The sequence below is a fragment of the Arabidopsis lyrata genome (assembly GCF_000004255.2).
Source record: "Arabidopsis lyrata subsp. lyrata unplaced genomic scaffold ARALYscaffold_6, whole genome shotgun sequence".
Taxonomy (NCBI): domain Eukaryota; kingdom Viridiplantae; phylum Streptophyta; class Magnoliopsida; order Brassicales; family Brassicaceae; genus Arabidopsis; species Arabidopsis lyrata.
The window spans coordinates 17326699-17397351 of record NW_003302550.1 but is presented as its reverse complement, the minus strand read 5'-3'; the positions used below and the strand labels follow the sequence as shown (position 1 = coordinate 17397351).

Genomic DNA, 70653 nt, shown 5'->3' with positions numbered 1-70653 from the left:
AATCCTTATTGAAACAGACTCTTCATGGAAATTACATGTAGATGGCTCTTCTTCTAAACAAGGATCCGGAATCGGTATTAGGCTCGATACTCCGACAAAGGAAGTAATCGAACAATCATTTCGATTAATGTTTCCGGCTTCGAACAATGAAGCAGAATACGAAGCTCTCTTAGCAGGGCTTCGGCTTGCTCTTGCAATTGGAGCAGAAAAAATAATAGCTTATTGTGATTCTTTTTTTTTTTTTTTTCCCTTCAAACACCATTTCTATTAAGATATCAGAAAGAGACTCTCCGCTAGGGAGAGCCAATCAGGAACCGACGAGCTTACATGGGAAAATAGACTGTTGCGAGATCGAGCATTTTTAGCCAAACAATCTGCTCGAGTATTAGAACTACGAGGAATGAATCTAATACTAAAAGAAGGGAAAAAACAAACGAGTGACCGGAAAGAGGCCATTTCTGCTGCGAAGGTTGGCCAAGCGTCTTGGTTGTCAAGGAGAGATATCATATCCGAGAAATCGGATGCGAAAGCGCAAGTAGTAATGCCTAGCGAAATCAAACACTCCATTGCCCAAAGCAAAGAATCAATCTCTGCGTGGAGTGGTGAGAGACTTCGTCTCGAACTCTTTAAGCTAAGCTGGAGAATACGGTCTTGGTCGACTAAAACCCAACCATGTCCACTTAGGGAGTCCTCCGAATGCCAGGAAGCATCCGTCTGACATTCTGAGATCCGGGAAAGGGATGAGTGGAGTAAAACCAAGCCGGCGAGAGGCTCAGGATCTGCCGCTTCTTTCGTGTTCGCTTTCTTCCAAACAGAGGCTTCTTGTAAGGCCAAGGCCAAAGTCTCCTAAGGAGGTTCTTTAAAGTTTTCAAAGCAAAATCTGTTACGACTTTTCCAGATATACCATAATATCCGAATTCTTTCCCACGCCAGAAAAGAAAATCAAAATTATAGAAGAGCGAACTTCTGGGGAAAATATGCCCTGAGGTAGGAATGGGTGATAAGGCCCAAATTTGCCTCGAAGGCGGACAATCAAAGAGAAGATGGTTTATAGATTCTTCAGGACCCCCACAACGAGGGCATCCTTTCTCATTGCCAATATGGCGATAGGATAATCTCTGGTATGTGGCTAGACAGCCTGAGACACATTGCCACGCGAAATGCATAAGCTTTCGCGTAGTTTTTAACTTCCATACCTGTGCCTGAAGTGCCGAAACACCAGGTCCCTGAATAGGGGGTCACAGGTAGGGCGAGATAACTCTCGCGCGGCCTAGTATCCTGATTTAACAGAATAGTTTCCGGACTTGGTATGTGACCAGCTAAAACCATCACTCAAGTAGGTGCGTCTTGGCCGAATCCCTAGAATAAGTGGAATATCAGTGGGATCAATCAACGCTTGAAGGCGATCCAGCTTCCAAAGCTTTGTTGATTGATCAATCAAGTCATTGACATAGAGAAGATGGTCTCTAGTGTCAAGAAGACTCTTAGCAGCTCTCGTATGAATAGTGGGAATCCATGGGTCCTCCCAAACTTTAGTTAACATTCCGGAGCCTATGGTTCTCCGAAGACCCGAGACAAGAAGAGGTTTGGCAGCCATTATGCTCCTCCAGCCATATGAGGGCCGATTCGAGCTTCCTATGTGTAAAGGGTCGCTAAAGCGAAAATAACGTCCTCTTAAGACCCTACTTAAAAGAGAGTTAGGAAATCTGATAAGACGCCATAATTGCTTAGCCAATAAGGCTAGATTAAATTCCTCTAGCGTTCTAAAGCCAAGACCACCTTCAGCATAAGGTGTACAGAGTTTATCCCACGCTATCCAATGAATGCCATTGCTATTTTCGTTAGTTTTCCACCAAAAGTTTGCAATGGCACTACTTAATTTTGAGCGAATTGCTTTGGGGAGTAAAAAGCATGACATTACGTATGTCGGAAGAGCCTGCGTAACAGACTTTATGAGGACTTCTTTGCCACCTTTGGACAAGAACTTTGCGGACCAGGTATTAAGCCTTTTTTGGAGCCGGTCTCTGACAAAGGAGAATACTTGAACTTTTGAGCCATGAATCTGTTCAGGAAGGCCCAGGTACGATCCCATACCCCCATCTCGATGAAATCCAATTGTCTCTTTAATGATATTCCGGGTTGAGTTATCTACATCATGACCAAACATTACCGAAGATTTGGCAGTGTTTAGTTGTTGTCCTGAAGCCTGGCCATAGGTACGAAGTATATCAATTATTTCTCGACCTTGCATCGGATCTGCTTTACAGAAAAACAAGCTATCATCGGCAAAAAGAAGATGTGAGGTGGAAGGACTTGCACGGGAGATTTGAAGGCCTTGAATACGACCATTCCATTCAGCATCTTTTAGCTTTGCCACTAATGCCTCTGTACATAAGATGAACAGGAAAGGGGAGATAGGATCACCTTGGCGAAGACCCCTAGAAGGACGGATGATGCCTCTCGGAGACCCGTTTATAAGAACTTTATAAGATACCGAAGAGATACAGCAGATGATCCAATCTACCCAACGTTGAGAAAACCCATTTTCAACATTAGGGCCTTGAGAAAAGACCATTCCACTCGATCGTAAGCTTTGCTCATATCTGTCTTTATAGCCATAAATTTTTTCTTGCAAGCCGGATTTGTTCGGAGGGCATGAAAATTTTCCTGGGCTATAAGAATGTTATCTGTGATAAGTCTTCCAGCCACAAAGGCTGATTGAGTCTCAGATATAAGATCCGGAAGAAGCTTCTTGAGCCGAAGACTCAATATATTTGAGATAACATTGTACCCAACGTTACACAAGCTGATTGGACGAAATTCCGTCATCTTTCTTGGTCTATCTGTCTTAGGAATCAGGAAAATATTTGTCTCATTGAGGCGGTCATCAAAAGATCCAGAAGAGTGGAAATGTTGGACTAATTTAACTAGGTCTGGTCCAGTCAAGTCCCAGAACTTCTGGTAGAAAAGGGCCATCATCCCATCCGGACCAGGAGCTTTATCTGGATGGAGGGAGAAGAGAGCTTTTTTAACTTCCTCCGGGGATTTCTCTCTAATGAGCTTTTGATTCATATTCTCCGAGATCATAGCTGGCACATCCTGAAGAACAGAATGGAATTCTTGTGGGCCAAAGGTGGTAAAAAGGTCCTTGAAGTAGTCTACCGCTAGGTGCTCAATACCCACCTCCTTGTCCACCCACATACCATCATTATTCAAGAGACCCAAAATCTTATTTCGGGCTCGTCGCTGTTTAGTAATAACATGAAAAAATTTAGTGTTCTTATCCCCTTCTTTGTACCAAGTCTCTCTGCTCTTCATTTTCCAAAAGATCTCTTCTTCTCTATAAGCGTCACAAAGTCTCCATTTTAGGGCAAGAAGCTCTTCAACAGAAATGGAATCATCTTCTTGAGCGCTATCAATTTTATCTTGTAATTTCTTAATCAGTTTCTCCGAGTTCGTAGAATTCGATTTTTTCCACTTAGAAATGGATCGTCTACAATTCTTGACTCTTTGAGTAAACATACCTCCTTCAAGCGAAGGGAAATTCCAGCCTTCCTAAACCAACTCCTTAAACCCCGGTTTACCTAACCACCGTTTATCAAAAAAGAATTGCTTAAAAGCTCGGGGAGGACTGTTTTGAATTGAAGCTAGAAGGGGTCGATGATCAGAACTCCATAATTTTAAATACTCCACATTCGTGTGGGAAATGATAGAATGCCATTCTTCATTGCCCGAAGCTCTATCTAACCGGGCTTTGATAAGACGACAAACTCTCCAGCCCGCAACTCCACAACTACGCCTTCCCACCCAGGAGAACAAATTTCCCTGAGATGGGACCTCAATCATACCACAGTTTTCGATCATACACTGAAAGGGAAGAAACGAAGATTCAGACCTACGCTTACCGCCCTTTTTCTCATGATTTCCGGTAATTTCATTAAAATCGCCGATCATAAACCATGGGTCATAACGGGTTATGCCAATTCGAGTTAAGCGTTCCCAAACTAATTCTCGGTATTGAACTACCAAATCTCCATAATTTAAAGAAATTAAAACTCGGTTTCCATCAATAATAGTCTCAATATCAATAAGCCAATCACTTACAAATACAAACTTAACCGGATAGTCTTTTGAATAAAAAAGAGCAAGACCACCACTGTTACCAACCGGTTCAACAGTTTTAAGCGAATCAAAACCTAATGACACTTGCATATTCTGAAGATGCATAAAATCATTTTTGGTTTCGGATAAAAAAAGAAACCTTGGAGAGTAAAAACGACACATCTCCTCCAGTCGACGGGTAGTGAGCTGAGCACCCGCCCCTTAATAATTCCATGCTAAGAGTCTCATGGATCGGTGGCGGGGGGAATCGAGGACCCCACCAAACCAACAGGCGCACTAGAGGACTTGATCTTCGAAGACGGGGGAGCTCTAATCCTTGGTACCGAAGCTGGACGACGCAACGAACCCGGCTTAGATGAATTGGCTCTGCTGGCCAATCGTTTACTCGGAGAACCCCTTTCAAATTTTGAATCTTCTTTGAGGCTCAATTAATCAAGAGGCCTGAGTTGCTCTGGGCCCTGCGCTGACGGGCCTCATTCTTCTTCTTGTTGGGCTCCTTCTTCATCAAAGGCCCATTAGAGGATGAGACGTCGGGGCTAGCTATCTTCATCGGAGCACCCGGCTGAATTGTCGCATCAGACATCGGAGATTTCCCAGATGAATTCCGGAATTTCCTCTGCAGCTGGGCAGTAGCGACAGGAAGCATCGCTTCTGAGCAATCCCTGTGGCTCTCTTCTAATTCCTCCCCAAGCAGATCATCATCATCCACGGCAAATGTTTCCGGATCCAGAGCCGGTTCCATGGCATGGTAAGCTTCTACGTCCTCCGCCGTCCATTCTAAATTTAAAGCCTCCTCAAGAGGCGGGTGAACATCATCCCAATCTGATTCTGGAGCAGCTTGGGGAAGGATCGTAGATCGAGCTGGCTGAGTACCAACTGGACTGGAAAAGGTAACTGCTTGGGAGAATTTAGCAGCTAAAATCGTGTCGGGGCCAGCAGCAAGGAGCCGTTCGTTCTCCTCTTCCTCCTCCACAGTTTGGTCATACCAACTCTTGCGTTTCTCCGTATGAGGATCCAAAGACAGAGGCGAAAAGCGAACCGGAGAGAGAGTGATTTGAGACGATGGAATCGGCTCATCAAAGTTCAGAGACTTCTTTGCTGAGCTACCCGTTTCCGAGGAGTCAGCAGTGGTGAGAACATAGAGGTCACCAACTTTCCCTTTCCCTTTCTCTAGAGCAGTACTCTGTTTTGAGAGATTCAATCTAAAAGGTCTCTCCTTAGTGAATTCCGGTGAGTAATTTCCTTGTTTGGCTCTTGTAGGAGCAACAAGAGTGTCCGACAAAGTAAGTTGAGAGTCTGATACTTGAGACAAAGTCGGAGCTGCTCTAGGAAAAGCTCTGAGATTGTGGGAATCAAATGGTGGAAGACGAGAGAGGCCTTTTCGACCCTTACTAGAGGGAGCAATACTCTTCTCCTGCGAGAAGGAATCGACAAATCGGCGTTTGCGGCTATCTTCACCTTCCTTTACCCTTAAGCCTGCTGAGGAGAGAGAGCTCCGACGAGGCACATCGCCAATAAGATGAGAAGGCTCTGGAACACGGTGAGAAGCCTTATCAGAGATTTTCTGGTGGTAATGTGCACCTCCAATTCTGGCAGCCTGAGTTGAGGAGGAGAGTAGTCTTGTAGAGGAAGGACCTGCAGATGGCGGAGGAAACTGTCTTCCACGACCAGAGCGGAGTGAATCAGAGTGATCCTTGGGAAGAAGAAGAGGATGATTTTGACGTTCCCCTCTACTTGGGAGCCTAGGGAATCTTTGTTTCTCTTCAGCGAGTAGAGACTGTCTCTTAGAGGCATCTAGCAAAGGACATGTCTCTAACTCATGACAAATGCGCCGACAATAAGTGCACCACCGATAGAGCTTTTCGTAGAATAGCTTTACTTTCACCACTTCACCTGTGGGAAGCTGAGCATTCTTGTTAAAGCGAAACAGAGCATCTACCTTGACAGAGATTTCAAACCGACCAGTAGAAGAGTCCACTAGATGCACCACTCCAAGGGTACTGGCAAAATTCCTGAGAGCTTCTTCCTCCCAAAACTCAGCAGGGAGACCTTCAGATCTGACCCAAAAGGTCATGTTTTCCGGGAAAGACGGACCATAGTTTGGTGCCCATCTCTCAAGCGCAAACGACCACTTGTTAAAGTGACAAGGGCGTTTGTTGAGGATCTTTTGAAAATATGCTTCAGAGTTGAAAAAGAACTGAAACCTAGATTCACCTAAGGAGACACCTCTAACACTTCCTTCAACATCCCAGATGTGTTCCTTAGGGAGGAGTGAGACAAGAGCGTCGATACTTCGTCCGCCTTGATGAAACATGCGACCCACCAGACTCAAGTTAAGCCGGGCTAGGAGAGCAGAGTTATCCACCTGTGGAAGAACAAACACATCCTCTTCGTCCTCGGGTTCAAAGGCAAAGGGAGCTTGTCTTGGAGGAGAATCTCTATACCAGCTTGGTCTCTCTCTCTTGGTCATTGTTGGAGAGGAGAAAAAACAGAGGAAATGCAATATCTTAGCTTAAGAGCTAGAAACAGCGAGAAATCACTGCTAATGTAGGAAGGTCTTCAAAGGAAAATAGAGTACTTGAACTTCACCAGCTGAGCAGGGAGTACAGAGAGGGAGAGAAGAAAACAGAGGAGGGGGAAACAGAGGCAACGGTGGAGAAAAGATGAGGAAAGGGGGTTACAAAAGCGTCCATCGGAAGACTAAGGTCAAAATACTTTAGCTGGAGAAGGAGAATTGCCCAAAATAGTTAAAAAAGGTGGGTTAGATCTACCCAATTTGAAAACATGTTCTTCTTTTAGTTATTTTGGTAATCGAGCCTGAGAGAGAATTCTAGAGAGAGAATTCTAGAGAGATGAATAATTACAAAATATTGATTCCATTGGTTATTGTGATTCTCAGCTAGTTGTAAACCAGTTTGCTGGAGATTACGAAGCTAAGGCTCCTCGAATGGAAGCATATCTTTTGGCTGTCAAAAAATTAGCCGGAAAATTCAAAGAATTCGAATTAGTTCGAATCCCTCGTGGAGAAAACACTTCGGCAGACGCTTTAGCTGCCCTAGCTTCTACCTCAGATCCCGAGCTCAAACGAGTTATCCCAGTTGAATGTATTTCTTCGCGAAGTATTTCGGTTGAAGAAACAGAAAACGATAACATTTTGGAGGCCGAGCATATCGAAACTCCAAAATTAAGTTCCGGAAATGAAAATAGTTCATTTGTCGTCACCAGATCACGAGTAAAATCTCAAGATGATGAACTTACTTCACCACTGGAACTTCCTAAAAGAAAGCCAAGAAGAAAATTAAAGGATCAAGAGGTTCCCGCTAAAGAACCGTCTCAAACTGAACAGACACCTCCAGGTGATGAAGAGGTTCGGGAAACAATCGAAGATCCTGATATTCCTTCCGAACCCGAACCAAGGAAGTTTATATTCAAGGATAATACTTCCGCTAATGATTGGGGGGCTGACTGGAGGGTACCCATCAAAAATTTCATTCTTAATGGAGAACTACTATCGAACAAGTGGCAAGCTCGCAAATTAAAAATCATCAGCGCTAAGTATTGTATAATTAAAGAGTCATTGTACAAGAGAGGCGTCAATGATCCTTATCTCTTATGTTATGGGCATATCGAACAACCCCGAGACGAGCAACGGGAGAAACTCCATTCTCATTAGTATATGGGATGGAAGCAGTAGTCTCAGCCGAGCTGAATGTTCCTGGTTTGCGCCGGAGCAAAGCTCCACTTAACGAAGGACTAAATTCTAAGTTATTAGAAGACGTTCTTGATACAATCGATGAAAGGCGAGATCAATACCTTATTCGACTTCAAAACTATCAACAATTGACCGCTCGATACTATAACTCAAAGTTGAAAAACAGACCTTTAAATGTAGGAGACTTTGTTTTAAGGCGAGTGTTCGATAACACAAAAGAAGAAGGAGCTGGAAAACTCGGTATTAACTGGGAAGGCCCTTATCAAATCACAGAAAAGATCTGAAATGGTGTTTATCGTTTACAAGACCTTGACGGAACATCATCAACTTGAAAAAGTTCTATTGCTAAAGCAAACACAATCGAACTACGATTTGGCTTGATCATATTTTGGGTACGTAGGCAGCTCGTTAAACACGAGTCCAGCTATAATATAAAAATAAAAATATTATTCCAGTCATGGAGTCTTGTTTTTATAAATTCAATATTCGAGCATGAATAGAAAAGTACGTTGCTAACAATGTATAAATAAATATTTCTAGATAAGCTAGAACCAGATCTAGAAGGGTCTTGAGTTACGGAATAACTCTGCTCCTTGACCTGCGAGGTCAACGATGCTCATAATACAACCTGGCATGTTTCCGTACTCCTGAAGTCCTAGTTCGATCCAATCGGAAGGATGGGCTTCGAGGCGATGAAGCTCACGAGCAATATCGAGGCAACGCTTCTCTAGTTCCATTATCCTTTTCCTAATCTCTTTTTTCTCATCTTCGAGCTCGTCGTGCCGAATGATAAGCTGAAGAAAGTAAAACGCTTCGTTTAGCAATAACAAAAAGAGTTAAATCACTAGGATGAATAATACCTTGGTGATAAACTCCTCGGACTTGACATGATCTTGAGCTGACAATCTCTCGATTAATACGATCGGAACCTGAATGCTAGTTTCCTTCCTCAATATTCGTGACTCTTCCGGTTCGCCAGATCCTCCCGCTTTTGTAAGCTCGATATCTGACGTTCCCGGAAGATCAACACTCATCACTTTGAACGAGTCGGAAGGATTCTCTGAAGAATTACCTTCTTCGAACATTTTTGCAGAATTATTGTTGGTAAAATTCAATAATGAATTACACCCGCTTTATACTCAAAAAAAATACTCGACCACATTTAAGAGGGTTAATAGCGATTTCCCAAATCTGAAATGACGTTCCCGGAAGATCAACACTCATCACTTTGAACGAGTCGGAAGGATTCTCTAAAGAATTACCTTCCTCGAACATTTTTGCAGAATTATTGTTGGTAAAATTCAATAATGAATTACACCCGCTTTATACTCAAAAAAAATACTCGACCACATTTAAGAGGGTTAATTGCGATTTCCCAAATCTGAAATTACTACTTTCGTGGAAAATGTAAATCGAGTTAATTGCTAATTATATTCCCTAGATTTAACGCATTAAATAAGATTTGAGTAAATCGGCAAATTTAAAGCAAAAGGGGAATGTAATTAATATCGCCGGGCCTCTAGCCCAGTAGCATTGTTACAAAAAAAAAAAAAAAAAAAAAAATCAAGGGGCTTGTTCGATCAGAAGTCTTCGCCCGATAACGATTCCAGCGAGGTGGACGATCCCGAACAACTTTCTGAAGAAAGTCCCTCGTCGGAAGATAAATCGAGGAGGCTGTGAGAAGGATCAATAGGCTTCTCCTCCGTTCCTTCATTTTCTTCAGTTCTTAACATCGGAAATCTCTGAAATTCTGAAGAACACGAAACAAAAGAGGATCCGTCGCCGGTTGCCAAGGATAGATGAAAAAATTTATCCAGCATGCGGAGGAATCTTCAGAGGCAAGTAGGAATAATGGCCACGATTCCTCTCCCATTCATGCGGTTCAGATTCCAGGCGAAGGATCTCTCTTTCCATCCTCTTTATGCGATCATCAAGAGCACGGCGCCTCCTTCCGATTCTTTTTCTCTTATCACATAAAGCTTTATGTCTCCCGACGATCTGTTTTAACAAACATTTTGTCAACTGTCCGAAAAATAATTAATTTACAGTCTTCCTAAAAGACTAAAAATTAGAAGGAAAACCTTTTCCAAGAAGTCATAACATTTGACCCTTTCTTTACCCGTTCGGAAATGAAAAAACGTTGGATGAATTACTCCCTTTGGAGAGAATCCATCTTCTGATTCAAACAATGGATCCCTGTTTGAAGTCGTTATCCTTGAACTTGATCTGAAAGAAGATAGCGGCATATTTCAGTTTATTTTTTCTTATAATAAACTGTGATAGTCTTTCAGAATCCTTTTAAAGGAGAAAGGTCTTCAGTTTTCTTTAAATAATAACCTATTGCGGGCCTGCTAGAGCAGACTTTGGGTCCAATTAAAATATGGTCCAACACTTTCAAAGTCGTCTTTAGGCCATGATCGAAACCATTGCCTGGTCATTTTTATGAAAAAATTCTCATGAATTATAGAAACCTTATCCCTCGATAAAAAGCCTAAGCCGAGCCCCCATCCTCGCATCCGAGAGACCGGGGAAAAATACTTGTTAAAGATTTTTTCTTTAAAAAAGGCGAGTGAGCCTGATCAGCTCATCTCTCACAATTCATAAAACCTCTTTGGTGGGTTAGGACTTGCAAACCTAGAATCGCATCCAAACGTTTTACTTAAATAAAAAAAAAATCATATGCAGGAGCATGTACATGATTGTGTTCAGTCACACTAGTTAAAAACAACACATTTCCGTCAAACGGAGTAGTCTTCATGGATTCAACGAAATAATTTTTTAAGAGCGTTCCTCTGCCTCAGGAGAACCCTCGTATGGGCGAGAACCTTCACCTACCTCGAATTGAGAGGGGGAATCTCCAAATACCAAAAAAAATTGTTTCAGATCGAGAGTAGGACGGGAAGCCGAGGATAGCTTGAATTCAACCGCAGCGAGTTCGGCAGCAACTTCTCTCCTCTCGCTCTCGAACGAAACTCTTCCATTCTCTAGTTCCTCAATCAGGTCTAGATTGCTCTTCAGCTCGGCTCGATCGGTTAGAAGTTTAGTCCAGACCTCTTCGTCTTTGGTGAACTTCGTAACAGATTGAATAAGTTGCCTACCAAATCCCCTCATCTCTTCTCGAACGTTATGTTCGGCTTCAGCGATATCGCGAGCCCTATTCCTAGTTAAAAGCTCGATCTTTTGATTCGCTTCTTCGAACAAAGCCGTAGTCTCTTCTAGCTCAGCCTCCAAGCGAAGAGCATTAGACCTCGCAGAATCTCTTTCAGCGTTCGCAATTCTGATACGTTGCTCGTCAGCTGCTAGAGTTTTCTTCATATTCTCAAAAGATGACTCGAGGGCTTTCGCCTGCTCGAGTCGCTCAGAATGATTGACTGATCTAAGTTCATCAACCTCCTTCTTAGCCTTTGCGGCCTTTCTCATCGCTTGGTGAAGGAGGTTCTCATAATGGAAGATCATTCCATTAGTCTCCATAAACGCCTTCGGAGTAAAAAAAAAAAGGAAAAAAAACGTGTCATTAAGACAAAAAGTTTTTTTTTTTTACTTAAGAAAAAGGGGTTGTCATAATCAAAATCTAAAAGATCCGAACCTGGGATAGGTAGCATGCTCGGTTGACGTACATCTGACGGACTTCCGGCCTCCAAACCGAAAAAGGGGGAAGGGATGCCCCTTCCCTTGTCTGAAAACTTTGGAAGATGTCTCCAATCTCTTCTCCGCCCACAGAGGAGAATAACAGATTGATAAAATAGCTGCAATCTGGAACAAGTCTTGCTAATGCTCGCTTTCTAAATAAAAACTTACCTGAAATCGAAGCGGGTAAAGGATTTTGAGTCCTAACACTCAGTCCTTGAGACAAGGGAGCCTCCGGTCTCGGCTCATCAATTTCTTCTGGAATTTCTCTGTCTCCCGGAAGAGGGAGCTCAGAATCTAAAAGTATCGAAGAGGGAAAAACAGAATGCAGAGGGCTTGGGACTCGTGGCAGAGAACTTAATCTCACTGTTTTGAGTCTCTCGTTTGATAAAGTATCCGAGTCTGGAGCCTTCCTCTTTGTACAAGGAGAAGAAGTTACTTCTCTCTCTCCCTCTTGTGCGGAAGGGCAAATAGCGGTGGCAACTGGAGGGTCGTTAGGAATATCGGCTCCATGAGAATCCACCGCAGAAGACAAAGCCGCTTCTAAAGAACCATCATAAACCAAGAGGGTCTTCCTGTGGAAGTTACCAACCCTGGAGATTGCAGCTATCCGCTTCTTTTTCCCAATTTCGGATAACTGATCCTTAAGAGCTTTAGTCTCGGCGAGCATTTTTCGCTTATCCCGAGCATTCAGGCTCGAGGCGTCTTTTTCTTCAGTAGGAGGATCGAGGGGGTGAATTTGACCATCTTTGATAGCGAGCCCCGCTTTATGAATACGTTGAAGGGTGAAGGAATTCCAATTTGTTTCACCCTCAGAAACGATTCGAAAGAAAGATAAGAAGTCAACAGTTGGGCGGGGGATCGTCTGGTTCCCTGAAACAAAGTGTTGAGTTGAGAATTCTATGTCTTTCGCACAAAAACAGTGAAAGATAATAAAAGATGATTCTAACCAAGTTTGGGCGACCAATTTGGGAGAAGAAGACCGGAAAGCCCTTGGACGGAATGAGGATTAATTCTGGATTGAGTGGAAAAGGGATATATGAAGTCATTTAGGGGCATTTCGTCGATGAGGTTACGGTCAAAAATAGGATTCATGGAAAAAATACCCGCTGCCGCAGAATCACGGGCTCGAAATAGCCCTAAGAGTTTGCTGGTGGTGAGAGAAAACCCTGCCTCCGCCGAGACGGTCAGGGTGCTCAGAACGTACCGGAGGAAGTTGGGAGCCATTTGGGGAAAAGCAATCCCTAGATGAAGGAGGTACAGAAGGAGAACTTCCGGTATGGGAAAAAATAAATCACAACCTTTGAAATAGACTTCGTATGCATAACAATAACCCTCTCGCACCATTTCCGGAGACTCGTTGGGTCTAGGAAGAGAAAATTCTATTTCCTGAGGAATGTTACAAACGCGACGAAGAGCGCCAAGGGAAGCATGGGTCGATTGAGACCTGAAATGCGGACCGAATTTATCTCCTGTCTGGGTGAAGACTTCGTCCCCTCTGGGAACAGGGATTTCTTGGCTGTCATCTTCATTGTCTGAAACGTAGACGGCTGGGGAAGACATTTTTTTACTAAGAAACTTTTCTTTCTCTGGTTTGGTAAAAGCTTTCAGGGTGAATGTACGCTGTAAAAGCCGTCGTTCCATTTAACCCTATTTAGCGGAAAACTGCCACGAGAATATTGGGAAGTGGGACAGTTTTCCCCGCAGTATTAATATAAAATTAGAAAATTAATGATGACGGTTGTCAGGAAAATCAAATCACTTGATTAACCGAGATCGGTGTAATAGCGTAAAACATGGAATAATTCCAGAGTGTTAAGGATCTCAATTCATTAATTACTGTTTACTTAAGTCTTCCAAGCCGAGCACTCAGCTCGCAAGACTTGGGAGGCTAAATGTTGGGGTCTGATCCCACACATCTTCGGTAGGATCCACTTGGATCTGTCCACGTCATTATTACATAATAATCCTCTTGGAATTAAAGATATTTTATTATGAGAATCGAGCTTAACCAGTCGAGAGTTTGGTTCGGTCCAGTAAAAGAGGCCGATCCTTGCCATTATGGAGTTCGCTCTTATTCAACAAACAGTTCGCATAGAGAAAGGCCGAAGCGAGGAGAATATTGTTCGAGGCTCGCGGTAGCGTCAAGACGCAGGAGTTCGGAGTCAACAAGAAAGATTTCGGAAGATCCACGCGAAGCCCAAGATAGTTCGAATTCAAGCCGTTTCGGTCAAATTGTAACTTACATGATTAATGCGGATCAATGCGATTATGAGCAGTAAATGACCGCATTGATCATGTTTTCTCTATAAAAACAACCTCAAACGCATGTGTTTGGGAGGGCAAATCTCATTCTTCATTACTTCTAAGCAATACAATATACTTTCTCTCTTTACTACTTTCGCAAGGCATTTTATACTTAAATCTTGTCAAATTTCTTTACTTCTTTTCTTGGTTGATTTCCTTTTCGAATTTTCATATTCATTTCCTGATTTTACAAGAGTTTTTCTCCACTGAAATACTTAAAGATAATCGAGTGTGAATCCTACATCCACAACGTGGATTAATTATGTTTATGATTAGAGATTTGTAATGGGAAGATTAAAATGAATGACGTGGATTAAATATGTTTATGATTAAAGATTTGTAATGGCATATAATGTAATTTCTTACACTTCTTATTGTTACAACTTATTGATGTACTTCCCAAATAATAGTATACGATAATTAACATGCTGTGTAGTGTAAATATTTTTGATAAATATTTTAAAATTTAAAATGAAATAGTTGAAAAAGAATTGAAATAGTAAAATTTATATAATTATAAAATTAAATTATAAATTATAAGTGAAATAGTTAAAAATGATAGATATTGGACTGTACGGGCTTATTATCCATGTCCGAAACTGGATGTTGTTTATAAAAACCTCATTGAGAGGTACAGTGTTTGATTACCTACCAAAATCTTATTCAGATAAACATATTAGCTATGATTATTTAGATTAGCCACACTCTCCAGATTAGCTATCATTAAGGAGAAAAACAAAGAAGACAGAAATTCATTACTTAATCTGAGAACCTGCCTCAACGTCACACATCTCACCCTTAGTGGGTGTAAGCTCCCTAAACATTACAAACAAAAACGTAACTATTTAAGCATAAGAGAGTACCAAATTAGCAATCAAGATTTATTCAAAAAGAAAGAAGACTTACATGTCATTAAGTGAGAGTGTAACCTTGCCTTGGTTAACTTTAAAACCCACCTTTTCCTCCTGATAATCTCCAAGATCAACCAGCTGATCTTTGGGGATCGAAATCACACTAGTTTTTTTGTCCACCTTAGTGACAACCCTGAACATCAGGGACAAAAACGTCAATATCTAAACGTCAATGTCTATGTTTTGCTTTTGCACTATTTTGATGATCCCGTACAAAATGTTCACGTTTTGGTAGTAATATGAACAAATGTATTCATTTTATAAGTTTGGAATGGTAGCAGCGTGTCAGATAATACATAACGATAAGTTTAAGTAGTGTGATGCGGTTAAGTGGACTATTTTCAAGAAAACACGTTTTCTATGCCAAGATGCAGTTATTTGGTTTTTGAATGATATTGTAAAAGCGACGATGAATAATGTTTCATTGATAAAATAATTAACATGTTGTGTAGTGTAAGTATTTTTGATAAATATTTTAAAATTTTAAAAGTTTAAAAATAAATGAAATAGTAATATTAATATAATTATAAAATTAATTAGTTAATTATAAATGAAATAGTTGTTAAAAATGATAGATTTTGGACTGTATACTATACATGTACGAAACATAAAAACCTCATTTAGAGGCCTTTTGAGACATAAAAAGGCCCATTTGCTTCGGGGAAATCGGTACACATAATGTAAACCGGTACAAACTAAATAGAAATACTGGTTATAATCCGGTCCATAAACCGGTATATACACAGTAACAACCGAACCGGGACTCCATTATCAAAGTATGTGCTTAAGGTCTCTCTTCTCTATCGTTCTTTCCCAAGAACCCTAATCTTCCCCAAATCCTGAATCCATCGTTCTCAAAATTCACAAAGGAACCACCTTTATCGAAAGAAATCGATGGATCATCACAACTATCAATATCAAAATCCTTTCGAGAGACGACCCATCCTTAAATCCAAAGCTCCTGCTGTGAAGTGGATCAAAGAATGGTAATTTTCTGATTCCGTCACTTATGCGTCTGTTAGACTACGGATTCTTACTGTTTATCCTTTGTTTTAGGGTACCACAAGATATTGTTGCTACAGGTGGCAAGTGTTATCTACACAAATGGGTCACAGGTGAGATTTAAAAAATTGTAATGTTTTATCTTATTTTCATGTTTGTGATGTAATTGTATCGTTGTGTTGTTGTTATAGAGGATACTTTTAACAGACATAAAGAAAAAGAGAAAGAGCCTGATGTTCCAGAGCCTGAGCCAGAACCAACTACAGAGATTTTGTTTCTCTGTAGTTATGATGGATGTGGGAAGACTTTCTTTGATGTTAGTGCATTGAGAAAACATTCTCATATTCATGGAGAAAGACAATATGTTTGCGATCAGGAAGGATGTGGAAAGGTTTAATAATTTTATCCTCTTTTTGGTTGGCTTAAACACTCACTTTCATGATATATTGAAGCCATCTTGTTTTGTTTTCTGTAACAGAAATTTCTGGATAGTTCAAAGTTGAAGAGACATCATCTTATTCATACTGGAGTGAGAAATTATGTATGTACTTATGAAGGATGTGGAAAGGTGATTGATTTGATCACTCTCACTAGATTAGTTTATTTGGTATATGATATGTAATTAGGCAAAGGGACTGTGTGTTTCGTGTTATAGTAACTTTCCGTAGATGATGGATGCAGGCATTCTCCTTGGATTTTAACCTCAGGTCTCACATGAAGACTCATTCACAAGAGAATTATCATATATGCCCATACAGTGGATGTGGAAAGAGATATGCTCATGAATACAAACTGAAGAACCACGTTGCTGCCTACCATGAAAAGGTGTCAATACTCATTCGATAGATTGTCATGAAATACGTTTTTTTCTTGTGTTAAGACAGAGCAGCTCATTAGTCAGGGTCTATCTGAGTTCAGGAGAAATTGTGTTGCTTTGTGACTTCACTCTTATTTTCTTGGAAACCCGTGTCTCGTTAGTTTTTACGCTTGGGTGTAGTTTTTGTTTGCTAGAGGTAGGCGTAACTACTATTGTTAAGGTTTCAGTAATCTCACTCGATGCTAACTTTCTTTCTGGAGTAGAGAATTCTAATTGATTAGAAGTCGCATGATTAGAATTTTCTACAACCCTTTTACGGTATCTACACTCTATTAGTAGGTTGAAAGTTTCAGACGACGCATAGGCAGAACAATGCATTGGTTCTTTCATGTTTACATCCTTATAGTATCCATATTTGTAAGCATCTTAGAACTTACCTCTCTCAATTTCACAACCGGTTTAACAGAATGGTGCTGGAGAGACGCCCAAATATACTCCACCTGCAGAGAAAGTATCAAGGACTGTCAAAACACCTGCTGCAGTTTATGGCCCATCTTCGGATCGACCATACGCATGCCCTTACGAAGGGTGTGAGAAAGCTTACATACATGAGTATAAGCTTAAGCTCCACTTGAAGAGAGAACATCCAGGGCATTTACCAGAAGAAAACGCGGATACCCTCACACTGAACAAGCACAACGGCAGTGACAGGAATGATATGGATGACGGGAGTGACCAAGATGTTTACAGGAAACACACTAGTAACGGGAAAAGCCAGACACATAAACAACAGACCAGAGCTAAGCCAAACATGAGGACACCACCAGCCAAAGCTGGAAAGAAAGGTTCAACCTCTTCGCCTGCCAAAGTGAGGATTGCCAAAAAACCATGGCAAGCAAAAGAAACTTTTGAAGAAGTAGAAAGAGAAGAAGAAGAAGATAGCGAGGAGACAGAGGAAGATAGAGATAATGTGGATGACGGCTGGAGGTTTGGCGAAAACAACGAGGAGGATGATGACGATGAAGAGACCGAGTATGAAGACTAGTTTGAGCTTCATCTAAGCCATAGGAGACCTTTTGCTTACGTCCCATCTCTATTTGTGAAGGTGACTTTAGTAGCTTTGTTTCTTGACTCTTCTTCTTTTCGGTTGCCTTATACACTCTTCTTCATTTTAAAGCTTTGTACAGTATTCCTTAACATTTTTGGAAAGCTTTTCTTTTAGTTTTGGTCAACTTTTTGAAAGCTTTTCTTATAAATTACAATATTGAACCCCAACATATCTTCAATGTCGTTTACATGTGAAACAATGTAGGTTTTGAATTATGTCTAATGTAATTTAAGGAAAGAATGTTCTCTTGTTAGGTTATGATGATGGTGAATGAAGTTATCTTAATATTGTTAGTACTGTTTTACTTTATGTAGGTAATGGTCGAATATGCACGGTATTTTTGATTTTTTTAAGAGGAGAGATTATGATTGAGTAGTTAAACAAATTTTTGATATTCTTAAGAGGAGAGATTATGATTGAGTAGTTAAACAACCATTATAAAGTTATTCTCCTTTTTTTTTTTCTAGGTGAGTTCTCTCTTTTGATAGAGAGAGATTGTATTAGAGAATTTTGCGAAATTTGATAAGATGATTGTTGTGGTTGCACATGAAGATCAAGGTTAAACATTAACACAAACAACCCTGCATAATCATTCAATTCAGCGTATCCAATAATTCCTTTGTTAGATAGCATCAGAGAAATGCTAACACGATGGTTTATGAGCGTGGAGAATTAAGTGCAAAGAATCGCGATCCTTTAACTATTGAAGTAGAGAAAAAGATTTCAAGAAGGATAGAGAAAGGTACAACATAACGAAGAAGAAAACGAAGACATGAAACAGTGGAAGACAAGATAAGATCGTCACAAGGATCACAACGTTGTAATAGACACAAGTGCAGCCATTGTGGTAAAGAAGGACCAAACAGATTGACGTGTGATATAGCGATATGAAAACGGTTTGTTTAAAACCTCATGATTTAAATACTACATTAAAGCAAGTCTTAAATTTTTTCAAATTTTTTTTCAACATTGTGCTGGTACTATGATCACTGGCCGTTTTGTTTTTTCTTCCACAAACCGAGACGAACAAGAACAATTGTGGTCGCGGGTTCTCGAGCCCCATGGTGGGCGATTCATCTTTTTGAAAGCATGCTACAACATGGTTTATATCTCTGGATTATCATTTCTACATTTGTTGAGTATATTTTGGATATGTACTACTAATGTTTTTCTTGAATGGCTGCTTCTAGTTATTTGATTTTTGGGCAGTTTGATAGATTACTGATATTAGTAAGAAATACGATCTTAATCATTTATTAATTTCTTGAACTCATGATCGATATAGCTTCTTACTATATATCCTCTTCACTTATTAGATTTTTTTTTCGGTACACTACACAAGCAAAGACCCACACATGATTTAGACGGTAAAAAGAACCCGTAACCAAAATCTGACAAAATCTTAGAAAATGGAGCAAAATGCAGTTTAAAGAAATGAAGAAGCAAAAAATCAAGTGGAGGATGAAAGCAATCGTCTAGTTGGTTGATTAACTGGTCAACTGGGAACTACAAGAAAACAAGCCATTTGTGACTCCCATAAAAGTCGCAAAATGGTCGCAAACTCTTTTGTTGGGACTACTTAGCGACTACTTCAGTTGGTCGCAAAAAAACGGTCACAAAATAAAACAGTCCCAACATAGTCACTAATTTGCGACTACTTTCTGACTTTATGTTATAGTCGTATATAAGCGACTAATATGTGTCTCGATAAGAAGTTACTCATTTCCGACTAAAATGCAACGAGTTTTCTGCATTGGTGAAAAGAAGAGATTATGTCCCAAAGTAGTCGCAAATGAGTCTTTTAATTTTGCGACTAATTTAAGACTATGTGTCTGTAGTCGCAAAGAAGTCTCGTATTTGTTACCATTGTGCCTCGAGTGTTAGAGTTTTTGTAATTTGGTTTGGTCACAAATTGGTCAAACTGTTGTAATTGGTTTGGTCACAATTTGGTGCATATTTTTGCTAATCATAACACTTTATTAATTTCCAAATTTGAAATGCTATTAATCAAAAGTAATTACTATTTAAAAAACTAATCATACCAAAAGATTATCATCCTAATCATACCAAAAGATCATCACCCTAATCAAGTTTACAACACAACGAAAATATGACATCAAGCTCATGAGTTTGAGGAAGTTTTTTTTTCCAGAAGTACGAATTGTCTTCGTCAAGGCTGCTCCATTTCTCCTTATCTATTCGTTATTTGTATGGATGTTTTGTCGACACTCCTAGATAAAGCAGCACTCGAGAAGAAGATCGAATATCATCCCAAATGCAAGAATATCCAATTAACCCATCTCTATTTTGTGGATGACTTGATGATACTTGTGGATGGGCAAAAGAAATCAGTAGAAGGTATTCTCTGTACCTTTGATGAGTTTGCTACGATTTCTGGTCTAAAGATAAGTATAGAGAAATCAACTCTATGCATGGCAGTTATGTCAGAGAAAGACCTATCTGAAATCTTACAAAGTTTTTCTTTTACTCTTTTAAGAACTCATCCTTAAGTTAAAACTTTTGGAAAGCTAGAAACTCATTCTAATTTCTCCTCTCCTCTTAGCTTTCTCTCCCTCCTCTTCTCCTCTATGCACTTTCTCTTCCATGATATGGTAGAACTTTTTACGTTCAATACAACCGATTTCGGAGTATTTGGTGGACAAAAAATTCTCTAAAATCTTTGGTATTCTTCGCAACAGAGTTGATATTATCATTGGTATTTTTCGCAATGTAGAATGGGTTAAATGCATTTTCGTGTATAGGATCGACTAGAAACCGGAGAAATAAAAAGATTTGTTGTTTGATTGGAAAACACTCAAAAAGAGTTTGGACGATGAACCCTATTTAGATATTATGGGAAGAAGATGAAGGGGCTCGATTTTTAGCAATTATGTTTTTTCATTTTACTTTAATTTAAAATGAATAGAGAAAGTGAGTTGTGCCTTCGCAAAAGAAAAAAAAAAAAAAAAAGTGAAAGTGAGTTGTGTATTACATAAATGGAGAGATGGCACCTTAAGTCATAAAGATGATAAATGTTTGGCCATAGTTAGACCATGTACACTCGTAATTTTTTCTCAGTATCATTAGCCCAAATATAATTTTTTAATGGACCAAATCTCACAATTGGACCTCATCCGTATCAGTGGACTCATACCTCTGATACTCAGTATCGGATGACGTGGCAAAAGCTCATTGGACCATAAATGAATTTTTTGGTGATAACAGAGAAAAAAAATCATTTGCTCTTATCGTCTCTTCGCTGCGTCTTGACCCGATTCTTTTTCAATGGAAGCGAGAATCATCCTCCAAATTTAAATCCCTTGGAACCCTAATCGCATATTCTCTCGTACTCCTTTAGATTTCCCGTGCTTTATCAGAGCTTCTTCTTCTTCATGGGGTCACCAGAAGCCGAGAAGTTACAGAGGTCTGTCGTTCTGCCGTCCGTCTAATCTTCCTGCGTCGATAGTCTCGGAATTGTTATGGTAATGCTCTGTCGTCCGTCGTTCTTTCAACACTGTTAGCTCCGGTAAGTCTCTTGATGAATATGTTCTCCTTTCTTTTTCGTCGTTTTATCTTATCGGCGGTGGATTAATTAAGGTCGGAAACGTTATAGATCGGAATTTTCGTTTCTGATACGTTATCGATTTCCGGAATCCTTTCTAATGAATTGATTTCAAATTTGTATTTTTGGTAGAAATTTCGTTGTTAAGGATCTCTCTTTCTTGTTACTTGAGATGTTCTCCGTTGGCTTAGTTCTTGGTTTGAAACTCATTAGTTCTTGGCTGAGCAATTGTTTTATGGCTTGCAATTTAAGGAACATAGACCAATGAAGTAATTAGAGTTCTTTGGAATATGTTTTAAATGGTAGTCAAGGATGGAAGGGAGTTCGGTTTGATTTCAATTTGAAGATGTATGAAGTCTTGGAGAAGTCATCTTTATACTGAAACTTGCAAGGTTTGCAGGCAAAGGCTTGCTTTTTCATGTTGATAATGATGGCTTCTATTGCAGGAGAACGTAATGCCAACTCTTACCATGACTTTGCAACCTATTACTTTCCTTATGGTAGAACTTATGTTAATTTCAAACTTTGAAGACAGTAAATGCTGGTGGGCAGCCAAAATCTGAATCATATGACTTGAAGAAATTCCATGTTAGAGATATGATTATTGGAAGAATCAAACGTGTGGAGCCCTATGGCTTATTCATTGACATTGATCAAACTGGCATGGTAATGATCTAGTTTCATGCAGCAAGGTAATTCCTTCTCCTTTTAGTCTGAAGTGAGTGTGGTTAAGATTTGCTGCAAGATTTGTTGTCACATTCTTGTACTAAGCTCTCATTGTAATACACAAAATATCTCTTTGTCAGGTGAAAGAGAAGACTATAGCTGCAAGATGGAGTCAAGTGAAAATGTTTATATTCCCGGAGGCTAACCGGAAAGATTTTGATGAGCTGGCGGAAAACGTGAAAGAAGTGCTTGATGGAAACAAGGGGTATATGATGCTGATCTACTAAAGAGTTCTTTATTGCTGTTGTTGTTACAAGACTTAAAAACTCTTATCTGTGTTGATTGGCTATGTTTGCAGAAATGTTGAGGCTATCTTTTAGACTTAAAAACTCTTATGTGTGATGATTAGTTCAGGGATTGTCATTTTGGGTCTCACACATAAAAACTATAGAAAGTAAAGCAATAGTGTAGTATGTGTGTGCTTTGTCTAATCAAAGACTGATCAATGATATGTCTGTTCAATTTTACACATTGAAGATGGAGAAGTAGCAGCACACACCAAGAATCGATTGACATGGCAACATGGTCCTTTGTGGTACTCACTGCTTCTGCTCAACTTCACGGCCATTATCACTATTCTCTTTGGTACCTTTGTGGTACTCACTGCTTCTGCTAAGTCTTCTTCCCCTTCCTCCTCCAATGATGATACTGTTGACTATAGCTATTCTGCTATATAAAACACTTTCTACATTCCACTTGCATTTGTATTGCCCCTTGTACTGTCAACACTCCATTTATATGTGATGCATTTGTAGCGAAAGGCTTTGTGTTATACGAGTTTGCTACTTCTGGTGTGTAAAATCTTTGATATTAGTGATGAATTTTTCTTTATTTTCTTTTCATATTGCTATATATCACACAAACTAGCACAAAACATTACATCAACCACAAAACCATGACTTGAATCCATATCTTCTTTTTCTCTACATAACCAAAACACAAAAATTTGATGAAGTGTGTTTATCAAGACTTAATTAAACACCAAACTTCACTTGTCTCTTCTCTATCTTTCTTTTCAAAAATTCAAAACACCAAACACCAAATCCTATGTTTTTATATATTTATTTTCGATTTTGCAAATAATTTTTTTTTATAATACTTAAACCGGTCTCACCAATGGAAACATATTTAGTACCAGTATCATAAAAAATCTCAAACAATAAATAAACATTAAAATTAATACTAAAAAATTGTTAATGATACTCATAAAATATCACCTATGTGCATGTTTTGTTATTTTAGATGGTGTCTATGGTATATTAGAAAACAATAAATGCAATATGACATTTTTGGAAAAGTATTGCACTGATAATTTTCTCGAATTTATATTGATAAAATTGATATAACCCATAACTTCAAGATATAAAATTAATAGAGTCCAGAACTTCGGTTGGTAAAATTTATAGATTCAAAATCTAGAACTTATTTAGGAGAATTAGAAGAAAAGCAGATTTGATAATGAAAGCACCTTCAAATTTTTTGTATATGTATTTTATTATAATTTTATGTCAAAATAAATTCTCGTCATATAGTAGTACATTACAATGATTTTTTCTATATAACTATATTTTCTAATTTTTTTATTTTTATTTTTAGTTTTATTAATAATTGCTGTAAAAAAAATAAAAATAATAATAATAATAAATTAAATATATTGAAAAAATATAATAAAAATTTATTCTTCCATTTGGTTAGTTATTTAATTTATAATAATTTTTAATGTATTGGTGAAACGGAGGGAGTATATTAGCACCACAGTTACCTTTTCTACACCAATCAAGCATCCCAAAAGTCAGAACAAACTAAATGGCTTCCTCTTCCTCTTCTCCGACGCCTAGTGCTACGGCGGCGCTCTCTCCTCTTACGGAGGAGGAACTGACTCTGACAGTTAAATGGAATGGAAAAGAGTACACCGTCCGAATCTGTGCCGACGACTCAGTCGCCGAGTTAAAACGTCGCATCTGCCTTCTCACCACCGTCTTACCTAAACGCCAAAAGCTTCTTTACCCCAAGATTGGAAACAAACTCTCTGACGATTCTCTTTTACTCTCTTCGATCCCCTTTAAGCCATCGCTGAAGATGACAATGATCGGGTTAGTCTCAATTTTTCTCCAATTTCTTAAACCCTAACGCCAATCGATCTAATTGAAATCAATTTTTGGATATTTTAGTACTATTGAAGATGATATAATAGTGGATCAAGCTGAATCTCCTGAAATTGTTGATGATTTTGAGCTTGGTAAGGAAGAAGCTGTGGATATTAAAGATAAAGAAGTCAATAAACAGAAGTTGAGAAGAAGAATTGATCAATACAAGGTTAGTGTTTTTTTTTTTTTTTTGGTATCTATTTGTAAATGATTCAAGCTTATGCCACAATGTGCCATCATTTTGTAGATAAATCTTCGATCGCCATGTCGTAAAGGCAAGAAACTTCTTGTTTTAGATATTGACTATACATTGTTCGATCACCGTTCCACAGCGGAGAATCCATTACAGCTTATGCGTCCTTGTAAGCCGTATACTATAACTGTTTTATGCTTTAGCTAGTTAGTTTTAGCTTCTTTCTCTGATGGATGTTTTGATTACTTAATGCAGATCTTCATGAGTTTCTTACTGCTGCGTATGCGGAATACGATATAATGATATGGTCTGCTACCAGGTGATTTCAATTGTAGTTTTTGTTGCGTTTATTCCGATACATTTTGGTCATATTCCTAGCTTTTCTGATGCTGGAGTTATCCATTTTGGCTCCTGCAGTATGAAGTGGGTTGAGTTGAAGATGACTGAGCTGGGAGTGCTGAACAATCCTAACTACAAGATCACAGCTCTTCTCGACCATCTTGCAATGATCACGGTCCAGTCAGACACTCGTGGGATTTTTGATTGCAAACCGCTAGGCTTAATTTGGGCACTACTTCCTGAGGTATTCATATAACATACATCTTCACTTTGCGCATAAATCTTGATCTATCTTTGTAACTCATAGGTGTTATTCGGACTTGTGCAGTTTTATAATCCTGGGAACACGATAATGTTTGATGACCTAAGGAGGAATTTCGTAATGAATCCTCAAAACGGTCTAACAATCAGACCGTTTAGGAAAGCTCATGCAAATCGTGATACGGATCAAGAGCTTGTGAAGCTGACTCAGTACCTTCTGACAATAGCAGAGCTACATGATTTGAGTTCTCTACACCACAGCAGATGGGAATCATTCTCCCAGGACAACGTCAAAAGGCGCAGACAGGAATGACTTGGCCGCATCCATATTACTCGGTTTTTGTTTAGTTTTCTTGACATACCAAGAGGTTCAGATGTCACTTTTTGCTTGCCTTATATATTTTATGGGTTGGTAGAACGGTCAACATTTTATTAGTAGTTTCGAATGTTAATTTGCTACCGTAACATCAGAACCAAAATATTAATTAAGATGTTCAAATTTCTGATAAATGATGTGAGTTTGGTTACACAAACAGATGAACAAAACAAGCGACAGTTGATACAGAGCTTACATCACTACACGTTTTACAGGAAACATTCTCTTCAGACACAATACAAGCATTGCACAGCCCAAGATTTGAGAGCCCTAGAATGAAGCCAGTTTCGTGATAAGGATTGCAGTCTATTGAGCAGACATGAACAAATGAGTTAATAATATCTTATCATAAATACCTGATGTGCGCAGAGACAGACCAAACCGCCTCCAGCGAACCCGTTGTTTCATTAATGCCGTTTTTTCCATCAATCGCTCGCACTTGCTCATCGAGATGTCAAACCGGGTCAACAAAGATAAAAATAAACTAAGAAGCATAAGCACAAACAGAGCAGCTACTAATGTGATAGGGAAAGACACACAAGAAGCTGGCCTGGAACCATGAAGACAGCTCAAGCTCAAGCCATAAGCATAAAAATATTTTCGGCAGGAACTTTGAACCCTTAGGGCCTCAAGGACAGATTCGTGAATTGCGACTCTAAATCTCTACTCTTCGAACGCTGGTGGCTAGATGATCCTTGCTTTTTGGTCTGCTGTTGCTGCTGCGGCTCATGCTGCTGTTGTAGCTGGTATAAAGCCCGTAGCCTTACAATCTCTTTCTCCAATACATCATGTTCTACTGAAAAAAGAAACCCAAGATTAAGTTAACATCTCACTGTATACAATTTACATACTCAGGGAAACTAGAAGGCATCATTGATCTACTCCATGCTTAGAAGCTTGAAATAAGTTTTTTGGTTATGATGTGATAGTGTTATTATTTTATCCAAGAATTGATATCATAAAAGTAGACATCTTATCTTCAAAGTGATACGAAATTATGAGGGAAAGGTTTTGGGGTTCTGGTAAGTGCCTGAAAAACTTACAGTACTTTATAAGCTGCTCTTGTGCTAAGCTTTCCAACCGATTCTTAAGAGATTTGTTCTCCAAGCTGAGAATTAGATTCTGTTGATTGAGAAACTCAAGCTCCGCCGACACTTCAGAACCCTCTACCTGTAACATCTGAACGTTCCTTTCCAGCTCAGCTATGTACTGAATTTTACGGACTCGAGAGCGTTGGGCAAACTGCCTGCAAAAGAAAATCATCTGGTTTGATTAAACAGAGTAAAGTTACAACTGACCTAAGGGTGTTCCTTATTCCTATATGCATGTCAGCCTGATGTTTAACGCAAAAGTATAGAGAAGATATGAAAACACAGGGTGCAAGAGTTCACTTAATCAGCCAGCCTAATAATATGCTACTAATAACCTACCATCAAATGAATCATATAAATTTCTTTAGCAGAAAACAACCCAAGACAAACTAAAGTATCAAAATAGACCACGTACTGTCTAGCACGTTTCGTATCAGCCTCGGAGGTAACAGACTTAGCCAGAGAATTATCCCTTTTTTCGGAAGACGACTTTGAGAAATTGTTTATGAAATCTTTCTTGCCGTCAGCAGCACAATAAGCCTTCTCTGCATCATGTAGGCTACCAGATGACCCTGATCTTGTGATAGGGCTGCTCTCCAAACAACCAGAACTACTGTTTGGGCGGGCACCGGAATCTGATAATGAATCCCATGTTCTCATTTTCTGTTTGGGCAAATGAGCTGAAGGGTAGAAGGGGACGGGCTGGCTTCTCAGGTAATCAGACTCCTTGGGACCTCTGGCGTGAGCAGAGAAACTGCTATTGTTATTATATCTACCACCATCCCAAAGTGTGTAATCCACATCAAAACCAACAGGGACATCTACATATGCAAATGAATCACTTGATGACCGTCGATGACCTCCTTTCCGTACAGGTGTCTCGGGTTCGTTGAGAAGGTCGTCAAGCCAAGAAGGCTGTTCCTCAATCAGAAAACTCTCAGATGAAGTTCGATGATGATTGACATTTCCTTCTCCAAGCTTCTGAACAGCCTTGGATCCAATCACACTACTTGGAACAAAATCTGAACAAAACGTTGGACCACCCGTAAACGGACTTTTTGGAGGAAGTAAAGCCTGCTTCCCAGTGCATCCCAGATTTCTAAGATTCTGAGACCCCTTGGAACTTGCCATCTGCCCAACATAAACACAAACTCAGACAAAACAGGTAGGGATTAAATAAAAGTTGTACCTAACAGAGAGCAATAGATGAAGTTGGCCTAAGCAAGTAATCTAGTACCTAAAAATGTGCTCCTTAAGCTATCAAAACATTGCTTGAAATGGTAAAGATAGTTCTTTTACATAAACACACATAAGATGCAAGTCCTAATCCACCAAATGTGAATGATTTAACAGAATTTTCACTATGAATCAATAGAAATTAGATAGATAAATCTGCCCTAATTACAACATTTTCATCAACAAGGAAAATAGCAAATGCAAAAAGCCCTAAAAATCACAAATCAGTTTTTAAAAAGTCTTACCTCTCTATGAATAATAAATCGAGAAGGAGACGAGATCTGCAAAATCGAAACGACGAATGAGGAAGAGCAGATAGATTGTTGTCTTCTTCTTCTTGTATGAATGAATGAATCTGTCAAATTGTTTCTTTTTCTGGTGGCAGACGTTACAAGGCTAGCTGGATTGATGAGTAAAGGCCTAAAAATTAACGATGATTTTGTTTTATTTATTTATTTTATTTATTTTCCAGTTATGTTTTTTAGCTCCCTGTGTTCTCGCGCTGTCTTCAACTTGAGCGTAGGTTTGTCATCTGACTTTGTGAACAAGTTCTGTCCAAAATCCTTTTTTATCTCATGTTTTTATTAAATGAGAAATTTGTTGATGTTTGTAAATTTGTAATAGTATACATATATATCTTACAAATGCCTTACAAATATTTTACAAATATCTTATAGATAACTTGTAAAATCTTATGTGTATAAATTATACAACTTTATTTTACACAAATTTTTTTTTATAAAACCTTATAAATGTAGACAGAGTCTCCAAATAATAGTTATTTAAATGTATTAAAGACTAACAAGAAATTTATAAAGCACAAATTTAATATCATGTAATGAAAACTAGACATTACAATTTTTCATATTCAATTTTGTTTTATGACATACATCACAAATTTTCTATTTAATTTTCTCTTTTATACAAATAAACTTATATTTCTTCCATTTATATTTGATTTTGTAACAAACATCAAAATGTTTAAAATATTATTTAAGTTGAATCTATTTTTATTTTAATAAAAATAATTCACATGACATTATTTTCTAGAGTTATTTCATTAAAATAGAATGTGATACTTCAGATAGTGTTTATTTACATATTTGTGCATATAGCATAAATATAATAAATATATATTATATGTCGTAGTACTTTATATTTGTAGGACCTGAATATTGGCACACGAAAACACAATCTAATATTTGCAAAATAATTAACATAGAATAAGTAATGAAATATAACAATATCGAAAAGATGATTGAGGAACAAAGATTGACTCTGGTAAATAGAGTCGGGAACTTTGATGATCTCTCTCCTTAACTCAAAAATCACCCTGTAGTGTGACAGTTTGATGACGATTAGAGTCCTATGATTAAATTGTTTCTCCTTTTGATTCACAACACTCAAAATCAAAAGGTGATTGAACGCTAGTCTTGTGTTGTACTCTTAGACACAAACAAGAGAAGAAGAGAGAACAGAGGGATTTTGATCCTTCAATCGATGATTAGAATAAGAGACAATAACCATGATTTTACAGCATAATAGTTCACATCCCTGGCATTTAAGGGGAGAGTTGGATCTGGATTTCGTACCTCGAAATCCATTGGCGAAAACATTAAAGGACTTCATGTAATGGGCCCGGCCCGACGGCCCACAAGGAACCAAAGGAGATTCGATGATGATGATTGATTAAGTCAGCGGGGATCTCGGGAGAGGACCTTGTATCTAGGAAGAAGTTAGCGTGGATCTCGGAGGAGATGACCTAATTCGAGGACCTATATAAAGACGGAAAGAGACTTGTAGAAAGATCATCGCCTACTAGCCTACTAAGACCTAATACTCAAAAACACTTGTATTCTCATACTTTTCGTTGTATTCACTTAATTCACATCAGTAAAAATCCATTCGTTCGTAACAATTCAATTCTCAAAGTTTCATTTAAAGTCTAGCCCTCTTTGCCCATAAAAACTAAATACAAATCTCGAGTGTGGATTTCAGCACCCACATGGAGAATATCCAGCCTTGGTGATAAAGCCAAACATTGAACGTGAGAAATAAAGTGAAAATTTGGGAGTTATGGAAATTGAATCTCCAGTTCTCCACGTTGATTTGTTTTTTTTGGTAAAAGAACGGGAGAATTAATATGTGCTACCGTAACCTCTCGCGCCAATTCTTTCAAAAACAATACTCGATCCCGACAGTTGCGAATTGAGCCAAAGATATTACCACACCGCCATTTCTACCCCCACCACACACTCATGCAAACAACGTTGCCCAATTGCTCCCATAAACCTTGTTATCCTCTCTCAAGTTATCGTAAATCCATTCCAACAGGGAGCTTGCGAAAAACTTCCGCACGTTTTGCGGGGAGACAATTTTTTTCCAAATGCCCTCCATGGCTGGAAAACCCCGTATGACATGAATGATTGTCTAAAGACCACCTTTACATATCTGACATATTTTCGTGTCACACAAATGTCGTTGGTAACGTTCCGCATTAGTCATAATCACCTTTTTCGTAACTAACCAAAGAAAAACTCTCACTCTCTCCGGAGCCACAACCTTCCACACTCGCACAAAGAACCTCTCCATACTCTATCTTGGGAGATCGTTTCTGGTCAAGAATTCTGATAACATGGGATTTTCGCCCATATTTGCTATTATTTTCTTATGTTTTAGGGAGCATTTGGAGTTATTTCAGAACCAATAAGGTGTTATTCAAGTATTTATGGATTCAAGAAGGTTTTAAGAGTTTTTGAGCTTTAAAGACCAAAAGGCGATCAAAACCCGTTTCAAGACAGTTTCTATACGTCAGAAGTATGGCGTCCGATCGAGGTCTTCCCGATTACCAAATCAAGAGATTTGTGGCTATGGAAATCTAGAAGAGTCAAGATTTGCCTCAAAGTAGAATCAGAGATTTTCATCAAGCCATTCGGAAGTTATGACCAGAAGAGTGAAGACATATCCAGACCGGCCAGAAGCTATGCAACCGTTCCGGAGCTTCTAGGCCGCACCGGTCACAAGGCCCGAGCCCAGGCTGCATTCTACTCTCTACCCCGGTAACTAAGGCTTCTACTCTGTCCAGGAGTTCGAGTTTGCACTTAACCTAATCACGGGAAAAGATGCTTTTACCCCTAAACCTAATCCTTGGTCTCCGAAACCTATAAATACCCGGTGAAAACCCTAAACCTAGGTGTGCTTCTCCAACCCTTCACCGAGTTCGTCCCTGCCCTCACCGTGAGCTGCAGCCATCGTTCTAGAGCTTTGAAGACACCGAATCTCTCTCTCTCTCTTTTCTCTTGTTAACTCTAAGATCTACTAAGGTGAAGTCTTACCTCTTGTATTCTACATTCAAAGAAGTAATCTCTAAACCCTATTCAGTTCTTATTCATCTCTTTCTTATGAGTTTATCAAACCTTACTTTGATGATCTCTTTAACCATGCTAGAGTAGTTTTCTAGTTGGGTTTAAAGGGTTAATCAAAGGGGGGTCATGATCGATCGTCTAGGTGGCGATACTTAGAGTTTTGTTTGATCGTTTACACTGTATTCTTTCTAAGTAAGTTGTTTCTTAATGCATGTAGTTAGATTCATGTCCTAACTCGTGATCCCAAGTTTTTAAATTGCTCACAAGGTTGTTTAATACGCTAGACCTAGCTTACGAATGTGTATCGTGTTATAACAAGCACACACCACTTAGTTATAGGGCTTTATGGACTAGAATCGAACTTGATCTTATTGCATTGATATATGTGTCGTTCCCTGCATAGGTTGAGTAATGGAGTATAAGGATTTTAGCCGACTAATTCTATAACATAGGGTTAACCGAATCTTAGTGTTTCGTATGTCCGAGACTTGGAAGTAAACAAACCTAATTCTAGTATTTCTTAGATAACGATCATTGAACCCCCTGTGATCCCCTTGATGTCCTGATAATAGATTTTTAAGATCAATTAAACCTAAAACACTATCGTGTCGTTGTAGTATTTTAGGGTGTCAATCCAATCTAGTGTGATGCAAACAGATGAGATGTGATCAGAATTTGCTAAGTCAAGCCAAGCAGAGAGCTGTTGTTTTCTAATAATCCTAATGCGAAATAACAGAAATATAATGAAACTGCAATGTAAACTAGCAATAGCAGGCAGTTGAATAACAAAGCAGGTAAGATAGCAGGCAATCAAATGGATGAGAGATTCCTAAGGACAGGGTAATCGAATAGCGTGGTCTCCTTAATCTATTTAGACGGTTGACAAAACTTCACAGAAGCTATCCCTTGACAACAAGTTCAAAAGCAAATCAATTCACCACCGTGATAGAAATTCTCAAGCAGAGCTAGACACAGACCTAATCACCATTAGCGATCTCTAACTAAGCAGGCAATACCGAATCAACTTGTTAAAGCCAATACCCGCTCTAAACGGCCAATACCTTGGGATAGAGGCGAGTATCTCTGGAATTAGTGGATCAGACATTCCATCAAACACCTTTTGGGTGCGGGAATGTCTGGATTCATTTTCCAGTTGATCAGAAAGGAACAAGCAATAAGCGCAACTAATCCAGAAGGGATTCAAACAATCTAAACTCAACCATCTAAATCGACTAAGACAACCACGACTACTCTATCCCATCCTCAGAAATACAATTCACTACTCAGACATAATCAAAAACAATAGCAATGAAACGATTGAAAACTTGATAACAGGAAATGATAAAGACTGAAACAAAAACTGAATTATAAAATACCTGAAAGCGAATACAAAGTCGCAGGAAGAACACACTGCGGCTATGAAAACAAGTCTAGGTAAAAACTGAAAATAAAAACTGGATGCCCTAGGGAAAACCCTTAGAGGCTGCTTATATAAGCGAAAAAAAGTTAAATAAGGAAAGTTCGGGATAGTGGTCTTCACAACGAGACTTTGCGATCAAGCATCTGATGGGCTGAAGTGGGCTTCCCTGTGATCGAGTGAAACTGATCAAACTGGGCTTCGGGAACTCCGTCTTGCGATCGAGTGGTCTGTAGTGAAGACGAGATGGAATGGTCCAGCGACCTTGCGATCGAGTGGTGCGATCGAGTAGATGACGTGAGGTGGTGATCGAGTGGTTTCTTCAGCTTCTCTTCTCTTCCGTATGCTCAGCTTGTCTGGTTGAGTGAGGAATGAGTAGATGGGCTTCTGGTGATCGAGTGGTGTAGAGTAGGTGATCCCTCCTGGCTTGCGATCGAGTGATATGTCCTTCATGACAGCTTCTGCTCGATCTTGCGATCGAGTGGTTTCTTCTGAAATTGCTCCGGGGTTGTGATCGAGTGGTTTTGCCCTTCATGACAGTTTCTGGGGTTGTGATCGAGTGCTTTGCTCTGTCAGGGCTCCGAGGTTGCGATCGAGTGCTTTGGCTGAGGGAGTGATTGAGCGTTCTGAATTTCTGTTCTGTTTCTCCTCTGTTTGAACTCCAAAAGCATCCAAAGTACCTGAAAACAACCAAATATGCGAAGCACATGCAATCCTAATGCAAAAACGTCCTAAATATGCAAAACACACTAAAACGACTACTAATGAGATGAAATGTGATTGAAACAATGACAAAGTGATGAAGAATGAATGCTTAAATCATGCAAATTATAGACATATCATGCCCAACGTTTGTCTCTTATTGATTACTTGCTTTCTTTAATCGCTTTTTACTTTTCTTTCTTATTGCTTTCATTTACTTTTACTTGCAACCGTGACACCAACCAACAACCCCTCTTTTATTGTTTTGTCCTAGCTTTACTTTGTCTAACAGGTTCGTCCGAACTACTTCTCTCTCTGTGGAATTCGATCCTTAAATACTACAACCGATTCACTGTGGACTTGCAGTAGTCGTGTGGTCTTTTGAGGTAAAAGATTGAAGCGAAAAACCATCACGCATCAAATGCATATACTGATCTCACTGTGAAACCTCCATCTGAGAATTCCCCCCCCCCCAAGACAGCGTATCTTTCGCCCTTGTAACATTATCCAAGACAACTGAAAGCAACTACAACTTTATTGTGTCCAATAAATAAGGTACGATCCTCATTCTCAGCCTTGAATTCGTCTTAGTGTGTCATATCTAAGGATTTCAAGGTTTGGTAAATCAAGAGTCTTCTGCAGTTCTTGTCCGACCATTCACTCCACCATCTTTGTTCTTTGTGGCTTCATCGTCCGTTGAACCTAAGGAATATCTTTTCACCACCTTAGAGTGCCAACTCCTTGGAAGATTCTCATCTTTTGGTATCAGAGCACCACTCTAAGTTTGGTTTCTATAACACTATCATCTTCTTATCTTTTTATTTTCTATCATACATCTTCTCTTCTTTCATTTTCTTTCACATCATCTTTTATCCTTCGTCTTCTTTTCTTCTATTTCATTTCATCTCTTTATTTTTGTCAAAAAAAGAAGAAAAAAAAAAGAAGAAGAATATCGGGAATTGAGGACAAGTCTTTTTTCAAGATGGAGAGTATGATATGATAATGGGAAGCAGCAGGACATGTGTTCATTGTTAGAAGCGTATCTTATCAATGGCAAGGAATCAATTCACGATACCACTTGGAGAATGTGCTCAGCTCAATTACGGAACTTTCGAAAGAAGAATCAAATCAAAAGGACAAAAAAATGAGGGAGTTATTCAATTTACAAATCAGATGTTCTCCATTTTACCCGATTCAAACCTGCGCGCATTCAATCCAGAATTTCGACCAGACCAGAATGAATTAAGCTACAAACCGAATTGTTCTATAATCTTGGTCCATGAGAGAAGCCCAACTAAGTGGATTCAGCCCAAACACAATCAAGGAAGATCAATTTTCGTCTATAGCAAAGACTGCATTTAATTCTGTTGATTTCTCTCTCTTACATGCACTTTAGAGTTTGAATTTCTTTTCCCTAGATGCTCTCCATGTTAAGCTATTGGTATGAACGTTTTGTTGTAATTCCTCGATATAATGAGGTTCATTTCATAAATAAAGAATAAGCTTTTCTGATATTTTTGGAATCTTTGACAGTGAGTTTTCATTTTTCGTCAATGGTGTGTAATATCCATTGGTTTGGTTAATGGTGTGTCATATCCATTGATCTATACTAGATCTGTCTTGGTGCGTCATATCCAGGGGGTCTTGTCGAGAGTGATTCTCATTCTCAACCTTGAATTCGTCTTAGTGTGTCATATCTAAGGAATTCAAGGTTTGGTAAATCAACAGTCTTTTGCAGCTCTTATGGGACCATTCACTCCACCATCCTTGTTCTTTGTGGGTTCATCGTCCGTTGAACCTAAGGAGTATCTTTTCACCACCTTAGAGTGCCGACTCCTTGGGAGATTCTCATCCATTGGTAATCTTCACCAATCGTTTCTTGAGGAGATATATGAAGTAACATAATATATCATGGATTTTACTGTTTTTAGTCATGATATATGTGTCAGTTTTAGAGTCTTTTTGTTGTTTCTAGAGTCTTTTCTAGTCTTTTTAGGTTTTTATACGTTTGGGACAAATTTAGAGATAAGAAACCATTCTGGAGCTAAACCGGAGATTAAGAACTGAAGAAACGATTTCTGTGTCAGACCAAAACATGAGTGTAGACCGACACCCCCTGGTGTCGATCGACACCACACGCGGCCCAGCAACAGTCTCGACATTTAAGAGTTTTAAAGCCCGAAGAATCAACCTAGAAGACTTTCCTATTTGCAAATTTAGTCCCTGCACGTTTTTGGAGACAATATAAATAGTTTTTAGGGTTTTCATTATTCATTACCAATCTTTCTTCTGCAATTTGCTTTGCAATTCTTTGAGCTTGAACCCTTTGGAAGATAATTGGAAAGAACTACTTTCAGAGATTTCAAATCCCTATAGAGAGAAGATTTATTCTAAACAATTTTCTTCTTTTGATTTCTTTTATGCAATCTTATTCAAACATGTTTTCTGTTTCAGTAATCATGTCTGAGTAATTTCCCTGTTAGGTTTAGGGATTCTCATTAGGGACTTAGATGAATTAGTAGATCGATTACCTGTTAAGATTAATCTCTAGAGTTCTTCACCTTAGGTTGTGCTTAATGCTAGTTCTAGAGTAGCTAACTAGAAGTTAATCATAGGATAATAGGTTTGATCCGAGAGGGCGCCTGTTACTGAAACTATCTTAGGTGGGCAGAAATTATTAGAGTCATACGAGAGTTGGTTTAGGAATATCTGTGAACATATAAAACCTGTTATTAAAGCTAGTGTAATTTTAGGAGTTTACATACGAGAGTTAGAAATTCCTGATATTAGGTTTAGTTAGTCAATGCGAGCAAGAGCTGATTGGCTATAGATTTGTGATTTGAGTTCTAGATCGGTTCGATAAATAATCTTAATTAATTTGCTAGATTTACTATTTATTTATTTCCTACGAATTTCCCTAAACCTGACGTTTTAATCTATTTGATCTTTCACCTGATTTAATTGCTTTGTTTTATTTTAATTTACTTAATATTTTATTTTGCATAATTTCGAGACTGTTAGCTTATTATGTGAACAAAAGAACTTTATAGAATTTGACCCTAAAGTGTTGCAATTGAGTTCTCTTATTTTGAGAGATTAGTCTTAGGAATAATTTGACTCACACCAAATTTGGCGCCTTTGTCGAAGTTCTTGGAAATCACCATTAAGTTTTGTTTAGAAATTTTGTCTAAATTTTTCTTCTATTTTGATACTTACACGTTTCTTTCTTTTATTTTTCTTGTGTTGCAAGTGCATGCCTAAACGCATAACTCGAAGCAGCAGAGAAAAGGAACTCGTCAATTTGTCTACACATGAATTGGCAAAGTTAAAACACACCAACCGAAAAGCTCAAAGATCATCAACAATGGTTTTTGGAGAAATTAGAGCTGATGAACAGGGAGTTTTGAGAGATGATTATGGACAAACCTACAATGAGGCTGGACAGAGATTGGATGATCACGGGATCGTCATACCATCGGATTCGATGGTAGATGATCCGAACGCCCAGCTTGCTGCTCCACACAACGCTGTAGCTGGAAACGTCATTGGTGTCGACCGACACCCTGATTGTAGATGATCCGAATGCCGAACTTGCTACTCCACACAACGCAGTAGTTGGAAAGATCATTGGTGTCGACCAATACCACCAGGGTGTTGCTCGACACCAACTACCAGCAGACGTGCAAAACAGAGATTGCTAGCAGGGCTCTACAAGAAAACAGGCAGATAACGACTACCATATTAGTAGCAGAATAGTCGGTAAAATGACTTTAACGACTATTTGGCGACTAAATCTTGTAGTTGTAAAGGCGACTAATTTACGACTATTGTAGCCAACGAGAAGTTAGTCGTAAGGTAGACGTCAAATAGTCGTAATAATAGATGACTGAGTTACGACTAAATTACGATTAACTCAGTTGATCATATGGTCTTCTAAAGATAGACATTAAATAGTCGCCAAATCTTTTGTGTCTATTTAACGACTAATCAGTGACTAATATTGTAGCTATAAATCATAGTCACTTCGTAGTCGCCAAATTGTTAATGACTCTTTGATGTCTAATTAGCGACTATGTTTGTAGCTCTTATTTTTAGTTAGTGTGCAGTCGTTAAAAATGGCGACTAATCCGTGACAATATGGTGACCATATATACGACTAATTTGGTGACTACAGTTCTTTTCGATTTAAAATATGGTACGTTTGTAGTTGCTATTATACGACTACAGGCTAATAATCAATGAAACCAAAACTGAAACTAAAACCAAATCCAAAAATATTAACAAAACCACAATTAAGCTGAAACTAAAACCATTCAAACCCAACCAAAACAACATTAAGTTTTTGTTCCATAGAGCTACAGAAAGTCAGAAACATAAGGCATAAAGTTTAAGTTCAGAAAAGAGAGGCATAGAGTTTAAGTTCTGAAAAGAGAGGCGTAGAGTTTAAGTTCAGAAAAGAGTTAAGACGTCTCAACCTATAAAGCAGATGGAGATGGAGTTGTAGTTGTATCATCAAGGGGAAGAGTTGTTGAGAGAGGGTCTGAGGTTGGCTCTTTAGCAGACTGACTTGCCATGAAGTCGAGGAAGTGCCGATCTGTTTGACGTAGATACTTCTCCACCAGAGACAACTACTCGAGCCTGTCCTTCTGCTCAGCCACAGCCCGAGATTGCTCAGCCTCACGCGCTGCCTGCTCTTCTATCTTGCGTTGAGCTTCCTTCAATTGTTCTTGCAGAGACACAAAAGAAGAAGATGAATCGGGTTGCTTGCGCTTGCCATTGACCAGACAGTCTTTGAGGTTTCCAACTCCATAAAAATTTCCACTTGAATCCCTATCAGTAGACTGCAAAGTCAGGGAAAGCCAGAGATTAGAGCATGATACAAAAGAGAATCATAGAATATAGAGAGAGTGTTTTGGGAAAAAATGAATCATAACCTTAAGGAAGATGGCTGTATATTCTTCGGTTGTTAGCTCCCGTGGTCGTGAAGCACCATCAGAAACAGCAGAAGTATCACCCGCAACCTCAGCCTCAGCATCGAGCTCAGACAACTTCTCTTGAACATTCTGGTGATATGTTTTAGCAATCTTCTCCGCCTTCCGATCAACATAAGTACCATCAGGCCTTATATGTGTCTTGATGAATACCTCACCAAGACTGACCGGTCTTCCCAATTCCTCCTCCTGCAACAAGGATTAATAACATTAAAAACAGATATGTCAGTTTTAAAAGGACAGTGAAGTTGTAACAAGAAGAAAGAACATAACTATTAAAGTAACTGACCAATTCATCTTTTACTTATTGAAATGACTTTGGACATGAGAAGTGGATGTGAGGCCCGAGACCGTTACAGTCAGACATACGGACATTTGAATAGGTCTGACTCCTTGCCTTTGCTTCTTCAGTGTCCCAGTAATCAGTCATTGTTTTCCAGAGAGTGGTTCCAATCCACTCAGGTCGCTCTCGACCTGTCCTCGTATCGCTGACCATGTCCTTCATTCTCCGTTGATAGATTTCCTCGAAATGTTGTTGCATAGTCCCTGTTATCAAGGGATCCCAGGTGTGGGTTTTCTACCAAAAAAAGAAAGAGCTAATGTGAGTGAAAAAAAACAAGTAAACATAAATAGAAAGGCTAAAGGACAAATAACTGTACCACGAACTCGAGGAAGTATCTCTCTTGTTTGTCCCGAGGCACACAGGTCCAGCTGTAGAAGGGAACATCGAATTTGTTCTTATTCACCTTAGTAATCTTCCGAACCAGTTTTGATCCTTTGTCGCGATCAAACCTCCAAATACATGAAACAATAAACAAGAAAGGAGGTTATAATAGGCGGAGACACTTAAAAAGAAGAAAGAAGGAGATAATAGAAAGCAAAACAGATACTGTGACTACAAACTCTCATCATAACTCAACATCAAAGACCAATCCACCTATATTGGACAGGGCCTCCCAATTCTGCTTCGTAGGGGAGAGATGTATAGGTAGGTGCTCCATAACATCAAAAAATGATGGTGGAAAGATCTTTTCTAAGTTGCAAATGATTAGAACAATGTTCTGTTTCAGAATTTGAACGCGACTTTTTTGCAAAGTTCTTGAACATAAGTCCCTAAAAAATGCTCCAACCCCTGCAAAACATGTTCAAACTTATAAGTGTTATATCTATATAAAGTATTATCATATTTACATGTCATATATATATAATAAGTAATTAGTACCTGATAATGCAAGGTGAACGTTCTGGTCTAGGAGTTCAACAAAGATAAATGGAAGTAGCCATTCCATAAACACATGGCAGTCATGACTCTTCATGCCTGAAAACTTGCCATTCTCCATATCAACACAACTAGCCAAATCTGACGAATAACCATCTGGAAATTTAACCGCATGTTTCACACATTCCAATAAACTCGTTTTGGCTGCTTCTGTCAATACATATGCAGGGAATGGAGCTTTACCTTTACTATCAATATGTAAGTCTGGCCGAGAACAAAATTGTTCTATATCCAATCTTGACATGATGTTGTCTTTTGATTTACCCTACACACTCATAAGAGTATTCATGATGTTGTCCAAGAAATTCTTCTCTGTATGCATCACATCAATATATTGTCTGAGATTTAGGTCCTTCCAGTAAGGTAGCTCCCATAATATGCTTTCTTTGTGCCAGTTATGCTCCTTCCCATAGCCTGGCATCTTCTTTTCATGACCGTTACCACCAACCTCGGTTTTTGGTGGATTTACTTCCTTCAACCGTTCATAATAAACATGCTCACCTGTCAATGACTCAGGTGGATACTCTCTAGAAGCGTCTCTTCCTTTTAAGAAGTCTTTTTTGTTCCTTCATAGTGGATGACCATGAAGAAGAAATCTTCGGTGACAATCAAACCAACATGTCTTCCTTCCATTAGGTAAATAAAAAGACTTCGTACTATCCATGCAAGTCGGACAAGAGAGTTTACCATGTGTGGTCCATCTTGATAACATGTTATACACCGGAAAATCACTTATCGTCCACAGTAGCACTGCTTTTAGATTGAAATTTTGATTCAATGACACATCGTATGCATCAACTCCAGTAGACCACAACTCTTTTAACTCTTCAATAAGAGGTTGGAGAAAGACATCCAGACTAGATCGCGGATGATTTGGCCCAGAATTCAGAATTGTAAGAAACAAGTACTCTGTATTCATGCACATACCCGGGGGGGGGGGGTAAATTATATGGAGTCAGGATCACAGGCCACAACGAATGATTACGAGACATGCCAAATGGATTGAACCCATCGGTACATAATCCAAGATAAACGTTACAGGGTTCTTCTGCAAACCGGGGATTTTGCTCTTGGAATATCTCCACTCCGCCGCATCTGAAGGATGAAACATTTCTCCATCCTTTGATTGGTGCTCGGCATGCCATCGCATTGCCGCTGCTGTCTTCTGGCTCTGATACATTCTTTTTAATCGGTCACCAATAGGTAGATACCACATCCGACTATATGGTACCTTGGTTCTTCGACGATCATCCTTAGGCTTCCATCTTTGTGAACCACAAAACCGACATTGATCTTCCTTTTCGTCTTCTTTCCAGAAAAGCATACAATTGTTAACACAAACATCAATTGTATGATACGGAAGGCCTAAATTGCGCATCAATTTTTTGGTCTGGTAATGTGAACCTGTTGCCTGGTTTCCTTCTGGTAAAAAATCTGTAAACATTTCGCAAACTGAATCCACACACTTTTCACTCATATTATACTCCAACTTATTTTGCATCATCCGAGCAGCTAAGGATAACTGCGACTGACCTTCACGACAACCATCGTATAATGGATTTTTTGCACCTTCAAACAAGTCGTAGAATTTCTTTGAATGGTTACGTACCAGTTCTTCCACATTCTGATGATAGACGTTATAATCAAACCCCACGTTAAATGCATCGTTCACCATATCCACATATGGAACTTCTACAACATAATTACCCACATCTTTCTGATTCCTATCATCATACGTCCTATCATTATAACTCGTTCCTATATCCATATTGATCTCTTCTCCATGCTTATACCAAACATAATAATCAGGCATAAATCCATGAGTAAACAAATGACTCATAACTCTTCTACCGGAAAGAATATATTTTTCGTTCTTGCACACACTACAAGGACAGTGAAATTGACCCCGATTACTCTGGACTATTGGTTGGCTATTAGCAAACATCATGAATTCTTCAACTCCTGCTTCAAATTCAGCCGTAAAATTTCCCGTCGCTTCATCGAACCTCTTGTACATCCACTCCCGATAAAACCTGCTATTACCGCCATAATTGTAATTTTCCGCCATTATTAAAAAAAAAATTATTATTTTTTTTTTCTGAATCTTTTTTTTTCAGTCACTCTTTCTTTTTTCTTCTCCTGAATGTTTTTTTTTTGTTTTTTTTTTGGTTGCTCGCACAATGAAGAGAAGAGTTGCAGAATTTTCTTTATATAGGCATTTTCACAGTGACTAAAAAACGACTACAAGCCGTAGTCGCCATAAAAGTAGATACACCTACCACCCAACAAAAAAAACGTGCGTATATAAATGTTTTTTTGAGACTAATTAGCGACTACCTTACGACCCGCCGAATGAGTCACTAATTAGTCGCTAATTTGGTGACTAAACATCTCGGTCGTTAACGTAGTCGCTAATTTGGCGACTATTTTGCGACAGCAACATAGTCGCTAACAACTTAGTCGCCTCATAGTCGTTGTTTAACGACTAAAAGTACGACTATTGATTTTGGTCGGGTTTTAACGACTAATCGACGACTATATTAGTTTAGTCGTAACGTAGTCGTAAATTAGTGCCAATACAGTCGCTAAAAATGACGACTATATACATAGTCTCGGTATCTGCCTGTTTTCTTGTAGTAACAACCACCTGTTGTGGTAGAACGTCAGCTGACTCTTGGGGATTACAACAGGTCTAATCGATCAGTGATCGTGCCTTTCCCATTCCAGAGAAACGACTTTGAGGTGAAGAACGCCTACTTCACTCTTGTGGGGCATCATCCTTTCCATGGCTTATCTCATGAACAGCCAATGGACCATATCGAGCGCTTTGAGGATTTGGTATCTAGCATCAAGGCTAATGCAATTTCAGATGACTACCCATACTCACTTGCTAGGGAAGCAGCTTCTTGGCTGAAACTGTCGAAGGTAGGATCTTTGACTAGCTGGAGGAAAATTAAGGTAGCATTTCTGAACAACTTCTACGATGATGGCAAGTCTGAGGAGCTGCGCAACAAGCTGTCTACATTCACTCAAGGACCAGCAGAAACATTCGAAGCTGCTTGGGTCAGATTCAAGGAGTACCAATGCGATTGCTTGCATCAAAGTTTTAGTGAGGTCCAGCTTATCGGTACATTCTTCAGAGGAGTTGATTGGAGATATCAAATGGTTCTAGATATTACGAGCAATGGTAACTTCAACACCAGGTACTATGCAGATGTTGTAGCTTTGATTGAGAATCTCGCCTGTAGCAACAACACGAAGAACGCAGATGTCGAGAGGAAGAAGATAGCAGGAGCGATTACGGGTAGTCAGTTTGCAGAGGTCAATGCCAAGTTGGATTCAGTTCACAGCCTCCTCACGGGTAAGAAAGCTGTTCATTTTGATGCAGAGGTTGAGACTATTTAGCCAGAAAAAGAGTCAAAGGAAGGAGTACCCTACATTGATGACAAGGGATATCTGAAATGTGGTACTCCACAGGGTAACTTCAGTGGTCAGTGGTTCACAGGAAACTAGAACAACTCCGGTTTCAACAACAGGCCAGCATTTCAGAAGACATATCCGTAGTGTAGTAGCTTCCATCGAACCTACGAGAACACAACCTACCAAAACTAACATGCACCCACTCCTAAGAGTAAGATAGAGACGATGCTTGAGAAGTTTCTAGAGGGTCAGATGAAACTTACGGTTGAGTTCAACGGTAAGTTTGATGCCATCTATTCTGAGTTGAATGGCAAGATTAACACTTTGAAAAATCACATGAAGAAGCTCGATGTTCAAGTTGCTTAAATTGTCGTGACTCTTAAGAGACAAGATGGTGTTCTTCCTGTCATGCCTGATACCTGGTCCGAGATGGAGAAAACGTTTGGGAAGAATTAGATACTGAAGACGAGCTTGAGCTTGCTGCTTGATATGTCTATAATTTACCTGTTTTAAGCATTCATTTGTCATCACTTTAGCATCAATTTCATCATTGTTTTATATTATTCTTCATCATTTGTTCACACTTTGCATGTTTAGGATAGTTTTGCATACATTTTGCATTATGGAGTTGTTTTCAGGTGATTTGGAGCTGTTGGTGAGCAGATTGGGAGAAGCAAAGTGGAATCAAGAATCATACTAGACCAACTTGGTCGAGTAATTGAGCAAGCAGTCTCCCTCAGACACTCGACCACGACTTTAGCAGCACCACTCGACCACGACTTTAGCAGCACCACTCAACCACGACTTCAGCAGCACACTTGACCGCGACTTCAGCAGCATACTCGACCTAGTACTCGACCAACATGGTCGAGTACCCTCAGCCATCCCGCTCTCAGACTACTCGACCAAGTACTCGACCTAGCAGCTTTAGAGTCTTCTCAAATCCGCACTCAACCAGATAATTTGAGCACAAGGAAGAGAAGAGGATTAAGCAATCATCTGAGTACCACTCGATCAAGACCACTCGACCACATCACGACCAGAGCAAGAATTCGCAAAGGCACCAGCTTTACTCGATCCCTTTACTAGATCACATGGGTCGAGTGTCTCCTTAAACCGCCTTAGTATTTTGTCGTTTTGTGTTTTAGGGTTTCCTAGTATTTACTATAAATAGGTTGTTTCTCTTTGTCCAGAGGTTTAAGCTGTAATCCGCTTAACACTTAGTTTTTCCAGAAATTTGTAATCCAAATTACTCTTAATCTATTCAGTATTTGCTTTTCATTTCTTCTTTGAAGTTGTTTATCTTGTTGATCTTTGAGTTATGAAGTTTTTAGAGATTTCTGGGATTGTGTTCTTGTTCATGAATTTTGAGTAGTGATTAGGGTTCTTAAGGATGGGTTAGAGTAGTTTAGGATCCTTAATCTGCCAGGTGGTTAAGTTTGATTGGTAGATCCCTTCTGGATTAGTTGTTTATAATGCTAATTGCTTTCTGATTAACTGGAATGTGAGCCCAGGTATTTCCGCACCCACAAGGTGTTCGATGAAATGCTTGAACCACTAATTCCAGAGATTCGTGTCTCTGTACCAGGGTGTTGGTTACAGAGAGCATTTTGGCTTTAACTTGTTGATTCGTAATGCCTCTTAGGTTAGCTTTCGTCAATGGTGATTGCATCTGGAACTAGCTTAGCTTGAGGATATCTGTTGCGGTAGCACTTTGATTTGGTGTTGAACTTGTTGTCTAGGGATAGTTTGTTGAGCATCTTAACAACCTGATTGGTTAAGGAGACTTGGCTACTCGATTACTCCATCCTTAGGAATTTCTCTTCCATTTGATTTCTCTGCTTTCATTACGGTTTTTGCTTGTTCTTATCGCTTGTTGCTAAGTTTTTGCATTTCTCACCTGTTTTCACTTGTATACTCGACCACACCAAGTGTGTGGCAACAGACTGTGCAGTCGAGTATAGCTGTTGCATTTTCTGTCTGTTTTTCATCCTATTACTCTACCACACCCAGTGCCTGGCAAGTGCGCAGTGTTGGTCTAGTGTTTTGTGTTTTCTGCAAGTTTTTCTATTTTATACATGTACACATAGGACTGTTAGAGAATCCAAAACCTGTTTATGCTTGGCTTGACTCTGTGAATTCTGATTGCATCTTGATTGTTAGCATCTCACCCAATTGGATTGACACCTTAAAATACTGCAATGACATGATAGTGCTTTAAGGATAATTGATCTTAGATAAAATCCTACTATCACTGCTGCAGAGCCAGTGTAGACCGACACCCAATCGTTTCCCTTTGCGTGGATCTTCCGAACTCTTTCTTGTTAACTCCGAACTCCTGCGTCTTGACGCTGCCGTGAACCTCAAACAATATTCTCCTCGCTTCGGCCTTCTTTTATGCGAACTATATGTTGAATAAGAGCGAACTCCGTACTGGTAAAGATCGAGCTCTTTAATAAACTGAATCAAACTTCCGACAGGTCGAGCTCGATTCTCGCAATAAAACATCTAGAAATCCAAGAGGACTATTATGTAATAATGACGTGGATAGATCCAAGTGGATCCTACCGAAGATGTGTAGGATCCGACCCCAACAAATGCTTGAATTGATTAAGGCAGAAGCCAGGTTGAGATGTGAAGGAGATGGCTAATGTTTTTAAGTAGAGATCAGTCAACCTTGCATTCTAGAATTAGCAACCTGGACATTGAATTCACTTACTCTATCTGCATGTTTCGGTTCTGAGTCTCCACCTTCAAACCTCTTCTCCAGCTTAGTTCTATTTATTTGCTTGAGGGCAAGCAAGAGGCAAGTTTGGGGGAGTTGATATCTCTGTATTTTACCTCCTTTTAGCATACATTTCTTATGCATTTAGCTTAGTTTCCTCTCTATTTCATTGCATTCATAGTCTTTCTCCTGCTCTTTTCATCACTTAGTACTATTTGCATTGCATGACATAGCATATTGCATATTGGATGTGTTTCAGGTACTTTGGAGCTTATTTGAAACTTAATGGAACAAGGAGGAGCTAACTCAATGTTGGAGCTCGACTTGAAGTCGAGTTAGAAGGAATGAAGCCATTCAAGAGGATCCAGAACCGGACTCGATCAGCCAGATTTGACTCCATGTCGAGTAGGACGTTAGGAAGCTGTCTGGGAAGGAACTCGACCACATGGACTCGACTTGAGGTCGAGTAGGACATCAGAAAGGCGCCAACTTTGAAGATCACACCCACTCGACGAGACGGACTCGACTTGACATCGAGTAGGGTGTCCGCCGCCTTCTTATTTTGTCTTTTTGCCAATTAGGGCAACCTAGTATTTTTTATAAATAGGGGTTCACCCTTTTATCCAGGGGATATTCTCTTTACCCACTGGTTTTTCCGCTGTTCTCTCAAAATCCTAGATTTTGTAATCGTTTTTCCTGTTGAATCATTGAGGTTTTGCACTTGCTTTCTTCATCAAAGTTGTAGATCTCTCTCTTATCTATAACATACTTGCTTTTTAATGAATTCTTGGTTTGAATCATTTTATGGGTTTGTTGCTATGATGTTCTTCAGTGTTCTTGAGTAGTTCTGCAAAGTTCTTAAGGATGGGATAGGTTGTTAGTGGAATCCTCTGTTTCTTTAGCTAGCTAAGTGTTTAATTGCATGATTTCCCTTCTGGTTTAGTAGTTTTTAGTGCTATTTCCTCTCTGATCAATTGGAAGTTGACTCCAGACATTTCCACACCCACAAGGTGTTTGATGAAATGTCTGAACAAACTTTTCCAGAGATTTACATACTCTAGCCCATAATATTGGATGATTAGAATGTTCATTGACTATATTAGATTGAATCTTACTGCCTGTTAGGTTATATTTCATCAATGAGAATTGAGTTTGAAAGTGACTTAGCTTGAGGATCTCTGCCACGAGAGTGGATTGATTTGTCTTTGAATCTATTGTCTGGGGATAGCTTGATTGAGTTTGTTAGCTAGTTAAAGGGATTGAGGAGTCCATTATAACCCATAACCCCATTCTTAAGAGCTTGCCTTGTTTGATTGTTTGAATCTCGTTTCTGTCTGTCATTGTTACTCTACTCGACTTACCTACTCGACCTGTTAGGCCTAGCACGTTTCTCTACATTGTTAGGTTGCTAGTTTCTTTTCTAAAGCTTATGCATGGTAGTTTTTGGTCTGTAGTTTAATTGCTGCTCTTATTTACTTGCTTTAGCTTACTTTCTTATGCTTTTGAATTTGGTATTTGCATGTTAATCGGTTGCTTAGGATTGAATAGAAACACACAAAACCTTTTCACACTTGGCTTGACTTACTTGCTTTCTGTGCATATCTTGAATGCTTGCAATCAACTGAGATTGGATTGATAACCTAATATACTACAATGGCATGTGTATTAGGAATTGATACTTGTTAGAGTAAAATCTTGTTATCAATTTGGCGCCGTTGCCAGTCTTGTGTTGCATTGTTCCACTTGAGATTTCAGAAACGTTTAAGATCAAGTTCTTTCCCTTTACTTTGGTTACTAACTCTTCATTTCATCTGCTTGTTTTTGTGCTCCAGGTACCCTACTCGACCTCGAGTTTAGACGTCCAGACTAGTCACCGTGCATGCAAACTCGTTCTAAAGGCTCTGACAATCTTATCAGCCTCAACGACAACATCAATCGGTTACCTCGTGAGTTGAGAGGGCGTAGAGACAGAGACGGTTGTGAACTGCACAATCCAGTTGCTATGGAACCACAAGATCAAGACAATCAGGGAGTTGGGATACCAAGGAACATTGGTGATGGTGATGCACCAAGAAACCATCACCCGAGACAGGGCATCGGTCCACCTCCTGTCCAGAACAACAATTTCGAGATCAAGAGTGGATTGATCTCAATGATACAAGGAAACAAGTTTCATGGGTTGCCTCTGGAAGATCCCTTAGACCACTTGGATAACTTTGACAGGCTCTGCAGCCTCATCAAGATAAACGGTGTCAGTGAGGACAGTTTCAAGCTGCGTCTGTTTCCCTTCTCGCTGGGAGACAAAGCACACCAATGGGAGAAGACATTTCCTCCCGACTCTATCACATCTTGGGACGATTGCAAGAAGGCCTTCTTAACAAAGTTCTTCTCAAATTCAAGAACTGCACGGTTAAGGAATGAAATCTCCAGTTTTACCCAAAAGCAGTCAGAATCCATTTGTGAGGCCTGGGAGAGATTCAAAGGCTACACTACACAGTGTCCACACCATGGTTTCAAGAGGCTTCCCTACTAAGCACACTCTACAGGGGAGTTTTGCCCAAGATCAGAATGTTACTGGACACTGCTTCTAATGGGAATTTCTTGAATAAGGATGTTGAAGAAGGCTGGGAATTAGTTGAGAACTTAGCTCAATCCGACGGTAATTATAACGAGGACTTTGATCGCTCCAACAGAGGTATTGGAGATTCGAATGCAAAGCATAGTAAGGAGATCAAGGCTCTCAACGATAAGCTGGATAAGATTCTGCTGACTCAACAGAAACAAGTCCACTATATCACTGAAGAAGAGCACTATCAACTTCAAGAAGGGGAGAATACTCAAGCTGAAGAAGTCAGCTACATACAGAACCAAGATGGCTACAACAAGGGCTACAAGCCCTACAAGCCTGCTGATCCTAATCTATCTTACCGGAGCACGAATGTTGCCAACCCTCAGGATCAAGTTTACCCTCAACAACAACAAAACCAGTCCAAGCCATTCGTACCATACAATCAAGGATTTGTCCCAAAGCAGCAGTTCAGCGGAGGTTACCAACAACAGAATCCACCACCCGGTTTTGCACAGCACACCCAACAAGCTCAACCTGCACAAGATCCAGACATGAAACAAATGCTTCAGCAGCTTCTACAAGGTCAAGCAGCTGGTGCTATCGTTCTTGATAAGAAAATGGCTGAGATTAACAACAAAGTAGACTGCTCCTACAATGATCTAAATATCAAGTTTGATGCTCTAAATTCTAAGATGAAGTACATGGAGAGCCAAGCTGCTTCTACTTCTGCACCTAAGAATCCCAGACAATTACCCGGGAAAGCTATTCAGAATCCAAAGGAATATGCTAATGCAATTCAACTCCGTAGTGGTCGAGAGCTGCAAGCTCGACCTAACATAGCTCCTGTCACTGGGGACAGTGAGATTCAAGAAGGGGAGGATTTGATTCAGAATGAAACTCAAGTAGAAGACACCACTAAGCTTGACCAAGATGCTGTACCTAGTGATCAAGCTAAGAATCCCCAGATCGAAAAACCAGTTGTTGATAAGGGTAAGAAGAAAGCTTTCATCCCACCACCCTACAAGCCCAAAATACCATTTCCTGGAAGGTTCAAGAAGGATATCATCGAGAAGTACAGAGCCATGTTTGCTAGACACATTAAGGAGATTGAAGTAAGGATGCCTCTCATTGATGCTTTCATGCTAATTCCGGATTCTCACAAGTACTTGAAAGACATGATAATGGAGAGAATTCAAGAAGTACAAGGAATGGTTGTGTTGAGCCATGAATACAGTGATATCATACAGAAGAAGATCATACCGAAAAAGCTAGGGGATCCCAGTTCATTTACTCTACCTTGTTCACTAGGTCCTTTGTTCTTCAACAAATGCCTATGCGACCTGGGTGCATCTGTCAGTCTGATGCCACTCTCAGTAGCAAGAAGACTCGGATTCAACAAGTACAAGTCCTACCATATCCAACTAATCTTAGTCGACAGATCCGTAAGAGTCCCTCATGGTATGCTAGAAGATCTACCTGTAAGAATTGGAAAGGTAGAGATCCCTACAGACTTCGTTGTTCTAGAAATGGATGAAGAGCCAAAGGACCCTCTCATACTAGGGAGACCTTTCTTAACCACTGCTGGAGCTCTCATTGATGTAAGAAGAGGTAAGATCGTTTTAAACCTCGGAGAAGACTTCAAGATGACATTCGACATCACTAAAACAATGAAGAAACCTACCATTGACGGCCAAGTCTTCTGGATTGAGGAGATGGATAGATTAGCCGACGAATTGCTTGAAGAGCTTTCTGAAGAAGATCATCTACAAAGTGCTCTAACCAAAGATGGAGAAGAAGAGTATCTGCACTTAGAGACTTTGGGATATAAGAAGCTTCTTGACTCACATAAAGAAGAGGAAGGGTCAGAGTTCTTTGAAAAGCTAGTTGTGCCAGTAGCAGAAGTCAGTACAGTGGAAGAGAACTTTTCAGAGCCTGCTCGACCAACCTACTCGACCCCACGTTGAGTAGGCCTCCCTAGTCCAATTCCTGAAGATATCAAGGGAGCAGACTCGACTAGGGAACTTGATGATACGTCGAGTACGACTTCCCCTGCCTCAGACGACTAGTCTGAGCTCAAAGCCCCGTAGCCGCTTTCGCAAGGTCTAAGGTACGCATTTCTCGGAACAAACTCTACTTACCCTGTGATCATAAATACTAAGTTGAATGATGATGAAGTGAACTTGCTATTGTCTGAACTTAGGAAGTATAGGAGAGCTATTGGTTATTCATTATCTGATATAAAGGGAATTTCACCTAGTTTGTGCATGCATAGAATCTATCTTGAAAATGAATCTTAATCTAGCATTGAACCACAGAGAAGATTGAATCCTAACCTGAAAAAAGTAGTTAAGAATGAGATACTTAAACTATTGGAAGCAGGTGTAATCTACCCTATTTCAGATAGCACTTGGGTATCTCCGGTTCACTGTGTGCCTAAGAAGGGTGGAATGACTGTTATAAAGAATGATAAAGATGAATTGATTCCTACTAGAACTATAACATGACATAGAATGTGCATTGATTATAGAAAGCTAAATGCTGCATCTAGAAAAGATCACTTTCCTTTGCCTTTTATTGATCAAATGCTTGAAGGATTAGCTAATCACCCATACTACTGCTTTCTTGATGGATATAGTGGTTTCTTTCAAATACCAATTCACCCTAATGATCAAGAGAAAACCACTTTTACTTGCCCCTATGGAACCTTTGCTTATAGAAGAATGCCTTTCGGATTGTGTAATGCACCCGCTACGTTTTAGAGGTGTATGACTTCAATATTCTCGGATTTAATTGAGGAGATGGTGGAAGTCTTTATGGACGATTTCTCTGTCTATGGCTCCTCTTTCTCCTCTTGTTTGTTAAATCTATGCAGGGTTCTAGCTAGGTGTGAGGAGACCAATCTAGTGCTGAACTGGGAGAAGTGTCACTTCATGGTCAGAGAGGGTATCGTATTGGGGCACAAAATCTCGGAGAAGGGAATCGAGGTTGATAAAGCAAAGATAGACGTTATGGTGCAGTTGCAGCCTCCGAAAACCGTCAAGGATATCAGAAGTTTCCTGGGCCACGCCGGTTTTTACAGAAGATTCATTAAATATTTCTCCAAGATAGCCAGACCGCTAACTAGACTTTTATGCAAGGAGACCGAGCTCGAATTTGATGAAGACTGCTTAAAAGCCTTTCATACTATCAAAGAAGCCTTGGTGTCTGCTCCTGTCGTTCAAGCTCCTAATTAGGACTATCCGTTCGAGATTATGTGTGATGCTTCGGATTTCGCCGTGGGAGCTGTGCTGGGCCAAAGAATAGACAAGAAGCTTCACGTTATATACTACGCAAGCAGGACCTTAGATGATGCTCAAGGAAGATATGCCACAACGGAGAAAGAATTGCTGGCTATAGTCTTTGCTTTCGAGAAGTTCAGAAGCTACCTAGTGGGTTGCAAGGTGATAGTGTACACTGATCATGCAGCACTTAGACACATTTATGCGAAGAAGGATACGAAGCCTAGACTGCTGAGATGGATTTTGTTGCTTCAAGAGTTCGATATGGAGATTGTTGATAAGAAAGGTATAGAGAATGAGGTAGCTGACCACTTATCAAGGATGCGGATTGAAGATGAAATCCCTATTGACGATTCCATGCCGGAAGAGCAGCTGTTGTCTATCAAGTGTTATAAACTGGTATACAACAAGAAGGAATTCGAAGAAGCTTGTGCTGTCAAGGAAGAAGAGTTTCCATGGTATGATGACCTTGTGAATTACCTTATTTGTGGAGAGATCCCCAAGTCCCTTGATGCTTACCAGAAGAAGAAGTTCTTTAGAGACATCAACCACTACTACTGGGATGAACCTTATTTGTATAAGAAGGGTGCTGACGGCCTATTTAGAAGATGTATTGCTGAAGAGGAAGTTCAAGGAGTGCTGGAACACTGTCATGGTTCTGCATATGGAGGACACTTTGCAGCTTTTAAAATTGTTCAGAAGGTACTACAAGCTGGACTTTGGTGGCCTTCTATGTTTAAAGATGCACATGGATTCATTGTTAAATGTTATCCCTGCCAGAGAATAGGAAATATAACTAGGAAGAACGAAATGCCACAGAACCTGATCTTAGAAGTTGAAGTCTTTGACGTTTGGGGAATTGACTTCATGGGTCCTTTTAATCCTTCTTCTCACGGGAACAAGTACATCTTAGTAGCTGTGGACTACGTCTCCAAATGGGTGGAGGCCATTGCTTCTCCAACTAATGATCATAAGGTGGTGTTAAAGCTGTTTAAGAGCATCATATTCCCCAGATTTTGAATCCCTAAAGCTGTGATCAGTGATGTTGGCTCTCATTTCATCAACAAGGTCTTTGAGAGCTTATTAAAGAAGCATGGTGTGAAGCACAAGGTAGCTACCCCTTATCATCCTCAGACTAGCGGGCAAGTAGAAGTATCTAACCGTCAGATCAAAGCGATACTTGCTAGAGTTGTTGGCGTCTCAAAGAGAGATTGGTCTACCAAGTTAGACGATACACTTTGGGCATACCGGACTGCATACAAGACACCAATAGGAAGGACCCCATTCCAGATGCTGTATGGGAAGTCATGCCACCTTCCAGTTGAGGTTGAGTATAAAGCCATCTGGGGTACCAAATTATTGAATCTGGATATCAAGGAAGCTCAAGAGAAGAGATCGGTTAACTTCCACGAACTTGAAGAAATACGGCTGGAAGCTTATGAGAATTCAAAGGTGTATAACGAAAGAACCAAAGCTTTCCACGACAAGAAGATTTCACCGAAAGACTTAAAGGGTGGAGACCAAGTCCTACTGTTTAACTCTAGACTCAAGCTATTTCCCGGAAAGCTCAAGTCCAGGTGGTCCGGTCCTTTCACTATCAAAGAAGTTCTACCATTTGGTGCGGTATCGTTGTTCGCGAAAGACGGGTCAGAGTTTAAGGTGAATGGTCAGAGGCTTAAGAAGTATCTCGTGGATAGTGTCATTCCTGAAGGAGCGACAGTTCATCTTCAGGAGCCTCAACTCGCCTAAGACAGCAGTAAAGTCAAGCTAAAGACTTTAAACAAGCTCACTTGGGAGGAATTCCCATGTTTATCTTTGTAAATAGCTCTTTATCTTTTGTTATTTTTGATGTGTTTTTGTAGTGTCTGTGATTTTCAGGGTTGAATCGTGTTGGAGTCAAAGAAATGGAAGAGGATCAGACTCGACCATACCTACTCGATGTCACATCGAGTATAGCCCCTTGGTGTCACTCTGTTCAAAAGCCAGAAAGCCCAACTCGATGATCCTACTCGACCAGAAGTCGAGTTAGCCCAATGGACCGATTCCAAGACCTAAACGAAGCCCAACTCGATGTTAAGCCAAGCCCACCACCATGAAGCCCATTACGTCGAGTCAACATTCTAATAAGTCAACCTTGGAGCCAAAATTTAAATTCAAATCCGGTCAACGGTCCTACTCGACCCTACGTCGAGTCAATGTCATCGAGTCCAAGCAAGATCCCTCCAAAAACTTCAAATTTGAATTCGGCCGATATCAACTCGACCCCACGTCGAGTCAGCCTTGTCGAGTTAACGCCAAAACCATTCAAATTTTGAATTTGAATCCTAGATCCGACATTTGCTGCTCCCACACGCTCCATTCTTGTCCTCTTATCCCCTTTGAGCGTCTTTAAAAGCGAAGGAACACTCCTCACTCCTCTCACTCTTTCATTGTTTCAATTTCTCTCATTTCTCACTTATAGCTCTAGTTCTCTCTCATTTCTCCTTTGCATTTGCGTTTTAAAGCTTTGAAACTTCCTAATCTTTGGTTTTAAACTCGATTCCCACCATATAATTGGTTTAAAATTCATTACTTTTGCTTATAAACTCCATTCTCTACTCCTTTGATCCACTTCCTTATTCTGTTCTACTTTGGCTGAAGGAAACACCATGGATCCTGACCAAGAAAGAATGAGAGCTTCTTCAAGAAACATTGCACAAGGTTTCGCCATCATCAACGAGCGGATCCCAGTCCAAGACCTCATGAGTTTTGAAGAACCCCGAGCTAGCCCTCACGCTCCGCACTCTTGGACCAGTCACTCCACTTTCATGCGGGAAGACAGCCTAGACCAAACGGGAGGTGAACTTGTGCTGAGTTTAGCCGGCTACAATCCTACTCGACGTGACGTCGAGGAGGCACGTCGAGTAGGCTCATCGAGTTCAAGAGAAGAAGATGCTGAACGCGTGGCTAGAAGGAGAAGCGAGATAAGTCGTGGGAAGAGGGTTGTGGAGGCGAGTTTAGAAGAAAATGAAGAAGAAGAGGTTGTCAAAATGGAGGAAGAAGAGGCTTTTGCAATGGAGGAAGAGATCAAGCCTGCTAAGCCTACCAAAAGAAAAAGCAAGAAGAAGCCTCCTTCTCCTGAAGAGTATTATGATTACCTCAAGGCATTAAGCTTCGAAGGAACGAGACATCCTCATTGATAACAAGATTTTACTCTAACAAGTATCAATCCCTAACACACATGCCATTGTAGTATATTAGGTTTATCAATCCAATCTCAGTATGACTGAAAGCATTCAAGATAAGCACAGAAAGCAAATAAGTCAAGCCAAGCATAATAGAGTTTTGTTATCTAGCAATCTTAAGTGATCATGCATAGAAACGATAAAACTACAGAAAAAGAACTATCATGCATAAAGAGAAATAACTATCAATACTAAGCAGCAATAAGCAAGCAGGTCGAGTAAAGTAACAGAAGCAAACAGAAACGAGATTCAAGCAATTAAAGCTCTTAAGAATGGGGTTATTGGTTATAATGGATTCCTCAATCCCTTTAACTAGCTAACAAACTCAATCAAGCTATCCCTAGACAATAGATTTGAATACAAATCAATCCACTCTCTTGAAAGAGATTCTCAAGCTAAATCACTTTCAACTTAATTCTCATTGATGAAATATAACCTAGCAGACATTATGATTCAATCTAATATAGTAAATAAGCATTCTAATCATCCAATATCTTGGGCTAGAGTATGCAAATCTCTGGAAAAGTTTGTTCAGACATTTCATCAAACACCTTGTGGGCATGGAAATGTCTGAGATCAACTTCCAAATGATCAGAGAGGAAATAGCATTAAGATCTACTAAACCAGAAGGGAAATCATGCAATTAAACACTTAGCTAGCTAAAAACCCAGAAAATGATTCAAACCCAGAATTCATTAAAAAGCAAGTATGTTATAGATAAGAGAGAGATCTACAACTTTGGTGAAGAAAAGAAATGCAAAAACTCAAAGATTCAGCAGGAAAAAACGATTACAAAATCTAGGGTTTAGAGAGAACAGCGGAAAAACCAGTGGGTAAAAAGAATATCCCCTGGATAATAGGGTGAACCCCTATTTATAGAAAATACTAGGTTGCCCTAATTAGCTACAAGACAAAATAGAAAGTCGGCGGCTAAGGTCCAACTTGACTTGACGTCGAGTCTGTCTCGTCGAGTTGGTGTGATTCTCAAAGGTGGCGCCTCTCTGATGACCTACTCGACTCCACGTCGAGTCCATGTGGTCGAGTCCATTCCAGGACAGGTTCCTGACGTCCTACTCGACTCCACGTCGAGTCTGGCTAGTCGAGTCTGTCTCTGAATCCTCTTGAATGACTTCCTTCTCCTCCGACTTGATCCCAAGTCTAGCTCCAAAGTCGTGTTGGCTCCTCCTTGCTCCATTAAGTCCCAAATAAGCTCCAAAGTACCTGAAAAACATCAAATATGTAATATGCTATGCGATGCAATGCAAATCGAGCTAAGTGATGAAAAGAGTAGGAGAAAAACTATGAATGCAGTGAAATAGAGAGGAAACTAAGCTAAATGCATAAGAAATGTATGCTTAAAAGTGGTTAAATACAGAGACATCAACTCCCCCAAACTTAGCTTTTGCTTGCCCTCAAGCAAACAAATAGAACTAAGCTGGAGAAGAGGTTTGAAGGTGGAGACTGATAATAGGGTTTTACTCTCTCTCTAACAAGTATCAATCCCTAATACACATGCCATTGTAGTATATTAGGTTATCAATCCAATCTCAGTGTGACTGCAAGCATTCAAGATATGAAACAGAAAGCAAATAAGTCAAGCCAATTATGGAAGGGTTTTGTGTGTTTCTATTGATCCTAGCAACCAATTTAACATGCAAATACCAAATTTAAAAGCCTAAAAAGAGAACTAAACAGCAAGTAAACAAGAACAAGAAGTAAACTAAAGACCAGAAACTATCATGCAAAAGCTTTGGAAAAGAAACTAACAACCTAACAATGCAGAGAAGCGCTCTAGGCCTAACAGGTCGAGTAGAACACAAAGACTAACAGAAACAAGATTTAAACAATCAATAGAGAGAAAAGGTCCTGGAGAATGGGGTAATCGATTATGGCAGTCTCCTTAGTCTACCTAGGTGGTAAAAGGAATATCTCTGGATAAAAGGGTGTACCCCTATTTATAGGAAATACTAGGTTGCCCTAATTAGCTACAAGACAAAATAGAGAGTCGGCGGAGACCTACTCGACGTGACGTCGAGCCTGCGTGGTCGAGTCCGTGTCCAGACAGCTTCCTGACATCCTACTCGACGTGTCGTCGAGTCCATGTGGTCGAGGGGGAGTGATTCTTCAATGGGTGCTCCTTGATGGTGTCCTACTCGACCTCACGTCGAGTTGGTGTGGTCGAGTCCAACCCTTGGTGGTTTCTGAGCGCCTGCTCGACCTCCTGTCGAGTCCAACCAGTTTTCAGCATATGTTTCCATTAAAACCACCATAACTCTTGCATCAAAGCTCTGATTCGCTTTAAATCACCTCCGTTGGAAAGGTAACTCAATTTCCTATAACTTGTATGAAGAGCTCTGAAGCTAAATCGCAATGAAAGACTTCCATCTGAGTCGATCTTTGAGGGACTTCAGACTGGCTCTAAATCATCAATTCTCTTCTTTGCATCCATTAAGTCCCAAATAAGCTCCAAATACCTGAAACACATCCAATATGCAATATGCTATGCCATGCAATACAAATCGTACTAAGTGATGAAAATGATATGAAAAGGACTATGGATGCAATGAAAAAGAGATGAAACCTAGCTAAATGCACGAGAAAAGTGTGCTTAAAAGCGGTAAAATATAGAGACATCAACTCCCCCAAACTTAGCTCTTGCTTGCCCTCAAGCAAACAAATAGAACTAAGCTGGAGAAGAGGTTTGAAAGTGGAGACTCAGAACCAAAACATGCATATAGAGTAAGTGAATTCAATGTCCAGGTTGCTAATTCTAGAATGCAAGGTTGACTGATCTCTACTTAAAAACATTAGCCATCTCCTTCACATCTCAACCTAACTTCTGCCTTAATCAATTCAAGCATTCAAATCAGCACATTCCCTTTAACATTGATTAAGTAGGAACCGTGAATCATACTATGCATTGGATAAGAACACATTTGGCTTAAGGGTAAAGGTTTAGAGACAAAGATGGTCCCTTAAAGATCTGGTTTAAATCGCAACAAGGGGTCTCTCAAGAATGATTGAGCTTTAGTAGAATGCTAAAGGTGAGTATCAAGTTATGCATACAAGGATAGAACCCCATCTACCCAGAATGTAACCAATATAAACCCAAATGGAGGTCCTATTTCTAATCCCAGAATCATGAACTTAACTTTACCCTTTTGCACTCAAAGCATTTACAGACTTTTACTCACACCATTCCTTTCTTTTCTTTGCTTTTCTATCCTTGGAGAAGCTTTCTTATTTTGCTCTGTCTAGCGGATTAGGATACTTTAACAACTAGGGTTCCCTTTTCTTTCTTTTTATAACATAAGGCTTTTTACCCTTTCTCTTTAAGCTATTACAGAACCCTTTTCTTTCCTTTAACATTCCCAAATCCTTTACTAGACTTTTCTTACTTTAGCTACTTCTCCTAAGAACTCTTTTCCCTTTTCTTTTCTTTTAAACACAACCCAAACCCAGAATTAAGCACCCACCTAGTCCTATCTAGTCCAGATAACGTGAACTAGAACTACATGAGATACTATCCTTGTCGTTACAGACCTAACACTTTCTACCAAGCTCAATCGAAATAAGGCCTCACAGTCACACACAAATGATAAACGGCTTGAAAGAAGGTTAAGGCTAAGGGTGGGGTATAACTGCTCCAAAGATGGGAGTCAGCTACTTGGACTAGCAAGAGTGATCAAAAGGTAAAAGAAAGTCCAAGTATTTTAAGGTATCCATGAGTTCATAGCACAATGCACAGCATGATAATTATAAGTCAAAATTAAGGTTCAAATTGATAGGGAAATGCATAAGATCAAAGCGAGTTTCGACTAAGAACAAGAAAATCAAGCGTTGAATTCAAAAGATGGTGCGGTCTTACTTCAAGTTCAATCGATTACGCATTAGAGAACTAACAACCTGGGCACTGAGTTCTACTTAGTGAATAAGCATATTTACAAGGTTATAATCATCATAATCTCCAATGCAAATGCATGATGCAACAGCCCTAAGTGAAAGCATACTAAAACAATCCTAAAATGACAATGCAAGCTATATGAACACTCTGTTTTTGTGAAATCATTTTCGAAAAATTTCAAATTTTTATGGTTTTTCTATGCTTTAGATGCAATGATGCAAAATTTGAAATAAGAAAACAAAACGCAATGTCAAATACTCCCTGAGCCCTCCTCCAAACTTAAATTACACATTCCTCTGTGTAACAAGCATTTGGAAGAGAGTACTCAGGGCAAACCAATCAGAGGAACAAAATGAAATGTCGTATATACAATGGTGAATTGGAGTTATTACCTCATGGATGGGTGAAGAAGGAGGTGATTAACCTGGTACTGGTGGGCTTCATGGGCTAACTCGATGTCTCATCGAGCAGGTACGTCGAGTAGGGCTTCGGTTTTGGTTTGGAGTGACACCAAGGGGCAAGCTCGACTTGTAGTCGAGTAGGGCACATCGAGTCTGCTCCTTCTCTATTCCTCTGACTCCAATTCGATTAATTCCTGAAAATCACAGACACTACAAAAACACATTAAAAATAACAAGAGATAAAGAGCTATTTACAAAGATAAACATGGGAATTCCTCCCAAGTGAGCTTATTTAAAGTCACTAAGCTTAACTTTACTACTCTTTTAGGCGAGTTGAGGTTCCTGAAGATGAACCGTAGATCCTTCAGGAATGACGCTTTCCGCGAGATACTTTTTAAGCCGCTGACCATTCACCTTAAATCTGACCCGTCCTTAGTAAATAGCGATACCGCACCAAATGGTAGGACTTCTTTGATAGTGAAAGGACCAGACCACCTTGACTTGAGCTTTCCGGGAAATAGCTTGAGTCTGGAGTTGAACAGTAACACTTGGTCTCCAGCCTTGAAGTCCTTTGGTGAAATCTTCTTGTCATGGAAAGCTTTTGTTCTTTCCTTGTACACCTTTGAACTCTCATAAGCTTCAAGCCTTATTTCCTCAAGTTCGTGCAAGTCAACTGATCTCTTCTCCTGAGCATCTTTGATATCCAAGTTCAGCAACTTAGTAGCCCAGATTGCTTTGTACTCTACCTCAACTGGAAGATGACATGACTTCCCATAGAGCATCTGAAATGGCGTCTTTCCTATTGGCGTTTTGTATGCAGTCCGGTATGCCCAAAGTGTATCATCTAACTTGGTAGACCAGTCTCTCTTTGAAACACCAACAACCCTGGCGAGTATGGCCTTGATCTGATGGTTGGATACTTCTACTTGACCGCTAGTCTGAGGGTGATAAGGAGTAGCTACCTTGTGCTTCACACCGTGCTTCTTTAACAGACTCTCAAAGACCTTGTTGATGAAATGAGAACCTCCATCACTGATCACAGCTTTAGGGATACCGAATCTGGGGAATATGATGCTCTTGAACAGCTTTAATACCACTTTATGATCATTAGTTGGAGATGCAATGGCCTCAACCCATTTGGAGACGTAGTCCACAGCAACAAGGATGTACTTATTACCATAGGAAGCATGATTGAATGGTCCCATGAAATCAATTCCCCAAACGTCAAAGACTTCAACTTCCAGGATCGGGGTGTGTGGCATTTCGTTCCTCCTAGTTATGTTCCCCATTCTCTGGCAGGGATCACATTTAGCAATGAATCCATGTGCATCTTTAAACATGGAAGGCCACCAAAGTCCAGCTTGTAGTACCTTCTGAACTGTTTTAAAAGTTGCGAAGTGTCCTCCATATGCAGAACCATGACAGTGTTCCAGCACTCCCTGAACTTCCTCTTCAGCAACACACCTTCTAAATAGGCCATCAGTACCCTTCTTATACAAATAAGGTTCATCCCAGTAGTAATGGTTGATGTCTCTAAAGAACTTCTTCTTCTGGTAAGCATCAAGGTATTTGGGGATTTCTCCGTAGATCAAGTAGTTTACAAAGTCAGCATACCATGGAAATTTCTCTTCTTCCTTGACAGCACAAGCTTCTTCGAATTCCTTCTTGTTGTACACCAATTTATAGCACTTGAAAGCTAACAGCTGCTCTTCAGGCATTGAATCGTTTATAGGGATTTCATCTTCAATCCGCATTCTGGACAAGTGATCAGCTACTCCGTTCTCTATACCCTTCTTATCAACAATCTCCATATCAAACTCTTGAAGTAACAAAATCTATCTCAGCAGTCTAGGCTTGGTGTCCTTCTTAGCATAGATGTGCCTCAAAGCTGCATGTTCTGTATAGACAGTAACTTTAGAACCTACCAGGTAGCTTCTAAACTTCTCAAATGCAAAGACTACAGCCAGCAACTCTTTCTCTGTTGTAGCATATATCACTTGAGCATCATCCAAGGTTCTGCTTGCATAATAGATAACATGGAGCTTCTTATCTATCTTCTGACCCAGCATAGCCCCAACTGCGTAGTCTGAAGCATCACACATGATTTCAAAAGGATGATCCCAGTTTGGTGCTTGGACGATTGGAGCAGACACTAGAGCTTCTTTAATCAAGTTGAAAGCTCTCATACACTCTTCATCAAAGATAAATTCGGTCTCCTTACAGAGAAGTCGAGTAAGTGGTCTAGCAAACCTTGAGAAATCCTTGATGAATCTCCTATAGAAGCCGGCATGACCCAGAAAACTTCTGATATCCTTCACGCTTTTTGGAGGCTGCAACTGCACCATGACGTCTATCTTGGCCTTATCAACCTCAATCCCTTTTTCTGATATCTTGTGTCCCAATACTATACCCTCTCTGACCATGAAGTGACACTTCTCCCAGTTCAGCACTAGATTGGTCTCCTCACACCTTGTTAGAACCCTGCATAGATTTAACAAACAAGAGGAGAAAGAGGAGCCATAGACAGAGAAATCGTCCATAAAGACTTCCACTGTCTCCTCAATTAAATCCGAGAATATTGAAGTCATACACCTCTGAAAAGTAGCAGGTGCATTACACAATCCGAAGGCATTCTTCTATAGGCGAAGGTTCCATAAAGGCAAGTAAAAGTGGTTTTCTCTTGATCATTAGGGTGAATTGGTATTTGAAAGAAACCACTATATCCATCAAGAAAGCAGTAGTACTAGTGATTAGCTAACCTTTCAAGCATTTGATCAATGAATGGTAAAGGAAAATGATCTTTTCTAGATGCAGCATTCAGCTTTCGATAATCAATGCACATTCTATGTCCTGTTATAGTTCTTGTAGGGATTAATTCATCTTTATCATTCTTTATAACAGTCATACCTCCTTTCTTAGGCACACAATGAACCGGAGATACCCAAGTGCTATCTGAAATAGGGTAGATTACACCCACTTCCAATAGTTTAAGTATCTCCTTTTTAACTACTTCTTTCAGATTAGGATTCAATCTCCTTTGAGGTTCAATGCTAGAATGAGATTCATTTTCGAGGTGGATCCTATGCATGCACAAACTAGGTGAGATTCCCTTTATATCAGACAATGAATAACCTATTGCTCTTCTATACTTTTTAAGTTCGGACAACAGCAGGTTCACTTCATCATCATTCAATGCAGCATTAATGATCACAGGGTAAGTAGAGTTTGTTCCTAGAAATGCGTACCTTAGCCCTTGCGGAAGTGGTTTGAGGTCTACCTTAGGTGTGTTGAGCTCAGACCAGTCATCTGAGGTAGGAGAAGGCCATCTCAACGTGTCGTCGAGCTTGCAGGTCGAGCCTGCTTCCATGACTTCTTCAGGAATTGGACTGGGAAGGCCTACTCGACGTGTGGTCGAGTAGGTAGGTCGAGTCTGTTCTGAAACGTCTTCTTCCACTGTACTGACTTCTGCTACTGGCACCTCTAACTTCTCAAAGTATTCTGATGATTCTTCTTCCTTATGGGAGTCTAGCAGCTTCTTGTACCCCAATGTCTCTAAGTGTAAGAACCCCTCTTTCCCGTCTTTGGTAAGAGCACTCTGTAGGTAGTCTTCTTCAGTAAGCTCTTCAAGTAGTTCGTCAGCTAAACGATCCATTTCTTCTATGTAGAACACTTGTCCATCAATGGTCGGTTTCTTCATCGTCTTAGTGATGTCGAATGTCATCTTGAAATCTTCACCGAGGTTTAAGTCGATCTTACCTCTTCTGACATCAATGAGAGCTCCAGCAGTAGCTAAGAAAGGTCTCCCTAGTATGAGAGGGTCCTTTGGCTCTTCATCCATTTCTAAAACAACGAAGTCTGTAGGAATCTCTACCTTTCCTATTCTGACTGGTAGATCCTCTAACATACCATGAGGGACTCGTACGGATCTGTCGGCTAAGATTAGTTGGATTTGGCAGGACTTGTACTTGATGAAACCGAGTCTTCTTGCTACTGAGTGTGGCATCAAACTGACTGATGCACCTAGATCACATAGGCATTTGTCGAAGAACAAAGGGCCTAGTGAACAGGGTAGAGTAAATGAGCCGGGATCCCCAAGCTTCTTCGGTATGATCTTTTTTTGTATGATAGCACTGCATTCATGGCTCAACACTACCATTCCTTGTACCTCCTGAATTCTCTCCATTATCATGTCCTTCAAGTACTTGTGAGAATCCGGAATCAGCATGAAAGCATCAATGAGAGGCATCCTTAATTCAATCTCCTTGATGTGTTTAGCAAACATGGCTCTGTACTTCTCAATGATATCCCTCTTGAATCTTCCTGGGAATGGTATTTTGGGCTTGTAGGGTGGTGGAATGAAAGCTTTCTTCTTACCTTTATCAACAGTTGGTTTTTTGATTTGGGGACTCTTAGCTTGATCCCTAGGTACAGCATCTTGGTCAAGCTTAGTGGTGTCTTCTACTTGAGTTTCATTCTGAATAGAATCCTCCCCTTCTTGAATCTCACTGTCCTCAGTGACAGGAGCTTGGTTAGGTCGAGCTTGCAGCTCTCGACCACTGCGGAGTTGAATAGTATGAGCATACTCTTTTGGATTCTGAATAGCTTTCCTGGGTAGTTGTCCGGGATGTGTTGGTGCAGAAGTAGAAGCAGCTTGGCTTTCCATGTACTTCACCTTGGAGTTTAGAGCCTCAATCTTGTTTTGAATCTCAGCCATCTTCTTATCACCAGCTAGTTGGCCGTGTAGAATCTGCTGAAGCATTTGCTTCATGTCTTGATCTTGGGTAGGTGTAGCTGGCTGGGGTTGCTGTGCAAAACCGGGTGGTGGATTATATTGTTGATAACCGCCACTAAACTGCTGCTTTGGGACAAAGCCTTGATTGTACGGTATGAATGGCTTGGACTGGTTCTGTTGTTGCTGAGGGTAAACCTGATCTTGAGGGTTTGCAACATTCGTGCTCCGGTAAGATAGATTAGGATAAGCAGGCTTGTAGGGGTTGTAGCCCATGTTGTAGTCACCTTGGTTCTGAACGTAGCTGACTTCTGCAGCCTGAGTGTTCTCTCCCTCTTGGATTTGATAGTGCTCTTCTTCAGTGATGTAGTGGACTGGTTTCTGATTAGTAAGCAGAAATTTATCCAGCTTGTCGTTGAGAGCCTGAACCATCTCCTTAGTATGCTTTGCATCCGGATCTCCAATACCTCTGTTGGAGCGATCAAAATCCTCGTTATAGTTACCATCAGATAGAGCTAAGTTCTCTATCAATTCCCAGCCTTCCTCAACATCCTTATTTAAGAAATTCCCATTAGAGGCAGTGTCTAGCAACATTCTGATCTTGGGCAAAACTCCCCTGTAGAGTGTGCTGAGTAGTGAAGCCTTCTTGAAACCATGGTGTGGACACTGTATAGTGTAGCCTTTGAATCTCTCCCAGGCCTCACAAATGGATTCAGACTGCTTTTGTGTAAAACTGGAGATTTCATTCCGTAGACGTGCAGTTCTTGAATTGGAGAAGAACTTTGTTAAGAATGCCTTCTTGCAATCATCCCAAGATGTGATGGAGCCAGCAGGTAGTGTCTTCTCCCAGTGGTGTGCTTTGTCTCCCAGCGAGAAGGGAAACAGACGTAGCTTGAAGCTGTCTTCACTAACACCATTGATCTTGGTGAGGCTGCAGAGCCTATCAAAATTATCCAAGTGATCCAAGGGGTCTTCCAGAGGCAACCCATAAAACTTGTTACCTTGAATCATTGAGATCAATCCACTCTTGATCTCGAAATTGTTGATCTGGACAGGAGGTGGAATGATGCCCTGTCTCTGTTGATGGTTGCGTGGTGCATCACCATCACCAATGTTCCGTGGTATACCAACTCCTTGATTATCTTGATCTTGTGGTTCCATGGCTACTGGATTATGCGGTTCACAGTTGTCTCGGGCTCTACCTTCTCTTAACTCACGAGCTAACCGATCGATGTTGTCTTTATAGCTGATGAGGTTGTTGGAGCCTTTAGATCGAGTTTGCAGGCAGAGTGGTCAGACTCGATGTGGCAGTCTCGACGTGAGGTCGAGATGGTACCTGGAGCACAAAAACAAGCAGATGAAATGAAGAGTTAGTAACCAAGGTAAAGAAAGAACTTGATCTTAAACGTTTCTGAAATCTTAAATGGAACAATGCAACACAAGACTGGCAACGGCGCCAAATTGATAATAGGGTTTTACTCTCTCTCTAACAAGTATCAATCCCTAATACACATGCCATTGTAATATATTAGGTTATCAATCCAATCTCAGTGTGACTGCAAGCATTCAAGATATGAAACAGAAAGCAAATAAGTCAAGTCAATTATGGAAGGGTTTTGTGTGTTTCTATTGATCCTAGCAACCAATTTAACATGCAAATACCAAATATAAAAGCATAAAAAGAGAACTAAACAGCAAGTAAACAAGAACAAGAAGTAAACTAAAGACCAGAAACTATCATGCAAAAGCTTTGGAATAGAAACTAACAACCTAACAATGCAGAGAAGCGCTCTAGGCCTAACAGGTCGAGTAGAACACAAAGACTAACAGAAACAAGATTTAAACAATCAATAGAGAGAAAAGGTCCTGAGGAATGGGGTAATCGATTATGGCAGTCTCCTTAGTCTACCTAGGTGGTTAACAAACTCAATCAAGCTATCCCTAGACAATAGATTCGAATACAAATCAATCCACTCTCGTGACAGAGATTCTCAAGCTAAATCACTTTCATACTCAATTCTCATTGAAGAAATATAACCTAGCAGGCATTAAGATTCAATCTAATAGAGTCAATAAGCATTCTAAACATCCAATCTCTTGGGCTAGAGTATGCAAATCTCTAGAAAAGTTTGTTCAGACATTTCATCAAACACCTTTTGGGTGTGGAAATGTCTGAGATCAATTTCCAATTGATCAGAGAAGAAATAGCATTAAGATCTACTAAACCAGAAGGGAAATCAAGCAATTCTACACTTAACCACCTAAATATACTAAGGATTCCACACCTAATCTAACCCATCCTCAAGAACCCTAATCCACTACTCAAGAACACTGAAGAACATCATGCATAAAAACCCAGAAAACGTTTCAAACCCAGAAATCATTGAAAAGCAAGTATGTTATAGATAAGATACAGATCTACAACTTTTATGAAGAAAAGAAATGCAAAAACTCAAAGGATCAACAGGAAAAACGATTACAAAAACTAGGGTTTATGAGAGAACAAAGGAATATCTGCTGGGTAAAAGGAATATCTCTTGATAAAAGGGTGTACCCCTATTTATAGGAAATACTAGGTTGCCCTAATTAGCTACAAGACAAAATAGAGAGTCGGCGGAGACCAACTCGATGTGACGTCGAGCCTGCGTGGTCGAGTCCATGTCCAGACAGCTTCCTGACGTCCTACTCGACGTGTCGTCGAGTCCATGTGGTCGAGGGGGAGTGATTCTTCAAAGGGTGCTCCTTGATGGTGTCCTACTCGACCTCACGTCGAGTTGGTGTGGTCGAGTCCAACCCTTGGTGGTTTCTGAGCGCCTGCTCGACCTCCTGTCGAGTCCAACCAGTTTTCTGCATATGTCTCCATTAAAACCACCATAACTCTTGCATCAAAGCTCTGATTCGCTTGCAATCACCTCCGTTGGAAAGGTAACTCAATTTCCTATAACTTGTATGAAGAGCTCTGAAGCTAAATCGCAATGCAAGACTTCCATCTGAGTCGATCTTTGAGGGACTTCAGACTGGCTCTGAATCATCAATTCTCTTCTTTGCATCCATTAAGTCCCAAATAAGCTCCAAATACCTGAAACACATCCAATATGCAATATGCTATGCCATGCAATGCAAATCGTACTAAGTGATGAAAATGATATGAAAAGGACTATGGATGCAATGAAAAAGAGATGAAACTTAGCTAAATGCACGAGAAAAGTGTGCTTAAAAGCGGTAAAATATAGAGACATCAGAGACTCAGAACCAAAACATGCATATAGAGTAAGTGAATTCAATGTCCAGGTTGCTAATTCTAGAATGCAAGGTTGACTGATCTCTACTTAAAAGCATTAGCCATCTCCTTCACATCTCAACCTAACTTCTGCCTTAATCAATTCAAGCATTCAAATCAGCACATTCCCTTTAATATTGATTAAGTAGGAACCGTGAATCATTCTATGCATTGGATAAGAACTCATTTGGCTTAAGGGTAGAGGTCTAGAGACAAAGATGGTCCCTTAAAGATCTGGTTTAAATCGCAACAGGGGATCTCTCAAGAATGATTGAGCTTTAGTAGAATGCTAAAGGTGAGTATCAAGTTATGCATACAAGGATAGGACCCCATTTACCCAGAATGTAATCAATATCAACCCAAATGGAGGTCCTATTTCTAATCCCAGAACATGAACTTAACTCTACCCTTTTGCACTCAAAGCATTTACAGACTTTTACTCACATCATTCCTTTCTTTTCTTCGCTTTTCTATCTTAGGAGAAGCTTTCTTACTTTGCTCTGTCTAGCGGATTAGGATTCTTTAACAACTAGGGTTCCCTTTTCTTTCTTTTAATAAACGCAAGGCTTTTGCCCATTCTCTTTAAGCTATTACAGAACCCTTTTCTTTACTTTAACATTCCCAAATCCTTTACTAGACTTTTCTTACTTTAGCTACTTCTCCTAAGGACTCATTTCCCTTTTCTTTTCTTTCAGTGATGATCACAACCTTTTCTTTCTTTTAAGAACATCCCAAACCCAGAATTAAGCACCCACCTAGTCCTATCTAGTCCAGATAACGTGAACTAGAACTACATGAGATACTATCCTTGTCGTTACAGACCTAACACTTTCTACCAAGCTCAATCGAAATAAGGCCTCACATTCACACACAAATGATAAATGGCTTGAAAGAAGGTTAAGGCTAAGGGTGGGGAATAACTGCTCCAAAGATGGGAGTCAGCTACTTGGACTAGCAAGGGTGATCAAAAGGTAAAAGAAAGCCCAATTATTTTAAGGTATCCATGAGTTCATAGCACAATGCACAGCATGATAATTGTAAGTCAAAATTCAAGTTCAAATTGATAGGGAATGGCATCAGATCAAAGCGAGTTTCGACTAAGAACAAGAAAATCAAGCGTTGAATTCAAAAGATGGTGCGGTCTTACTTCAAGTTCAACCGATTATGTATTAGAGAACTAACAACCTGGGCAGTGAGTTTACTTAGTGAATATGCATATTTACAAGGTTGCAGTCATCATAATTTCCAATGCAAGTGCATGATGCACTAGTCCTAAGTGAAAGCATACTGAAACAATCTTAAAATGGCAATGCGAACTACATGAACACTCTTCTTTTGTATTACAATTTTTTGAAATTTTTCAATTTTTTTTTGGTTTTTCTATGCCTTAGATGCTTATGCAATAAGAAAACTGAACACTACATTAAATACTTCTTGGACCCTCCCCCAAACTTGAATTACACAGTCCCTTGTGTAATAGAAATTCGGAAGAGAGTTCAAGACAAACAACGAAAACATAAAGTCAAACGAATGCAATGAAATAGTACAATGGTTTAGGGAAATGATTGATACTTTGGATTTTAGGAGAAGTATTTGTTGAGGAAGTCATCCATGCTCTCCTGTGTGTAAGAAGGAGCAGTTGGCTCAGGAGCAGGCTGCTCGACGTGCCTACTCGACGTCAGGTCGAGTTCCCATGTCGAGTTTGCCTCTGGACTTGTCGGCTGAGCGTTCTTCTTGTTACGTCTCTTTCCCAAGCGTTTGTAGACTTGTGCAAACTCCTTTGGGTTCCCTCTCTGGCGTGGTTCAAAGGATGAAAATCTGGGAGGGTCAACTGTCATAGTGCGCCTTGGAGCCATGCTTGTGGAACCGCTTCTTCTCAAGGTACTTCTCTCTTCTGATGATGGTGGTGAATGCTTGGACTTCTTCTGGAGGTCCGTGATCTAAATCGCCATCTTCTTCTCAATGGTGGTCAATGAATCCACCTTCTTCGACAATCCCCGTATTGCCTTTCCCTTGAAACTTTCCCAGCCCTTGCAGGAGTCCTATGCGCTTGTGAGCTTCTCTCTCGCTTTTGGTCTGCTTGGGGGCTTTGTATTCCTCGAAGAAGAACCGCTCTGGTGCATAATCATCGGGATCGTCTTGGGTTTGCTCCTGGTTGTCTTCGTGCATTGCTTGAGGTGGTGGAGAGGCAGGGGAGACTTGTGAATCGTAGAGAATGAAGGGTGGTGGGCAGAAGTCAATGTTCTCACCAGTCCTAATCGTGGTGCGATTTGTGCATGGTAGAAGCATCCTGGAACTTCCTTCCTCAGGGTGGTTGAACACATAGAGCAACACACCTTCAGGAGCAGTTTTGTCAAGGCATCCCTTCTTCCTTAAGTACGCCATATCGATCCAAGTTGGGGAAGGATTCCGCCAATGGTCAAGCTTCCTTTGCACCCCGTCCTATGCATTGAGGTAGCATACTCCTTGTATCCTAGTAGATGATCCAAGAACACAGCTACTAGGGAAGCATTTCTTCTATCTCCCATCATTCTGGTTCCATCCCTAGTGTTTCCCAAGAGGAAAATAAGAGCTAAGTTTAGAAGTTGCAATTCACCTTCACTTATGGTACCGGTGATCTTCTTTGCAAAGAACATGCTGGCTATGGACTGGTGTAGATACCTCACCACCGAGCTTCTAATAGCGGAACTCTTGCTTTTCGAAGGTATGTATTCTTCTGGTCCGGCGATCGTCTTCCACAGGGCTTGAATTTCGCGCTTATCGAAATTTTGCACCAATCCTTCTTTGCTTGGGAACCCATACAAGAGGTTGAGCTCCCTGATTGTTAGCAAGTAGTCTCTTCCCTTGACTGAGAATGTAATGTATCCAAAACCTCTCCCATTCTCTTCCTCTTGATCGTCCGCGTAGAAGTGCACTTCGAGAGTAGCTAGGAGCTGGCAGGTCTCCTCTTGATATCCTTCGAAACTATACCCCAGAAAGGTATTCAAACCGTTCATCTCAGCAAGGTAGTCCACGTCTCTTGCAATTCCCAAGGCATTCATTGTCTCTCGATGAGGATGTCTGGTTCCTTCGAAGCTTAATGCCTTGATGTATTCGCAATACTCTTCAGGAGAAAGAGGCGGCTTCTTCTTGCCTTTTCTTTTGGTAGGCTTAGCAGGTTTGATCTCCTCTTCCATTTCAAAAACCTCTTCTTCCTCCATTTCAACAGCCTCTTCTTCTGGATTTTCTTCTAAATCCGCTTCCATGACTCTCTTCCCATGACTTATCTCGCTTCTCCTTCTAGTCAAACGTTCAGCGTCATCTTCTCTTGAACTCGATGAGCCTACTCGACGTGCCTCCTCGACGTCACGTCGAGTAGGATCGCAGCCGGCCAAACTCAACACAATTTCACCTCCTGTTCGGTCTGGGCTGTCTTCCCGCATGAAAGTGAAGTGACTGGTCCATGAGTGAGGAGCGTGAGGCGAGCCTGGTGCTCTTCGAAACTCATGAAGTCTTGGACTGGGATCCGCTCGTTGATGATGGCGAAACCACGTGCAATGTTTCTTGCGGAGTCTCTCTTTTGTTCTTGGTCACGATCCATGGTGGTTTCTTCTGAAAAAGGAGAGCACAACGAGCAGAGTGGATCAAATGAGCAGAGAATAGAGTTTTTAAAGAAGAGAAGTGAGTTTTAAACTTTCAAATCGAGTTTAAAACTAAAGTTTAAGAACTTTCAAGGCTTTAAAACGAAAAAGCAAAGGAGAAATGAGAGTGAACTAGAGCTATAAGTGAGAAATGAGAGAAATTGAAGAAATGAGAGAATGAGAGGAGTGAGGAGTGCTTCTTCCCTTTTAAA

The 70653-nt window shown here is 40.0% G+C and overlaps 4 protein-coding genes and 2 long non-coding RNA genes across 13 annotated transcripts; 3 read left to right on the top strand and 3 right to left on the bottom strand.

The window, feature by feature from the left end:
• Positions 1-10612: 10612 nt before the first annotated feature.
• LOC110227382 lies at positions 10613-13024 on the bottom strand. Its single transcript, XM_021021470.1, has 5 exons — positions 12796-13024; positions 12568-12705; positions 11633-12334; positions 11421-11539; positions 10613-11311 (listed from the first exon to the last, which is right to left on the bottom strand). The coding sequence occupies exons 1-5, from the start codon at positions 13022-13024 to the stop codon at positions 10613-10615; spliced, it is 1887 nt and encodes a 628-aa protein (XP_020877129.1).
• A 2346-nt stretch (positions 13025-15370) lies between these two features.
• On the top strand, positions 15371-17740 carry LOC9310544 (uncharacterized zinc finger protein At4g06634). 2 transcript variants are annotated; one of them, XM_021023285.1, is made up of 6 exons: positions 15371-15665; positions 15736-15794; positions 15873-16072; positions 16160-16249; positions 16363-16506; positions 16965-17740. In XM_021023285.1, the coding sequence occupies exons 1-6, from the start codon at positions 15574-15576 to the stop codon at positions 17541-17543; spliced, it is 1164 nt and encodes a 387-aa protein (XP_020878944.1). In that variant the 5' UTR covers positions 15371-15573; the 3' UTR covers positions 17544-17740. The 2 variants fall into 2 exon arrangements, with proteins under 2 accessions (XP_020878944.1, XP_020878945.1); XM_021023286.1 differs by lacking the exon at positions 16160-16249 and having other exon boundaries at positions 15448-15665.
• Positions 17741-20832: 3092 nt separating this feature from the next.
• LOC9310543 lies at positions 20833-22731 on the top strand. Of its 5 annotated transcripts, XR_002331440.1 has the most exons (4): positions 20836-21132; positions 21475-21860; positions 21975-22099; positions 22372-22731. It is a non-coding gene; the product is annotated as an uncharacterized LOC9310543 (long non-coding RNA). The 5 variants fall into 5 exon arrangements; XR_002331439.1 differs by having other exon boundaries at positions 20833-21132; positions 21421-21860; positions 21975-22729; XR_002331438.1 differs by having other exon boundaries at positions 20834-21132; positions 21480-21860; positions 21975-22729.
• Positions 22732-23648: 917 nt separating this feature from the next.
• On the top strand, positions 23649-25299 carry LOC9308419 (ubiquitin-like domain-containing CTD phosphatase). The gene is made up of 6 exons (XM_002874429.2): positions 23649-23987; positions 24066-24210; positions 24289-24403; positions 24490-24553; positions 24652-24817; positions 24902-25299. Exons 1-6 carry the CDS (start codon positions 23701-23703, stop codon positions 25145-25147), a joined length of 1023 nt encoding a protein of 340 aa, XP_002874475.1. The 5' UTR covers positions 23649-23700; the 3' UTR covers positions 25148-25299.
• Positions 25300-25315: 16 nt separating this feature from the next.
• Positions 25316-28075, bottom strand: LOC9308418 (uncharacterized protein At4g06598). Of its 3 annotated transcripts, none has more exons than XR_002331310.1 (5): positions 27783-28075; positions 26717-27432; positions 26254-26456; positions 25567-26006; positions 25316-25480 (listed from the first exon to the last, which is right to left on the bottom strand). XR_002331310.1 is itself a non-coding variant. In XM_002872303.2 (4 exons), exons 2-4 carry the CDS (start codon positions 27430-27432, stop codon positions 25831-25833), a joined length of 1095 nt encoding a protein of 364 aa, XP_002872349.2. In that variant the 5' UTR covers positions 27783-28075; the 3' UTR covers positions 25316-25830. The 3 variants fall into 3 exon arrangements, 1 of the variants encoding a protein (XP_002872349.2); XR_002331311.1 differs by lacking the exon at positions 27783-28075 and adding an exon at positions 27539-27772; XM_002872303.2 differs by having other exon boundaries at positions 25316-26006.
• Positions 28076-37313: 9238 nt separating this feature from the next.
• On the bottom strand, positions 37314-40911 carry LOC110227888. The gene is made up of 2 exons (XR_002331551.1): positions 38302-40911; positions 37314-38201 (listed from the first exon to the last, which is right to left on the bottom strand). It is a non-coding gene; the product is annotated as an uncharacterized LOC110227888 (long non-coding RNA).
• Positions 40912-70653: the final 29742 nt, after the last annotated feature.

What these genes read in the sequence shown, in the direction of transcription:
- LOC110227382 (XM_021021470.1), bottom strand. Translation starts at nt 13,024, where the DNA reads ATGTCTTCCCCAGCCGTCTACGTTTCAGACAATGAAGATGACAGCCAA. An exon ending in TTTACCCGCTTCGATTTCAG is followed by an intron (nt 11,540 to 11,632) that starts GTAAGTTTTTAT and finishes TGGGCGGAGAAG; the next exon opens with AGATTGGAGACATCTTCCAA. An exon ending in GAGCATGCTACCTATCCCAG is followed by an intron (nt 11,312 to 11,420) that starts GTTCGGATCTTT and finishes TTTACTCCGAAG; the next exon opens with GCGTTTATGGAGACTAATGG.
- LOC9310544 (XM_021023285.1), top strand. Translation starts at nt 15,574, where the DNA reads ATGGATCATCACAACTATCAATATCAAAATCCTTTCGAGAGACGACCC. An exon ending in GTGAAGTGGATCAAAGAATG is followed by an intron (nt 15,666 to 15,735) that starts GTAATTTTCTGA and finishes CCTTTGTTTTAG; the next exon opens with GGTACCACAAGATATTGTTG. An exon ending in TCTACACAAATGGGTCACAG is followed by an intron (nt 15,795 to 15,872) that starts GTGAGATTTAAA and finishes TTGTTGTTATAG; the next exon opens with AGGATACTTTTAACAGACAT.
- LOC9308419 (XM_002874429.2), top strand. Translation starts at nt 23,701, where the DNA reads ATGGCTTCCTCTTCCTCTTCTCCGACGCCTAGTGCTACGGCGGCGCTC. An exon ending in CTGAAGATGACAATGATCGG is followed by an intron (nt 23,988 to 24,065) that starts GTTAGTCTCAAT and finishes TGGATATTTTAG; the next exon opens with TACTATTGAAGATGATATAA. An exon ending in TTTGGGCACTACTTCCTGAG is followed by an intron (nt 24,818 to 24,901) that starts GTATTCATATAA and finishes GGACTTGTGCAG; the next exon opens with TTTTATAATCCTGGGAACAC.
- LOC9308418 (XM_002872303.2), bottom strand. Translation starts at nt 27,432, where the DNA reads ATGGCAAGTTCCAAGGGGTCTCAGAATCTTAGAAATCTGGGATGCACT. An exon ending in GATACGAAACGTGCTAGACA is followed by an intron (nt 26,457 to 26,716) that starts GTACGTGGTCTA and finishes TTTCTTTTGCAG; the next exon opens with GCAGTTTGCCCAACGCTCTC. An exon ending in AGAGCAGCTTATAAAGTACT is followed by an intron (nt 26,007 to 26,253) that starts GTAAGTTTTTCA and finishes TTCTTTTTTCAG; the next exon opens with TAGAACATGATGTATTGGAG.